Raw genomic sequence first — 61,727 nt, 5'->3', positions numbered from 1 at the left:
TTTGGGTTGGCTGCCTGCTTTGGATCAGTATTGATGTTGTAAGGTGAATTTGTTTCCTAACTTTGGTTTTCTGGCAGAAGATAGCAGTGTTGTGATTCAGGGCTTCACAAATCACAAAAAGGCCTAAACATGTACAGTTGACCACAAGGCCTACACCCTCAAAAAGCCTGAGGTCTGCAAAAATCACGAAAGCAGGAGAGGAATAGTTAATGTTAAATATTAAAACTATGAATATGTAATATTTCTTGTATTCAGTAAAACAAAGGAAAATTCAAATCAAACCAGTTGTTTAAAAAAGTATCAAAAAAAGCAAAATTCAAAAATAATACAAAAATATAAGGACAAAGAATGTGCCATATTTCAGCTAGGCTTCCTCCCATGGCTGGGGTTCAAATCCTTTTTTAGGTCTTCTTTGTTGATTTTTTTGTTTTTCTTACTTTTATTTCTATTTGCGTTATTCTTTCTATTTGGTTTTGTCTATATATGTATGTCTGTGTTATGTTTTGTGTGTTTTGTGGGTGTTCCCCAGGGGGCAGGGCCACCTGCCCAAAACTGTATGGGACTGACCTCAGCCCTATAAAGGCGGGAAGAACCCACAGTTGTGGTTTGTTCAAATGCACTTGGAAGTGGTGAGTTGCTAGTGGTTTATGATTTTCTGAGTATTTTGAACAAGTGGTGTGTTTTTTTTTACTTTGCCTAAGATTTGTGATTTAGATGCCTGGGGATTACCTTTGCCCTTTCAGGCAGCAATTTTCCCTTTGTGCTCCTTGGAGCTTGTTGTTGCAGAACATTTTTGTGAAAAAAAAAAATATTTATAAGGATTCTTTGTAGCCCTCTGTGTTACTAGATGGGGTTTTTTAATAGGAATTTCCCCTCTAGTGAGATTTTTGGAACTGTATCATAACAGAATGAATCTGAACAATGATCAGGCTAAACAGTAAATAAACTATTATTGAAGGATATTCAATAATACAATAATAATAAAAGTAAGTCAAATCTACAAAAATGATGAAAGGAAACAAAGGACAATAACAAATGTCAAGACCCAAAACACTGTAATATAATACAGTACAATAATTGTCAAAAGACCAATACAAATTTATACTAATAAATGCGCAGAACAATGGCCAAACAAAGATAACAAGTACAGTGGGCTAATGCCTCGGGTGGACTATATAAGATGTTTAAGTTACACATGAAATTACATAATTACAGGAAAAAGGACAAACAAAAGCAAAATTACAAATAATACAAAAAATGCAAACACAAAGAGATCAAGGGAGTGGGGCAAAATTACAAAATTAAATTGAAATAGAAATATAAAAAATATTAAAATATACAGTAAATTATTATAATCATGCTGCCACAACAGTTTACTTTAATCATAGCATAGGTTCTGATTTTACTCAATGACAAGGTCATTTTTTAACCCACAATTGTCAGCTTTCTTTAACTTGCAATGCATATTGTAAGAGCGTAAATCTTAATTATTTTAGGCACTTACATTAACTAATGTGACAGAATTCAGTGATGAAGTTACATTTTTCTCATGCTGGTCAACTTCACATCAATAAAATAGTTGATTTCTGTTATACTACTACCTTGAATGGCTCATCTCATCATCACAGTCATTTTTAAATGAAAAAATACAGTTGTCTTAACATTTTTTGTGTCCAGTCCAGTAAAACAGGCTATGCCTATTGGTGTTATCTTGCTGATTCTGGTAATGAAAGGACTTTTTTCTTAGCCTGACTTTGGTCTTTGACTCTTTTCTTTAGCTTTTGTCTCCAGTGCTACCTGGCTCCTTGTTTCGCAACAGGAACCATCGAGGTGGTAATGTTCCTTCGTATCCCACTTTATCTTCTTTGAATAGTTGGTAAAGATGCCGATTCAGATCTTTTATGGGAAGGTTTAGGTTTAGGTTTATGTAGGATGCTGTTACAGATTCTCCAGGGCTCAGATTTTCTAAAATTTGCTGAATGCTTTCAAGACTTCCAGCACTTTCTCCTTTCATCTTATTCTGCAATTCTTTATGCTCTTCACTTAATTTTTTACCTCTTTCAATCATGGCTCTGTCAGATTCACAGTTTTGGTGAAGACTGCTTGAAGATGACGGTTCCTCACATACCTGATGGGCACTAAGGAGTATGTTCTCTTCTGTCATGGATAAGTCTTCTTGTTTGAGGGATTCTGTTTTAAGTTCCACTACAGCATCTTGTTGCAATGTCCCTGAAACTTGGGCCCACCCATTCCCTTCACACTGTCTCACTCTTCCCTCTCTCTGTAGTTGGTACAAGTGCTTGTTGACCGTTTTTCTCTCAAGTGTTAGTCTGGTGGCTATCGTGCGAGAGTCCACCTTTTCTCCTTGCTTCAGATCTTGAAATAATGCTAGGATTTGCAAAGCTTCAGCATTATCATTGTTAGAAAGCTTTAGAAAATGTTGATCAGTAGACATAACTGCTTGCTCCTGTAGCTTGATTTCTGGACTTTTCTGATTTTGACTAGAAAGACACCATAAAGGACGCCCTTTTTCATTCACTCGCACAAGTTCACCTTGTTTCTCTAGTTTGTAGAGTACTGGGTTCACTTCTTTGGCTGTGCTAAGACCAATACCTTTTGCTATTTCTAAGGCAGTAAATCGTTCCTCTTTACCCACCAGAAAATGTTGCACTTGAGCAGTGACATCGGTGCCCACTTCCATGTTGGATGTTAAAATTACACTACACTTCCTGCAAGCAGGTTTAAGTCTCCCAATAAGTCAAATAGCTTCAGAATATTCAGAAGACACAATGAAATGTGAAAGTTAGTAGACTGAGCATCAAGCTTTATCACTAAGATTTAAGTTGAACAGATGCTTGAGTTTTCCCTCTAAAAGATAAAAAGAATAAAAGAAAAATCAAAATAGCACATATAGTATTATTATTATTATTATACAGACATAACATAATGGTTATTTTGCATTTTCATGCAATAAGGAGTTTAGTAGGGTCTTGCCCTGGTTTTATGTTTTGCTTTACTTATATTTGGGGTCTTGTTTTTTGCAAAATGTTCTGTTTTAACCCTGCTTATATCCATTATTCTGTAATTGTACATTTTATCCTAGACTCTTTTTTTAGTTTACTTTACTTCCTGCTGTATCTTATTTATGAGTAGGAGTGTATCTAATACTTATGGTAATATAGGCTATTTAGTGTAAATCCAATCATTTGTTGAGCTGCTTATATAACAGGCTATTTTAGAAGTTTATTTTGGAAATAAAAAGATAAAGTTGGGAATCTTGACAGCAGAGAAATGTCACTATAGCCACACTACAGAGGGTATCTTTTTCATTTTGTACTCCTGACTGGTAGGCAGAAAACACATCTAGATTGGACAGAATAAAGAAAGAAGTGTTTCATTTAACCAAATAATGATTGTGTCAGCTAGGAAGAGATTACTAATAACTGGTGTGAGACTGGCGCTTGGTTGGCGCCGACCTGACACAGACTGATACCAGAGGCACAGGCAAAATAAACAAAAAGATTTATTTTTCTTCTTCACCTGTGGGGCACATCTTCCCCATAGGCACAACACAATCCCAAAATACAAAGAAAAATCACCCCAAATCACACTCTTCTTTCAACTCCTCCCAGGGTAGCTTTGTCCACCTCCTCCCAACTCTGGCACTCTGAGTAGTGGCTGCAGGCTCCTCTTATAGCCCGTCCAGAAGTCCTGCAGGTGCTCGTTGACCTACCTCTGGCTGCAGTTCTGAGTGTGGCTGCGCTCCTGCCCAGACGGGCTCGTTAAGCCGTGCAGCTCTATGCAGCTCCCCCTGGTGGATGCCATGGAGCCCAACCAAGATGAGCTCCGGTGTTCCACGAAAGTGGCCCCGACACAGCCCAGGGGGGCTGCCAACAAAGGTTCCGAGGGACGTAGCGTGGCTCCCATGGCTGCTCCCTCGAATCTAGTGTCAAAGGGGTGTCCCAGCCGGGCAAGGGTTATGGCCGTCTGCCACACTGGGTAGTATGACATGCAGCTATAATTCAACATTTATGTAAAATGCAAATGTTCTTAATTGAAAATACATTAGCCAGTGATGTTAACATTACCATATGCTCATCTAATCATTCTCTAACCTCGTTAATCCAATTCAAAATCAGAAAGAGCTAGATCCTAATTTATATACAAGGAAATAAGAAAGCCACTGGAAGGCACACTCATCCACGCAAAAACAAATTCATTTTATCCACTTATTACCTGAACATCTTTAGTATTTAGGAGGAAGCTGGTGTGAGCGGAATGGAATAAAAAAAAAAAAGAACAAAAAGAGAAAAACCAAGCAGCCCTGTGGTCAAAATGAGAAGTACAGGGATTCCCCTGGATGATTCAGGACCCCATAATTAACCCTTAGGACCCAGAGAAAGCCTAATGGTCTGTAAAAAATAGGAGTGAGGTAAATTCTTATTAGTCTCGGTATTGCTGCTTACATTTGTACAATAAACAAGCCTGTTATTGAACCATCATTCAGTGTTTACCTCAGTCCATTCTTTTTGGTGATTGGGACAATTTGATCCAATACAAATTCAGAAAAATATATATTTGTTTGGGTTGTTGTTTTTATTTTAACCTGTTTTACCATTGAAATTACCTGTATTCGGTGCTCATCTGCAGTAAGGTTGCATTGTAAAAGGACAATTGTCTGAAACCATATGATGAAATAGCCATTTTAGCATTGGACTCACAGTGTGTATGTGTCAAGAAAAGTTCATGTTCTGCGTGATGCAAGTCAAACATACAAGGTGGCATAGCTGTTGCCTACAGATTAAGTATAATATGATTCATCTACTTAAGGCAGTAATTTCCTAAATGACAGCATTCTCCATACCTCACTTACGGTATAGCCCTGTTTCCAACAGGAAGTCTTAGCTCCACAAGTGACAAATACACTGTGTAAAGGTTATTTCATTTTCAGTGCCACAATGAGGACAAAATAACCACAACAGCAATAAAAAAAACTATAATGACACAACTTATAATCTTATAACTAACTTGTGTAGTGCCTTTTATCCCCCGGAAGGTTCCCTGAGTTCCCACTACAGTGTTTCATACCAATATCAATGTAAAAGATCTTGCAAATGGTCAGATCTTGCATTTGTGAATGCAAAAATTTTGTTTAAGAAAAAAAAGTTTGTGGCTTGTTTCTTCTATTATATGTTAAAAAAAACTTTTGAACTTTAGTAGAGATCTGATAACTAGAGTTATCACCAATAACAGATAATACCATTTATAATAATAAAAAAAGATAACACCAATGCTAACCATTAATAGAGAAACACCTAGAAGAAAGTTCAGAAACTGGAAAGGAGAATGGGATGTAATATATGTGGTGAGGATGATTGCTGAAACAAATGATAGAAAATAAGAACAATCTATATGTTTTACATTGATTATATTAAAGCTTTTGATAGAATGAAACATTAATATGTTAGAAGTACTGTACAAAACAAGCATACTAAGGTAAGTCATGAGAAAAGAATTATATCCAAATTGTACTGAAACTGGAACAGAAACCAAAAATGAGGACTTATTCAGAAGAAACAGAGGATGTGGATATTAAGAGAGGAGTTAGTCAAGGATGTATACTACCACCCATATTATTTCACATATACAAGGTGAATTTATGGCTGAATATAGTGAATTCCTTGTAAAAAAAAGTGTTAGAAGAGCAGGAGGGGACAAATATAAATGAAGAAGTGATTACAAACATATGTTATGCAAATAATATTGTGATACTGACATCAAGAGTGGAGGATTCGCAGAAGATGGTAGAAGGGATCTATAAAGCGTGCAAGGAAAATGGGATGGAAAGGAGTGCTAGCAAGACTAAAGTAGTGGTGATTAGGAAGAAGGGAACATCAAAGATCAATATAAAAGGGGAAAGTCAACAGTTACAGCAGGTGAGGGAATATAAACACCTTGGAAGCTGTACTACAGAGCAAGGAGATTGCTTGATAGAGATAAAAAGAACAGGTAAAACAAATGAAAGCTTCTGGGACAGCAAAGAATTCCTGAGAATGAATTTGACAATTTAGCTTAAAAAGAAATTACTGAGAACACATATATGTCTTCCCAGGTTATGACAGTGATACATGGGCATATGGGAAAGCAATTACTAGGAGGCCGGAAAGCTTTGAGATGTGGTGCTGCACAGGGATAATGAAAATTAGTTTGACAGAGAAGTTGACAAATGAAGAAGAAATGAAGAGGATGGGTATAGAGGAGATGACATTTGCAGGACATATTTTAAGGGGGTCAAGTGGGAAAATGGCACAATTGGTGACAGAATGAATAATAGATGGCACCAGAGGCAAGGGAAATAAAAGAAGAATGTGAGGTGATGATATAAAACAATGGTCAGTATTGAAAGAATGTGGGGAAGCAAAAAGAAGGCAGAAGATAAGAGGAAGTGGAAAGCCGTGGTTGCCAGTTGTCAGATCAAAGAAGGTGCAAAAGAAGAATGGAATGCTAACACAGTAATATACTCTAAATAATTTTAACTATATACAAACTTTACCAATATACATTCAAATACACAGTACAATATATACAGTATGTGTAATTCTTAAGGGGAATGCACTTTATGTATCTTATTTGCAAATATATCATACCCTTCACATACACACAAAGCCTCATATTTACAGTTTTTGAGACCCCAAAGTTAAGTCTCTTTCCTGCTGCCAGGTCTTGATTGAATGCTGCAGGGTAACAAAACAGTAAAATCTGTCTTTAACTCCTATTTGTTTGATAGAGTATTGAACAGTTCAAACAATCTTTACAACAGAAAATCTGTTTCTTTGCTTGAGAGCAATACTCACGACCCCAAGACTTGTAAACTGTAGCCAGCCATTGTCACTCTTTTTTCATTTGGCTCTTCATCATCTCCTTTCTCATTTTCTTTTTTTTAATGTGCTTGTCCACTTGAAGTGCCAGTCTCTTTCATCTGTTGATGATCTTAATTGTATTGTTGTGGAAAAACTTCCCTCCATCTTTAAAGAAGTCAGTCGTCAGTCACGGAGCACAGATGACATTGCAGACCATTTCTTTATATGCACAAATGTCTTAATCCATGGAGTGAGCAATCAGTTAAGCAAGTCATCTGCTTTTATGCTTTTTTCTGATTACATCAACTCATCCAATACATCAATTCAACTCACTCGTAATATGCAGAACATTATTACCTCCTCCAATCAGCTAACGCCACCAGTAATTTCTGACTCATGCTAATTCTCCCATTGTTCTGAACACTGCTTCATTAAGAGGGGTGTTTTTAAGAGTGTCCTATTGATCTTATCGCTTTATCGAAAGGGTAAATGGGCTTTACCATCAGGTCATCCCCACTTTAATTGTTCATTACTCATTTACCTCATTCTAAACTTGGAAAGTTATGTTGTTGTTTTCTCTAAGACAAGGCAAAGACCTCTTGCGCTTTCAGCTTTAAGTTACATTTAGTTAACCTTTGAATTACATTCAAACTCATTAAAAGCATATAATACACACTACTTTTACTACTATCCAATGAACTTCCAGACCACATTGAAATCCTCCCCTTGTACCGTACTTGTATTAAAGAATCTTTCAGTATACAAATCCATAATCTGGTCCTGATAGGAGACCCCTCATAAAATTTTTGAGATGAGTGCTGCAGTTAGCTGAGGTGTTCTCATTGTTTCAACTGTTACCTTCTTCAGGTGCTGTTGACATATGCAGAAGTTTGAAGGGTGGAAGGTTATAGAGGGCCACAACATGGCAGTCCTAGTTGTACAGTAGTGGTGTTCAGGGTTCAGCTATTTTGTGGCATCAAATGCTTGTGCATTGTACCACTTGTTCATAATTTTAAGATAATATTTTTTGGTACAAAAAGATCAATGAGGGATTAACTTAAGCTTTGCCACCCCTCTTGCTAGAAATCTCTGGAAACAAAGAACTTTCTCAGTACTTACCCTGTTTCTCAAAGCTTGGTAATGCATAATAGGGAAAACAAAAAAATGTATTATGTAAAAAATGTAAAATGGTGAGCAAGCAATGGAATATACTGCATTTGTAAGTAGAAATAAAAATATATGTAGTTCATGATATTTCTTATATAGGTTATATAATTCTTATTGAATGCACAGACCATAGTGATGCGCTGAATATCAAACTTCATTGCTGCCTAAAATGCCATAGTCTCAAGTAAATTCTAATGTCCTGCCAACAGTGGGGAGATTTCGTACACTTACAGTGTTATAATGGGCAGTGCTTTAGACATCACATCTTAATAATGCCAAGTTTGTAGTAGTACAATGGCTAATTACTGGAGTATCCAAAATGCAGTACATATAGTATTAAAGTCTCACATTACTACCATACAAAGAAATCCATTACAGGGCCAGCTAGACTGCATACCCCGTCATGGGTTTATATTACTGAGATCATACCAGATGCAATATAGCAATATTCTGTCAAAAAGGTTTGCTTCAATAACAATAATTTAATTGTCATCGTGGAGGGTTTCAATATTATGATGCTGGATTCATGATGTAACAGCATTTCCCACTGTTAGTGCTTGTGGCAAAATTAACGGAGTTGTTGTGTGCTCATTACTTAGGGCTTTGATTTTTTAAATGAGTTCATTCATTTTTATAACTGAATGTCAATAGATATTGGCTATATTTACCTGACACTCTTAAAAATTGAGGTGCCAGAGTGGTTTTTTAGAGTGATGTCAAAGAGGAACCATTTTTGGTTCCAAAAAGACCCATCTACATGAAGGTCTATTTATTTAGATATGTAACAGACTCCCTACAGCAAATAACAATGCGTAGATGGTAAAAGATCTGTGAAATACCAGTGGGTCATGATTTTAAATATACTGTTGCTGCAAACATACAGTTACAGAAACTAAGTCCAGGTTTTCATAATTTGTTGGTGTCCTTCTAGGTAACCTAGCATACATTAAACATTTCAGATATGTTTGCAGATATTTGAAAGTTTCAAAGCACAAAGAACCAAATTGAAATGCAAAGGACCCATTTCAGAATAAAATAACGTTTTGTCAAGCAATGGCACTATAAATAACCTCACAGCCCAGTAAAGAATTATATACAGTAATTCTATTAAATTATTTTTAAGAGTGAACAGTGAACCATGGATTTACTAAATTATGGAAGGACTGCACAAATGATGAGTGAATCCCTTTGTTGTTAAGGTCTTGTTACATAAGAGTAAATGAGTGATAGATGCAATAGATGCATTTTTGCAGTACCTAAATGAAAGTGTTACCAAAATATCACACACTCTTGAATGTGTCATTCTTGATATTTTTCACACTAGATTCTACTTTTCTTTTTTCCACCCTTTGAAATGTAAATGTTCTTGCATTCTTTTTCTTTTTCTGAACACTAGATTTTCCTAATTTCTTTTCTCTCCCTAAAAATTACATGATGAGGTGAGCTAGAATCTAGTTTAATTTTCCAAAGCTTGGACGGTATGGAAAGATTGAATCAATAAGTTTAGCCACCTTTAAATTGCAATTTCTTAATACTTTATTAAAATAATTTAAAAAATATGTCATAATGTTGAGCTCTAGATCATTTTCTTCCTTTGTAGCTTTCTCTTATGTTTGAGTCCTAAACTTTGTCATAAAAAGTAAGAGTTTTCGGCTTGCCTTCAGTGAGCAAAATTCTGCTGAATAACCTTTGCTTGAATCCTGTTTTAAATACAAAACAGAACTATCCTCAGTGTATTTTGATGATGCACAAATTAAATAGTGATAAAATGTCACCAAACTAAATAATAAAAGATAGACAAGAAAAAAAAAACACAGCAAAAACTACCAAAGACATGCTTAAGGTACTTATCAGGGCTCTGTTTTTTCACATTAGATAATAGACGGCCAAGTTGCTGAAGCATTTAATTGTCTTTAAGTGCTGACAAGGCACCACTCTTGTATAAAGGTCGAGCTGCTATTCCACATTTACAATCATGTGACCTTTACCAAATGACAGCTCCCTTACATGTTATATAAGGGTGTACACATACTTCTAAGAATTATTTACACCAACTGACAACTAAACTCTAATCAACAGACAAGATCAGTCTGGCTTTTTGACCTAGTAGTCACAAACAAGCATCATCAGGTTTTCTTGCTATTTTCCTCTGTCACCTGTACAATCTACTATCATGAAAATTACCATAGAGACGTGAATGGCTGAAATGGTGCTAATGTGGTGCTTTTCCCTAAGTAAAGGGCAAGCAGCATCTTCCACAGAATTGTAATAAAAAACCATAGGACTGTATACTTCTTTTGCTTTATAAGTAGACTTTAAATGTGTTATTGCCTGATCGATATCTTACCTTGGAGTTTTGTTTGTTGCTAATTTTGTTTGCTCTTTATTCTCTTTTTTTTGTTCATGATGTTCTGTTTTAGCTTTATTTCTGCTCATCGTTTCATCATTGTTAACCTTCTTATTTTAGTTTTATTTCTCTCTGTCTTTTGTTATGTTTTGGGTGTCTTTTTGTGCCTGATGGAGTTGGAACAAGAACCCCAATTAGATTTCAGGCCCCAAGTAAATGAATTAGCCTCACTTCAGCACCAGGGAGATGTAAAAATCTCTTACAGAAACTGCCTCAGTGTGCACAAAGAGGCAGCAGATTAACTTAGAAATTAAAACAGGAGATGGCTTGAGGACTTTTAAAAGACCTAGTTAACAAACCCCATTATGTGAAACAAAGCATAGCAAATGAGTCAGTAACTAAAATAGAGCCAAAATGAAGGATGCAAATTGTAGTAAAAGAAAAGAATTTGTAATCAGAGACCTGTTGTTAACACTCAGTAATAACGCTAGGATTTTTGGACACATACACTGGACAACCAGGAAGTGTGTCCTTTACGCTGTCATGGAAATTATGTTACGCGCCACACATTTCCTGCCTAGTAAGAACAAATGTAAAATGTCTCAATATGGCAGTGCCTTTAAGGCCATCTTAACAGCATCATAGACCCCCAGGCAAAGTAGTGCTCTGGGGCCCCTGTTTTGATAGCAAAACAGAAACATACATAGGCATTAGAAATATCGTGGGCCCCTATGCACTTGGGGTCCCTGTGGTATAGCGGGTCCACAGCTCACTGAGCAAAGGCCATTTTTAAATAATCACCGCACCCGAGGCGGCTTCGTGAAGGGGGTGATTGTAGCGAGCCGCGGGGCAGTCGTCGATGTGGGCGTTTCTCACCGTATGCACAGGTGAGGAACTGCCCACATTCGTGATTGCTCCCGTGGTTAATGCTACAGCTGTGATGGCCCCTCACGTTATAAAAAAGAAAAAAATGGAGGAATGAGAAAAAAACGATCGGAGAGAAAAAGGAAAGGAAAGAGGACGGAGGTTACCGGGAGCAGATGAGGAGGCAGGTCGGTGAAAGAGAGAGAGAGAGAGGAGCGAGCGAACGAACGAGCGCTCACGGGCAGCTGCGAGGGCCTGGGGTGTTGGGCCTACACCCAGGCGTTTGAGTTGGATGTCGCTCCCGCTGAGCGATTATGTAGCGGGAGTGACCAAGGGAAGGCGACTGGCCGCAGAGAGGCCGCGGAAAGGCAGCGGAAGTCGGGAGACTTGGTGGTTGGAATCCCCAACGTGGGCAACCTGGCCGTTGGTGGAAACCAAGTTCTCCGAGGCTGGGATGAGTGCCATACCGGAGCCAGGGATCGGGAGGTCTCCAGTCTCGAATGTGTGTTGTAGGAGGGCAGCTGCATAGAGAGTGTGACTCCTCTGTTGCAAAGCCTGGACAGGGAGATGCAGGGGAGTCACATGATAAAAAAGAAGCACCGAGCTTGTTTGTTGTTTTAAGACTGCTTCCTAAAGAAGATTTTTAACCTCTCGTTTTAAAGGATTGTGTTTTTCTGTTGATTTTAACCTCCACCTTTTATTGGATTATTTATTGAAGAAAGAACTGCACTTTATGAACACTGTTTTTTTTGTTGACTGTTTTTAATAAAAGCACTGTTTTCACTTTTAACCATCCCCTTGTTCAGATGCTCAATTATTTGCCTTCACTGACTAGCTCACTCGGTAACATTATCGACGGTGTGGGGTTCAAGGGTTCCCAAATATCAAAGGGAGCGTGGAGCCAGAACCCACATCGTCACAGTCCCCAGCCAGTGCCCTTTGTGCACACACGGTAAGACGGCCCTGCCTGTAAAATAAAAATTAATAAGGGACAGGGGAGAAGGTAATTATTTTTAACATAAAAAATGCATTGAAAAAAGAATCCATTTTACCATGAGATTCTTTGAACCCTAAAACACCTAAAATGATGTTTTAAATATTTTAATAAACCAAGGAATCTCTGTTATAAGATATTATAAATTCAAAAAACTGTAGTTTTTACATAGCAACATAGTTAATGGGAGATTCTTTTTTACACCCTATAAGCTTAAATGTTAACAGAATACTCCTATATTGTGTGTGTATGCTGTAAGGGTGGCCGGCTAAGCAGACAACTCAAGGAGTCAAAAAAAAGTTGGAGTACCACCCTTTTAATTGCAACAAAAAAGATAGGCAACTGTTAGCTCAAACTGAAAAACAATATTTTAAGATTTACCACGGACCGGCTTTACAGAGCTGACACGAGAAGGGGTGGAGTTTTCTCTGGATAGTGGGGCAGGGTCATTCATCATCCTTTGCCATTTTTTCTTTTCTGCAATGGAGGAAGGTGAAGACAATGTTAGCATCAGTGCACCCTCTAATCTTGGGGTGCATCTGCTTACCTCACTAGGGCCAAGAAGGTGGTCCCCAGATGTGAATGTGTGACAGTATATATATTTTTACTTAATGAGCATCTATAAAAAGCTACATTTCCCCTTAGAGTCAAATAACATCTACCTGTCTACCTATCTTTCTAGTGTTTAGTTATATCTCTGGTGTGGCAATAGAATGACCACAGATATTAGGTAAATAGTTAGACAGAAAAATGATCTGTTAGTAAAAAAGATATAAAGGCATGTAGTCATCTGCTACTGTATGTACATACATTATAACCTAGGTCTTAGAAATAATAGGTCAGAGTTTTAAAAAGAAAGTGTAGTTAGGATATAGCGGGTTGGATAATGGATGGATAGAAGTCAATTACAATTAAGATAAAAGCAGTTAATTAGTGCCCAGTTTTTGCTACTAAGAAAATGGTTAGAATGAAAACGTGCAGCCATAGCAGCCCCCCCATTATTAGAGATAGACACCCCTGCCTTAAATGAAACATCATAGACAAGAAGTTATTTGTCTTTTTTGTCTGTATTATAAAGTTTCTTCTTTATTTTTTGTGTGAATTGTTTACTTTGGATTTCACTAAATCTTTAAAAACAAGGACTATGGATATTTTTGTACATGCGTTGTACCAAGTGCTTGAACCTTTCTGGTAGCTACATTTTGAACTATTTTGGAAACCCTCAACAAGCACAGCTAGTGTTATATCATGTAATTTTCTAACCCACTTAGTCCAGACGAGAAGGTTGCTGGAGCCTGTCCCAGCTAGCACAGGAAACAGGCAGGAACAAAAGCTGGATAGAGCAGCAGTTCATTGTAGGGTGAACACAGTCACATCACTGCCAATTTAGCATCAGCAGTTTATCAACTCGGCATGTCTTTGGAGAGTAGGAGGAAATAGGAGCATCTGTAAGAAACCCATGCAGACAAGGGATGAACATGCAACTCCACACTGGGAGGACCTAGCTGCAGCTGTGAAAAATGAAAAACAAAAGCCAGATTGTGACACAGTGTAGCGACATTACCCTAGTGTTGTGTCCTTCTGTCCCCTTTTTACGCTTCATGTTTTATTTCATTTTGCAGTTTCTTACCATTTTATTTTGAAATATCTTTTTTATTTAATTTTGGGCTTAATATTTGAATTGTGAATTTTGACTTTGTTTGTTTCATTATTATTCATAGTTTTTTCTTTATATCTCTTCTTGTTTTCTTTTAAATTAGGTATTATCTTTTTTGGATTTTGAGATTTTTGTCTTTTACTTCTAGGCTGTTTATTGCTGTTTTAGTTTAGTTTAGATTTGAACAACTTCATTAATACCAAGGGAAAATTTAGATGAATGCAGCAGCAGAAAAATAAAAATAAAGAGAAAGACAAAGAGTACAAATGATGCAATAAATCAGTAGATATATAAATAAATAATTAATAATTAATTATGTGTACTGTGCTGAAATCGAAAATTAAAGAGTATAAGCATTTAGCCTGGGGTGTTAGGGAGGATGCATTGAATTGCCTGATAGCAGTAGGCAGAAAAGACCCTCAGAGGCACTTCTTCACACATATTGGTGGAATAAGCCTGTGGCTAAAGGTGGTTCAAGAGAACACCTCCTGAAGGGGGATGGTGGTTAATAATTTCATCCAATTTTGCCACCATGCTCTTTCCCACAATCACATTCAATGTGTCCATGGTTGGCTCTGTGATGGGGAATAAATAATAAATACATTCCAATTTTGCCATCATGGTCTTTCCAGCAATCACATCTAATGTGTCCATGGTAACCTCTGTGATGGAGAATAAATAATAAATACATTTGTTCAGGCATTATGCATCTTTTAAACTCAAGTTGCTTCCCCAGGAGACCACAGTGTAAAACAATACACTGGATGCTATGGACTTGTAAAACATCTCCAGCAGCTTTCTGTATACACCAAAAAATCTGAGTATCCTTAGGAGGTACAGTCTGCTCTGTCCCTTCTTGAATAGACCAAATGTGTTTTCCGACCCAGTTGGTTGTTTATGCGAACCCTCAGGTACTTATAGCTCTGCACCAATTGCATATCCTGTCCCTGAATGGTAACTACTCTCAGAGGCTCTCTGTCATACTGGATGTCCACCACCATATTTTTTGTCTTGGTGAAGCTGAGCTGCAGGTGGTTCTTCCTACAATACAAGACACAGACCTTTAACAGGTACCTGTACTCTGACTCATCATCATTATTAATGCAGCCTATGATAGAGGAGTCATAGAAGAACCTCTATAGATAGCAAGCACTAGTATTATACTTGAAGTCTGTTACATATTGGCTGAATGGAAAGTGAGACAGGACAGATCCCTGAGTTGTCTCTGTGGTATACACCACCATTTCTGACAAATAGTCTTTGAGCCTCATAAACTGCTGTCTGTTGGTCAGATAATCCATCAAAAAGGAGATTGTCGGGGCATCAAGATGCATAGCATAGACCTTTTTCCCCTGTCAATGAGCCAGAATTGTGTTAAAAGGACTGCAGAAATCAAAGAACATTATTCTGACTGTGGTACTGGCTTTGTACAAGTGGGAGTAAACTGTGTGGAGCATGTAGATCAGAACATCCTTCACACCTATATGTGTCTGATAAGCAAACTGCAGAAGACCAAACTTAGGTTAGTAGCTGTTTAAAGACCAGTCGGTAAAAGGTCTTCTCGATGTATGAGGCAATAAGTCACTAGAATGTCCTTTGTTTGGTACTGGGATTACAGAGGATGTTTGCCAATACCTGACGAACCTTCTGTAAACTCAGGGAAAGGGAGATCAAGTGCTGAAGGACCCCACAGAGTTGGCTGGCACAAATATTCAGCCTCCTAGGACTGATTCCATTCTGCCCTCAACCTTGTTCATGCAGAGTTTCCCTAGATCTCTCTTCACCTGATCAGCAGAGATGGTCAGTCCAAGAAGGGGAAGGGTACTGGAGGCAACAGATGTGATATTACTATAGGTCATGTAGTGTGGCAGTTGGGATTCCAGAACCTCCTCAGCTTATGCACAGAGGCTTGCACTTTTGGGGGAGGATTGAACTAACAAGGATGAGACAAACATGTTGAAGAACTCATTCAGTTCATGGTCCTTGCTCCCTTTCTTTGCAGGTTTTACAGCCTGTGTGTAACCAGTGATAGTCCTCATTCCATTCCACACTTCCTTCATGTTGTTCTGCTGTAACCTGCACTGCAGCTTGTCCCTGTAGTGAGATTTCCCGTCACGGAGCTGCTTCCTCAGTTCTGACTGCACTTGCTTGATTTTCTCTCAGTTCCTGCCACTGAAAAACATCCCCACAGCATGATGCTGCCACCACCATGCTTCACTGTCATGTACCTTTTACTAAGGAGTGGCTTCTGTCTGGCCACTTTACCATACAGGCCTGATTGGTGGATTGCTACAGGGATGGTTGTCCTTCTAGAAGGTTCTCCTCTCTCCACAGAGGACCTCTGGAGCTCTGACAGAGTGACCATCGGGTTCTTGGTCACCTCCCTGACTAAGGCCCTTCTCCCCCGATCGCTCAGTTTAGATGGCCGGCCAGCTCTAGGAAGAGTCCTGGTGGTTTTGAACTTCTTCCACTTCCGGATGATGGAGGCCACTGTGCTCCTTGGGACCTTCAAAGCAGCAGAAATTTTTCTGTAACCTTCCCCAGATTTGTGCCTTGAGACAATCCTGTCTCGGAGGTCTACAGACAATTCCTTTGACTTCATGCTTGGTTTGTGCGCTGACATGTACTGTCAACTGTGGGACCTTATATAGACTGGTGTGTGCCTTTCCTAACTATGTCCAATCAACTGAATTTACCACAGGTGGACTCCAGTTAAGCTGCAGAAACATCTCAAGGATGATCAGGGGATACAGGATGCACCTGAGCTCAATTTTGAGCTTCATGGCAAAGGCTGTGAATACTTATGTACATGTGCTTTCTCAGTTTTTTTTATTTTTTAATAAATTTGCAAAAACCTCAAGTAAACTTTTTTCATGTTGTCATTATGGGGTGTTGTGTGTAGAATTCTGAGAAAAAAAATGAATTTAATCGATTTTGGAATAAGGCTGTAACATAACAAAATGTGGAAAAAGTGATGCGCTGTGAATACTTTCCTGATGCACTGTAGATTAGATAGATAGATAGATAGATAGATAGATACTATATCAATCCCAAGGGGAAATTCACATAATCCAGCAGCAGTATACTGATACAAAAAACAATATTAAATTAAAGAGTAATAAAAATGCATGTGAAAACAGACAATAACTTTGAATAATGTTAGCATTATTCCTGGGTGGAATTGAAGAGTCGCATAGTGTGGGGGAGGAACGATCTCCTCAGTCTGTCAGTGGAGCAAGACAGTGACAAAAGTCTGGGACTGAAGATACTCCTCTGCCTGGAGTTGACACTGTTCAGTGGATTCTTCATGATTGACAGGAGTTTGCTTAATGCCCGTTGCTCTGCTACAGATGTTAAACTGTCCAACTTTACTCTTACAATAGAGCCTGCATTCTTAACAAGTTTGTCCAGGTGTGAGACATCCTTCTTCTTTATGCTTCCTCCCCAGCACACCACCGCGTAGAAGAGGGCGCTTGCCACAACCGTCTGGTAGAACATCTGCAGTATCTTATTGCAGATGTTGAAGGACGCCAACCTTCTAAGAAAGTATAGTCAGCTATATGCTATATTAAGCCTTGTGTATACATTATAAGGGGATTGCTAAGCAGAAACAGAGTGTTGTAGTCATTTGGGATGTTTCTAAAGGCTTATTGTTAAACAGACAGAGGTCGGATAAACGAAAATTAAAAGAAAAACCTTTCAGCAATTGCAAAATAATGTTATTAAATCAGCCGAAGTTAGAGAGACCACAGCTGCCAAAAAATCTCTCTGCCAAAAGTTGCAAACATCCTTCACTTGATCAGATGAAGACCATAGACTATGTCCTGACCCAAAATTTGGACCCTGGGGTAACTTTGTTTTTCTTCTTTTTACTACAATTTGAATGACAGTGCCACCTGCTGGCTCAGAACAAGTGAAGCACCAGAGCAGACTGAAGTCAGACTAAAAGTCAAATGGACCAGAGCTTAAAATTACTTACCTTTGCAACACTAAATTTTTCTTCTAGTGTACAATATGTCAACACACTGAATACATTAATTGCCATTATGGCAAATGCTGTACATTTCCTTTTTGTGGAACAAGTTTATGCTCTTCTTTAGCTAGCCAATAATACATGCCTTAATATGTGACAAGTAAATGTTATTACTAAAGAAATCATTTCCACAGTGAATTAATACCACTAACTAACAACATCAAATATAGAAACAATTACATTCAATGCAACAATTTTTAAATCAGTTCAGGGTGGAGGTGGGCCAGAATGTATACCAGTATTTTTAAGGACTAGGCTAGAACCAGACTGGTGGCAATCCATTGCATGGTACTCTCATGTATGTACAGTAAAATATTTGATTTCTGCAGATTCTATTCCCAAGGATTTGCTTTTCCACTATTATAAAAGTATAACCAATTGCTATACACCCACAGTCTAATCATTTTTGGAGATGCGCAGAAGAAAAAAATTAATTCAGTGGAGCCTATCAACGCAGCAGTAAAATATGACATTGACCAAAAACAGGGCTGAGATGCCCTTAGATGTCCAGGGCTGCATGCACACCACACTGAATGGAACAACATGTGTCTGCCTGGCTCCAAGAGACATAGGTAAGGGGGAACCCTATTCATGATAGGGACTAGGGCTTGCAATTTTTTTAGAGTAAGTGCAGGTCATAAGCTAGCACTGATTAAGCTCCTACCCTTTGTACACACGGTCCGTTGCTATAACTGATTTGATGGTTTAGTGAGGTTCTCAGATCACGCCTACTATGGCCACTTACAGCCTATGGCGGAGCACGTACAAGACAACTGAACTTGACTATAGAGAAAACAAAGGTTGTAACAAGGTTTCTGTTGGTGAAACTACAGAAGACATTTTACCAAGCCTCAAGGGGCAAGAGTGGAGGGCTGATGTGTCCATCCAATCCTGTCTCCCTCCTCCTGAGCCAGCATCTCACTGGAACTTCATTTTTCTTATAGGATCAAATCTTCAGTATCATGATAATGATAATATGAATGACTGTACTCTCGCTCCATCACTCAGTATAAATCTGGAGCCACTGAATAATTTAAAATGGACATAAATACAAAATTTTCAACACAAAATACTGTGTTGAAATTGCATATACTTTCTTTGGGTGGAACAATTATATTACCTACTTGAAAGCTCATAAAAAACATTAGTTTATTGCCAGCTTACAGAAAATAATAATTTGCACTGTACAAATGAATAGTAATGATATATATACCTGTATTCAGTGAGCATACTGTAGGATCATGTGCAGAAAATTACAATTTGCAGTTATTTATTTTTTTTAGACAAATTATTTGCATTCAGGTGATTTAACTTTCTTTCCTATGCAGTTATGTTACTGTGCCGCATAATGATTTCACCAGTTACGACATTTGAAAACATACATTTTCTCATGTTTCATGTTTGTAAATGCCTACGGAAGAGATACATTTATCATTTTCTAAATTTAAACTGCCAGTGCTGACAGGGACATGATTTTCTCTGTGTCCCCTGAAATCCACAGCGATTCTTTTACCTTCAGTGCTGGGTTATTGCTGCAATACATTTTAGATCTGCAGCCTTATTTTTATTTGAAGCTTCATTCTTATTGGAAACATTCTGGACACAAGGATGTAATGGTGAACACAGCAGTCAAGTGTGTAAGATGTAACAATTGAATTCTAATAAAGAAAATAATATACCAGATGGTAAAGAAAAGGCAATGGAGAAGAGATTAAATCTAGCACTGTAAAAGAAAGTATTATTCACTAATGTCACGTTTATCCTGCTCCTTTGCAATGCCAGAATGTCTAAATATTGTATCTCCTGCAGCATGTATAGCTTAGGTTTTCTGGCCAACAGTATAGATAAATTCACCTACCAAAAATGTATAGTTATTTAGCATTTGGTTAGGAATATACACGCTATGGAGGATCATTTTAGGAATGTACTAGTGATTAGGCAAACCAAAAATTTAATTGACTCAGTCTATTTAGACAATTTGGCTATTTATGATTCGGCTTCAGTCTCTCCAGGCCCCATTGTGGTCAGTGAGCGCCCATAATCAGCAGTACCAATCTGGCCATAAGGTCAGTGGTCTAAGAAATGATGAGGGTCTAAGAAATCAAAATTCAGTCTCTCTGCACCGAGGTCACCAATTTGGACCCAGAACAGATTCTCAGCACTCAGCAGCATGTCTGTCAAGGCTGAAAAAAATGAAAGTGCTCATAATTGCTGATTCAATAGTGCAGAATGTTGGAATTCCAAACTAACTTTATCCAGCAGTTAAGTTAAATGTCTCTCAAAGGTCAATGTATCTGAAATTTAGGCTAAATTGGGCTTTCTGGCCAACAATGAAGTATCCACTTCATTATTACACCACAGCACTAATGATATTGTTTTACAATATGAGAAATTTAGGAGGAACTTCATATGCTTATGCACCAGATCTAAAACAAAATTTTGTAACTTAGTTGTGTCTGGCCCCTTTTTGAGGTTGTATATAGAGGATGTGGTATTTAACAATACCTTTCACTGCTGGTTAGAGACCTCATATGCAAATAAAAGCATAGCCCAGCGTTTCTCAACCTTTAAGTATTTGCGACCCAAGTTTTCATTTCAGTGTTAATCGCGGCCCCTTAACGTTTTTTTGAAAGGAGTCCTCTAATACCAATTTGTTCTTTTTTTAATTAATGATATTTTATTATGCCTACTTAACTTTTATCAACATTTATGTAACTCTATATTTATTTTTCTAGTATCAGAATGTAGTTTAAGTTAACTTGTTTTGGTTTCTATAGATGTATTGCGTTACAGCAATGGTATAGGCGTGTCTTACATAAGTGTCAGAGTGTTAATGGTGTTGACACATCTTATCCTAGCCTCATAATGACGTCCCATAAGACACGATCTTCAGAAGCCCAGGTGTTGTATGCTCTTGACAGTGATACAAGCAGTGATGTTGAGGAGCTGCTCATCAGCACTGATGATAAAGTGAATCTGTCTTCAGGCAGTGAAACTGAAAAGGAGAGTGAAACTGAAAGTGATACTGATGAATATGAAAGTGACGCTTGTATTTGGGTTTCTGTTGATCCTGCTTCAAATAAACCAGCACCACCTTGTTTTGATTTTGTGGGGCAGACAGGAATAAAAGTGAACATTAACAGCCAAGATCCACTAACTTACTTGAAATTATTTCTTGATGATGACGTGATTGAAAGAATTGTTGTTGTGACTAACCATTATGCTGTTGGGTAAATGATTGTACACCTAAACAGTTTTTCCTTTCAAAGACATACCACACAGAAGATATATTTTGACAGACATACAACATCATCAACATTATTATTCATTTCATATAATTTTATTATTATTATTATTATACTTTTTACACATCAGACTTTGTACTTTTAGTGTTTTGCATGTTTTACAGTACAAAATTTAATAAAACCGTAAATTTTCAAGCCAAAAAATACACCTTTTACATGTTTTTTGAGAAAACACTAAGGACAGCAACTCAAGTTAAAACAAAACAACAAAAAAAAAAAAAAAACAGTTCAAAGAACATCTTTGCAGCTAAAAATGCTGTTTACCTAACTTTCAGTTTTTTTTTACTGGGCAGCAAACATACAAGCTATAAAAACCTGGACACAAATAGATGAACATACACAGGCTTGGTTGGCAATAGAAATACAATCCTGCAGCACTTCTTTATATTCCCTGCTTTGTGCCCCAATAAATGCAAGTCATTGCCAATATACTAACAACCCAATTGTGCTTCACTCACTCAGAATATGGAACCAATGTAGAAAGTATTTTAAGATGGAGAATCTTTTATCTGTGGCACCTCTGCATGAGAACCACCTTTTTCAACCCTCACAAACATGTGCAGTTTTTAATATCTAGAAATCATCTGGGATTAAATTGCTTAGAGATCTTTATATAGACAACATCTTTGAATCCTATGAGCAATTACATTCCCAATTTAACTTTTCAACAACATCTTTCTTTCACTACCTTCAAATTAGAAACTTTGTCAAACAGAACCTGCCCGATTTCCCTCATCTTGCACCTTCCTCTATGCTGGAAAAAATATTTCTCAGTTTCGAGTACTCACACATTTCTGCAATATATAAAATTATTTTACAGTCCTTCCCTTTCAAAGATCCAAGAGGACAAAGGGAAAAAGATCTATCACTCAACATATCAGAAAAGCAGTGGAAGGTAGCAATACAGAGAATTCACTCAAGCTCCATATGCGGAAAGCATACAATTATTCAACTCAAAATTATATATTGAGCACATCTGTCTCACTTAAAACTGTCCAAAATGTTTCCTGGGCAAGATCCAATATGTGAACACTGCAATCAAGTCCCAGCCTCACTGGGTCACATGTTTTGGGCCTGCACCCAAACAAACTGTGATTGCCATCACTACACTATTGGCATGCACTTATTTTGCTAAACTGGAAGAATCCTAACTCTCCTCTTTTAAGTCAGTGGGAAACCGATATTTTACACTATTTGAAATTGGAAAAAATCTAATTCTCAGTTAGAGGATCTGTGCAGAACTTTTTCAAAACCTGGCAGGATCTAATCAATAATATTTTAGAATAAGCTCTGAGGAAATAAATTCTCTTCCCAGTTCTTTTTCGTCTCCATTTATCTTTATCTGCCTATTAAACTCATCAATTTATGTATTTTTACAAGCTTTAAGTTTTACTCCGTCGGCCATGCTCTCTTTCTCAGGGGTGGGGATTGATTTGTTTTCAATCCTATTTTTTGTAAAAAGTGATCTATCTGTATGGAATGATTACAATAAAATCAATAAAATATAAAAAAATAAAAATGCTGCTTATTTAAGTATCTGCTCTCTAGAAATTAATCTGCTTTGGTAAATTATGTTATGTAGAAAATCTGATTTGTATCTATTTACTGAAAACTGGCTTAGTAAATCTGACATTATTTCTTTAGCTAAGGTAGCACCACATGGTTATACTGGACATTCCTTCATAAATTAAGAGATACTGGTTGACAAGGTGTCCTTGGGATAATTCTGTGTGATGAACTGCAAACTGCTTCTAAAAATGTAGCCAAACTCACATCCTTTTAGACACTCATATTAGATATTAAAACAGATTTCAACTGAGGTCCTAATCTACACACAACCAATGTTATGTTTCAACCTTGGTCCTCCTCAGGCTAGTGTTAAAATGCTGTTTAAAATCTGTTTTTTTAATGTTTTAATTTCCTTTGTTTATGTTACATATGTTGGTCATTTAGTGTCTATGTATTTGTGTATATTGTTCTATGTGCCATGTGTTTTGTGAGTGGTTCCCCAAGATGCAGGGCTGTCTGCCTATCACTGTCAAGGGAATGCTGTCAGCCCTAAAGGCGGGGCCAACCCACAGTTCCTTGCAGTTCATTAAATACACTTGTGGTCTGGTGAGTTTCTCTTGTGAGTATTGTTGTGATTTTTGTATATTGATGGATTTGTGCTCTGCTTTTCAACCATTCTTTGGATTTGTGATTGGAACTTACCTTGTGTGCTTTCTAGAGCTTCACAGTTTAACAGAACTGTTTGTGACAATACATTTTTTAATTTTATAAAGATTCTTCTTTGCCTTTTGGGGTTTCAACCAAGGATTGATGGTAATTCCCCCAATGGGTTTTTTGGGACTTTCTACTTCATAACAACCAGAGCAACATTCAGTATTTATGAAATAATTTGTCAACCTCTTATGTGATTCAGTTATACATTATGACCATATATTGTTGACTGGGGATTTTAATATACAACATTTATGCTGAAACTGAAACTTACAGCAAATATTCTACTCATTTGTTAAATTCAGTAGGGTTTTACCAGATTGTCCCAACTCACTGACATAACCAAACAATAATCTGATTATTACTTACAGAGCTGAGGATCAAAATTGAAATATCACTGCATTAAATTAAGTCATTTCTGATCACTGTCTAATTACATTTGATTTGTTTTTGCCCTTACCAATTTACTTGCAGATTAAAACAAGAACAGTGTGACATCTAGATTATAAGTCTGCATCAAAATTTGTAGATATCTTGGGAAATGCAAGCATAATTGTGGAAACAATTTAGATGATATAACATCAAATTATAAGTTGACTTAAAAAGAGGCTTTGCATACAGCAGCTCCCTTTAAAACTAATTTCGAGCAGGAGTACATATAAATTCACTCTGGTTTAATCAGACTACTCACACACTTAAGCTTGAGTAACTGTAACATAGATAGACAGCAACAAAGCTGCAGATCTTTTGAACTGCCTGGACAAAGAGTGTTAAAAAATATAATAAAGCTCTGTTTAAGGGCAGTTTGACCTATTGTGCTACATAAATAGATGGCAATAGAAATAATCCTCATGTACTGTTTAGGACAGTGGGTATTCTATCCATCCATCCATTTCCTAACCCATCCATCCATCCATCCATTTTCTAACCCGCTGAATCCGAATACAGGGTCACGGGGGTCTGCTGGAGCCAATCCCAGCCAACACAGGGCACAAGGCAGGAACTAATCCTGGGCAGGGTGCCAACCCACCGCAGGACACACACACAAACACACCCACACACTAAGGCCAATTTAGAATCACCAATCCACCTAACCTGCATGTTGTCTTTGGATTGTGGGAAGAAACCGGAGCGCCTGGAGGAAACCCATGCAGACACGGGGAGAACATGCAAACTCCATGCAGGGAGGACCCAGGAAGCGAACCCGGGTCTCCTAAATGCGAGGCAGCAGCGCTACCACTGCGCCACCGTGCCGCCCGTGGGTATTCTAACAAACAGAAATTATGAATTTCAATGTCACATCCTTACAAGCATTAGCAGTGCAGGCTTTATGAACTTTGTAAATGATAAAATTTACAATTTAAGGTCCCATGTTTTTGTGTTACCTTGCAAACTAAATATTACATTGGCAATTAGTGTCTTACCTTGCATACACCACTTTAGCAATTTTTATTTGATAACAGAGCATGAAGTCATAACTTTAATATCTAAAATGAAAGTGCTACCTGTTCCTTAGAGCCAGTGCCAAAAACACTAGTGAAAAGCTTAATGGATGTTCTGGCAGCATCCATTCTTAGTATTATCAATAGTTCATTACTGAATAGCACAATTACTAATGCATTAAATGTGTCAGTTATCAGACTGTTCCTTAAAAAGTTACAGGCTGACCCACATATGCATAAAAATGTCAGTCCAGTCCATAAATATTTGGACAATTGCACAATTTTCATAATTTTGGCTCTGTGCACCACCACAATGGATTTGAAACAAAGATATGATTAAAGTATAGACTTTAATTCAAAGGGGTTAACAAAAATATTGTAAGCGTCAATTAGAAAAAAAAAGCATTTTTAAACATGGTCCCCTTATTTTCAGGGGCTCAAAAGTATTTGAACAGACTAACATAAGCATAAATATGATGATCATTTTCAATATTTGGTTGAAATCCTTCACAGTCAATGACTGCCTGCTGTCTGAAACCCATGGCCTACTCCAAGTGCTGCGATTCCACCCTTGTGATACTTTGCTGCTGCTGTCTTCAGGTGTTGCTTGTTCATTTGACTTTCTGCCATCACTTTTGTCTTCAGCAAGTGAAATACAAGTCTAATTGGACTGAGGTCAGTTGATCGACTTGGCCATTGAAGAATATTCCAGTACTTTGCATTGAAAAGCACTTGATTCGCTTTTGTATTAGTTTTGGCTCATTGTCCATTTGTACTGTGAAATGTCATCCTATCAGTTTTGCAGCATTTGGCTGAATCTGAGCAGATAGAATAGTCCTACACACTTCAGAATTTATCCTGCTGCTTCTGCCAGCAATCATATCATCAATAAACACTAGTGACTAAATTCATTCACTGAAAAAAAATCACTAGGGTGGAAACACTTGGGGATGGCCAAGGGTTCCAGACTTCAGGCAGCCATTAAATGAAAAGGGATTTCAACCAAATATTGAAAATGATCATTATATTCGCAATTATGTTTGTTTGTCCAAATTCTTCTGAGCCCCTGAAAACTGGGGGTTCATATATAAAAATGGCTGTCTTTCCAAAACGACTCATATGATATTTTTGTTAAACCCCTTTAATTAAAGCTGGAAGCCTACATTTCAGTTATGTAATGATTTCATTTTAAATCCATTGTGGTGGCATACAGAGCCAAATTATGAGAATTGTGTCACTGTCCAAATACTTTCAGACCTGACTGTATACCTTTCTTTTAGACCGGTGATTCCCAATGTGGGGCACACGCCCCACTGGGGGGCAATTTGATTTTTAGAGGACAAAGCAAGAATTTAGGTACGTTAAACAATTTAGAAAATGAAAAAACAGAAATTCACTGTTAAAAATGGTAGAAAAAAATAAACAAATAATTTTTATTTTTATTTTTTACAGAGACATTTACAGTGCATTGGGAAAGTATTCACAGCACATCGCTTTTTCCACATTTTGTTATGTAACAGCCTTATTCCAAAATGGTTTAAATTAATTTTTTTCCTTAGAATTCTACACACAACACCCCATAATGACAACATGAAAAAAGTTTACTTGGGATTTTTGCAAATTTATTAAAAAAAAAAAATTGAGAAAGCACATGTACATAAGTATTCAAAACCTTTGCCATGAAGCTCAAAATTGAGCTCAGGTGCATCCTATTTCCCCTAATCATCCTTGAGATGTTTCTACAGCTTTATTGGAGTCCACCTGTGGTAAATTCAATTGATTGGGCATGATTTGGAAAGGCACACACCTGTCTATATAAGGTCCCACAGTTGACAGTTCATGTCAGAGCACAAACCAAGCATGAAGTCCAAGGAATTGTCTGTAGACCTCCGAGACAGGATTGTCTCGAGGCACAAATCTGGGGAAGGTTACAGAAACCATCAGGACTCTTCTAAGAGCTGGCCAGCCATCTAAACTGAGCGATCGGGGCAGAAGGGCCTTAGTCAGGGAGGTGACCAAGAACCCGATGGTCACTCTGTCAGAGCTCCAGAGGTCCTCTGTGGAGAGAGGAGAACCCTCCAGAAGGACAACCTTCTCTGCAGCACTCCACCAATCAGGCCTGTATGGTAGAGTGGCCAGACGGAAGCCACTCCTTAGTAAAAGGCACATGACAGCCCGTCTGGAGTTTGCCAAAAGGCACCTGAAGGACTCTCACCATGAGAAACAAAATTCTCTGGTCTGATGAGACAAAGATTATACTCTTTGGTGTGAATGCCAGGTGTCACATTTGGAGGAAACCAGGCACTGCTCATCACCAGGCCAATACCATCCCTACAGTGAAGCATGGTGGTGGCAGCATCATGCTGTGGGGATGTTTTTCAGCGACAGGAACTGGGAGAGTAGTCAGGATAAAGGGAAAGATGACTGCAGCAATGTACAGAGACATCCTGGATGAAAACCTGCTCCAGAGCGCTCTTGACCTCAGACTGGAACGACGGTTCATCTTTCAGCAGGACAACGACCCTAAGCACACAGCCAAGATATCAAAGAAGTGGCTTCAGGACAACTCTGTGAATGTCCTTGAGTGGCCCAGCCAGAGCCCAGACTTGAATCCGATCGAACATCTCTGGAGAGATCTTAAAATGGCTGTGCACCGACGCTTTCTATCCAACCTGATGGAGCTTGAGAGGTGCTGCAAAGAGAAATGGGTGAAACTGGCCAAGGATAGGTGTGCCAAGCTTGTGGCATCATATTCAAAAAGACTTGAGGCTGTAATTGCTGCCAAAGGTGCATCGACAGAGTATTGAGCAAAGGCTGTGAATACTTATGTACGTGTGATTTCTCAGTTTTTTTATTTTTAATAAATTTGCAAAAACATGAAACTTTTTTCATGTTGTCATTATGGGGTGTTGTGTGTAGAATTCTGAGGAAAAAAAATGAATTTAATCCATTTTGGAATAAGGCTGTAACATAACAAAATGTGGAAAAAGTGATGCTCTGTGAATACTTTCCGGATGCACTGTATATGTTTATATAAACATAGAAGGGATGGTGAAGAAACCTTTAACTTATGATTTTTCTACTTAGAAATCGTTTTTACCATTAAAGTAATATGAATTGTAACAATGATTATAAAATTTTGCAATATAACAAAAATATAAAATGATCAAAATTTTACAGAAAAAGCTGTCATTAAAGTTACTTTATATTTATGAATATCATGACTCTTATTATATGTTTTTGCTGTATTTTCATTTTTCTTCATGTTATATATTTTTTTTTAACAATTTCTGATTTCTTTGTCAGTACTTCAACTATCCTTTCCCTCCTTCGTTCCCATGTTCTTTGGAAACTTGTTTAGACCAAATTAATGACATTATGGGCTTCCTCCACGTGAGTAGGAGTTCACTTTTTGAATAGGTAATAATAAGAATAAGGTATATGTTACAGTGGGGGACATCATGATTTTAGAGAGGTCTAGGTGGGGCATGGCCAAAAAAAGGTTGTGAACCACTGTTTTAGACCAAGTGACGTTTCTCTGATGGCATCCTTAATTAATCATGTTAGTGAATTAAATGAGAATTAAAGGATGAAAACTACTAGGCTCTGAATACAGAAAAAACAGAAATGTTATTTATTCTTGGGAGGTAGCTATGACAACTCAACACCAGAAATTGTGTTTACTCCAAGAAAGAAGATGTTAGAGGATTTCAACCTTAACTTTACAAAAAAGAGGATACGTGCACTTTATATAAGAGTTTGATTAACAATTGTCTGGTAAATAAGTGTCTATATCAAATAAAACTAAAGCAATGCTGTGTTGGTAGATCATTGGCAAATCATGTTTATCTGATGCCACACCTCCATGTGCTTTTATAGCCTTGGGGAAATGGTTTGTCATTTTCCATCGCCTGAGCCACTTAATCTCCTTCACAGAGTCTATCGTGACAGTATGGGGCCAGTCCACTGCAGGGCACATTCATGCACACACCCACGCTATCTAATGCAGGGCCAACTAAAAGTCATCCATTAATCTAATGCACAATGTTTAGGGAAAACAAGAGTACTTCATTTAATCAAGCCTGTTCCAAAAGATATGATTATAAAAAATATTAACATTTAGTTCATGGTGTTATTTATTTTGTATAAGGTGCCGTTTGCAACTTAATTGATTTATTCCTCATAGTATGTACACCAAATACTGAAGTACTTACACTGTGTACTGAAATGAGTACACTATCTGTTGTTTTAATAAGAAGTCAACAAACCGTATTCACATTGCCAGTGTTTCTTTACTCAAATCCTGACAGTACACGTAATGTATGCTGATATTTTATTTCATATACAAGCATTTACTCACTTGACTGTAACAGCTAAAAGTTTTGAGAAGGTTGTGTGCTTTATATTGTAAACCTCCTGTCAAGCAGTTTCTAGGCCTGAGCATTACTTTGACTCACACTGTGGGGTGCGGTTGTACTAAAAATTTCATGACACATATTATTCACATCAAAACACAGAAAAACAGAAAAGCTTGAACATAAAAGTGATGAAGAACAAGAAACATAATGCTTGAGTGAATGATGTCAACACATGAATGAGGGATTTCGGTTTCTGATTTTTAGCAAGTTTACAAACACAATAAAGTGTGCATAAAGTTAAGGAGTCTGAATAATTTCTTAACCCGCTGCATGGAATATTTTTATTAACATTGTTTTGGTCTAATAATTAATTTCCTCTGTACCACCTTATGACTCGTCTTTCAGCACATTGCGTTCGGATTCCTATCTTTGATTAAAATGGTATAAACTGGCGCAAAAATGTATCCTGCTAATACATTTGCCTTAAGAATCAGAATCAGAGTTCACTGTATTGGCCAGTTACATTAACGTGTGCTAGAAATACAACCACAACACAAAATATAAATAATAACATAGAATAAAATATGAAGGAAATCCCCTGAGCCAGTTATGGGTGAAGAAAGCTAATTGAAGGACCCGACCAAACATTCCATTATATCTTAAGATTCCTACTTAACGTTTATACATTAGTAAGATTTAGTGAACGAGCAGGTAGAGCTTACCAGTAACAGAAATGATGTGTCTGAGAAATTTCCAATCAGCTAAGCAAGGAGAAACCTACGTATAGGTCGCTTCTTTCCAGTTGACCACTTCTGTGCTATTAAAATATGTATTTTTATTACTTGTTCTCAGCTGTTTTTTTTTTTACAGTGGGAACAGCCATCCGATCTATGTTTTTACTTTCTATTTTCACTTCTCCAAAACTGAAACTTATTAGTCGGTATTGAAGCAACCGCCCGCAAAGCGTCGCTGCAGCTCTTTGGCCAGTGGGATATCGTGCGCGCGTCTAATCGAGAGCGCGCTTTGCCGATCACTCTGCAAGCAAAGTTATGGAGGGCAAAGACTGGCACGCCAGTCCGAAAAATGTAGTGTATACAGTCGTTTCGGTATCTGTAGACTAGTCGATTTAAAAAATTACGGTTGGTTTCTAAAATGTGTTAGTTGATGCTGTCTAACTCCAACCTTCGCGTCTTTGGAAAGAATTAAAAATGTTCAGAATGGTTGGATTTTAATATACCATGCCAATACTATGCGGTACTTAGCACGTAAACAACATTTTGAGACATTATTTTTGTTAGAATTTTTAGTCTGTTTCTGCCCAATGCTACAATTAAGACTGATTGCAAAATATAACATACAATATACAGAATCTTCACTTTGCGTTTCCTTAAAATCTAACCATTTTAATCACCGCTTGTTCGGCAGGTAGCAGTCTTGGATTGTCACACGCACTCACAGAGGGACAGTTTAAAATCTTCATCAGTAGATCTAACATGAGTAACTGGTGCAAAAGCCTCGCAGACCTGTGGAGAATGTCTACACCGCAAGGATGCTGGTCCACTTCCTGCCTCTGCTTCATAGCCGATTAAGTTATTCAGCCTGCCTGTGTCCCAACTATATATATGTAATAATGTAAGATTCTAATGTAAGATATCAAATAGTCTACAGCTTGGTAAAAGTATTGAACACTGTGCCATTCTGAACCTGCTCAATGGCAGTAGAAAAGGTTAATCAACCTGTTGTGAAATGTTTGCAGAGAACATGCAGAATTGCAAAACTTAGTTCAAACCATTCTGGAGGATAATGATGTTCTTAAATTTGTATCCAAATTTATGCAGGCAATGAGTATTTCTTTTCTGCTTTTCATTAAATTTTGTTACTTCCAGTTCCAAGTTTGTTGCAGCTGGAATGTGATTGTTGAATTTCTATCAGACTTGAATTTTTCCAAGAACTTGCACCGCCAGTCTTTCCTTTTGTGGTCGTCAGTTTAATTGCAGAGCTCAGTCTACTTATACTGAAGACTGTTTTTGCAAGCTAGAATGAACTGTATTGAATAATTGTATTGTGTTTAATGTCTGTTCTATTTTTAATGTTTTATTTTTTAGTAGCTGTCCCCCACGCCTCCACCCGCGTACTAATGAAACAGGAAAAACTTTAAAAATCTATTAAAAATGTAATAATTTGTATTGAGAAGAATTTATATTGATAGCTTTTGTATCCAAGGGTGTCTTGATATACAAAAGTTTTGTTTTTGCTATCAGGGTGAGAATGTAGCTGTGAGAATGTAGAAGAAACATAACAAAAGGTAGACCTCTTATATCATTGAAAGATGCTGAGAAATTAATTCACGCTTTTGTTTTCAGTCAACTAGATTACTGCAACGCACTCCTCTCAGGACTGCCCAAAAAAGACATAAATCGTTTGCAACGAGTGCAGAATGCAGCTGCTAGAATCCTAACTAGGAAAAGAAAATCCGAGCACATTTCTCCAGTTTTGATGTAACTACACTGGTTACCCGTGTCTTTCAGAATTGACTTTAAAATTCTGCTTATGGTTTATAAAGCCTTAAATAATCTCGCTCCATCTTATGTATCGGAATGTCTGACACCCTATATTTCAAATCGTAACCTCAGATCCTCAAATGAGTGTCTCCTTAGAATTCCAAAAGCAAAACTTAAAAGAAGTGGTGAGGCGGCCTTCTGCTGTTATGCACCTAAAATCTGGAATAGCCTGCCAATACGAATTCGCCAGGCTAATACAGTAGAGCACTTTAAAACACTGCTGAAAACACATTACTTTAACATGGCCTTCTCATAACTTCACTCTGATTTAATCCTGATACTCTGTATGTTCAATTCATCATAATAACTATTCATGGTGGCTCTAAAATCTGTATTGACCCCTACTCTCTTCTGTTTCTTTTTCCAGTTTCTTTGTGGTGGCGGCCTGCGCCACCAACACCTACTCAAAACATCATGATGCTCCAACATTGATGGACTAAAAGCCTGTAGTCTACATGACCATCATTATCAAGTCCTTCCGTGAGAACCCTAAATACAAAGAGGACTGTTTCATTTATGTTAGGTAGATAGCCCAGAGGGGACTGGGCGGTCTCATGGTCTGGAATCCCTACAGATTTTATTTTTTTCTCCAGCCGTCTGGAGTTTTTTTTTGTTTTTTCTGTCTTCCCTGGTCATTGGACCTTACTCTTATTCTATGTTAATTAATGTTGATTTATTTTATTTTCTTACTGTGTCTTTTATTTTTGTATTCTTCATTATGTAAAGCACTTTGAACTACATTTTTGTATGAAAATGTGCTATATAAATAAATGTTGTTGTTGTATCTCTTTGGAAAAATGTAAATAGTTGGCAAGGTATCTCTGGTGAAGCGGAAGGTAGGTACACTCCAATGTGAAATATTGCCACTGTATCTGATCATGCTCAGCTCTGATGGGAGAGCGTCCCCCATGTGGGGAGAAGAGCATGCAGCCGTGATATCTTTGCCAATGAACAGGTACCTACTAAAACACACATAGCTAGATCTCTTTCTCAAAAAGTCAAAGGTTACTCTTTAACAACCTCTAGATAATAATGTCTGCTTAACAAACAGGTATTGCTAGCTAAGTGGAGGCAAGGTACACTCCAACACGTGATGAGAGGTAGACTGACTCGAATAGAGGCTGGCATGTTAGTGGAGATGGCCCCGCCCAGCTCCCCACTCCTGCGGTCCCGCCTCCCCCGCCCCTTGGCCTGCAGCCTGTCTCTCAGATTTGAGCAAATAAATCAGTGCCACAACCAAACTATAATACTTAGAAAGAAGTCACAAAATCAATCGTAATGTTCAAGCAAATTAGAGAAAAAAACCTGTTCTAAATCCATTAAGAAGTTCTCTCATGAACCAGACAGACATACAGACGTTGGATTTTACATATAGAGAGATTTTCCGTTGCAATGGAGGAAATAATTCTACAATGTTTAACTTTCAAAGAGTGATGCATAGGTTAAAATCTTTGCCTGATCACTACCTGTGTGGGGTTTGCATTTTCTTACCATGCAAATTAATCTCCTGCAGGTATGCCAGTTTTACTTATAGGTTTGCATGTCAGAGGTTAGGTCTGGCATCTCTAAACTGGCTGTCTATGAATGAATGCGGAGGTATACCTAGACTGGCCTCCTGTCTAGGGTTAATTCCTGCTCAGTACTACTGGGATAGGCTTCAGCTCTTCCAAAATTCTACAATGAAATAATCAGGTTCAAACATTCAATGGATGACTAGACAAGTTCATACTTTTTTCTGATGCATTTCTCTTACAATGCGTGCTTACTGGTCTCTCTGAACAGTTCTGTGAGCTGTGAGTTTGGTGAAATTCATTGAAGTCAATGGGTAAGGAGAACCGGAACTAGATTTGAATGATAATAGATTATAATGGTGCAATTGTCTTTTAAGTGTCACTGAGGGCTAGGGAAAAGCCTGTCGACTATGCTGGACCAAATATGTGATCTGAGCTGTGAGGCAGTAGTGCTAACAATTGTGCCATCTTGCATTAAGCAACAAACTACACAGACTGAAGAAATACCTCAACTGAAATACAACAAACAACCACAAACTAACAATAAGTAAATACATTATAGATCATTGCACTTACGGAGTTCCACTCTTGGGGCACACATTGCCCATACCACTAAGCTGCAGTGTGGGACTCGTATGATTTTTTGAAGTCATGGCTCCAAGCACTGCTTTAATGACTGTTTTGTTTCTGATTTATCTGTACAGATACTTTCATAGAGAAAAAAGAAATGCCTTGTAAATAGTAATACATCTTTTATTTGTATTATTTCATTGGTTTGTCATGTGTTTTCTGATGAGGGGAGGGGGACGGGCAGGGCTCCTTTAAGGCTTGTTTTGGAATCACAGCTGGGCAAATGGCTAATTTGTATGCATAATGAAAAAATGTTATAAATCTGGTGGCAGTACTCATAATTTTCTCATTATCATCAAATGTACACCTGAAATATACATTTTTCTGTATTTTTTTTAAAGCATGAGGGATGGAAATCCAAGAGGTTGAAATAAATATGAGTGGAAGAACTGGGTTTCCTTTTAGTAAATTGACCGCAGTTACAGATGGGGGAAAATATTGCCCAGCACTATCAAGCATGACACACATCATGCCATGATGGCAATAATCTTAACAGTAAACATGCATGAAAGTTCTGTGCATGGTTGTTACAGCTCTGTGATGTCACACTGGCCTTGCAAATAATCATGGGTTTTTGCATGATTGACCAAGCTGGATGCATGATGAACTCCCAGAAAAATATTCATTGAACAAGGTCACTGGTGAACACAACATATGTGTTGCGAAAAACACTTTGCCGAGTTTCGCCTATAAACACTACTGAGAAGTGTGACTTATTGTAGAAATTGTAAATAGAGTATCATTCTTTTCTGACTTTGAAATTAATATTTTTGTTTTTATGAAGAGAACAAGAGAGAGAAGAAGTTGGATGATGTGGAGATAGTGAATCAGGAAGTGCAACAGATTAGCAAGGAGGAAGTAAGGACAACTATGAAGAGGATGAAAAATGGAAAGGCCGTTGGTCCAGATGACATACCTATGGACTCATGGAGGTGTTTAGGAGAGATGGCAGTGGCGTTTTGAACCAGATTTAATGGAATCTTGAAAAGTGAGAGGATGCCTGAGGAGTGGAGAAGAAGTGTACTGGTGCCGATATTTAAGAATAAGGAGTATGTACAGGACTGCAGTAACTACAGGGGAATAAAATTGATGAGCCGCAGCATGAAGTTATGGGAAAGAGTAGTTGAAGCTAGGTTAAGAAGTGAGGTGATGATTAGTGAGCAGCAGTATGGTTTCATTCCAAGAAAGAGCACCACAGATGCAATGTTTGCGCTGAGGAAGTTGATGGAGAAGTTTAGAGAAGGCCAGAAGGAATTGCATTACATCTTTGTTAGCCTGGAGAAAGCATATGACAGGGTGCCTTGAGAGGAGCTGTGGTATTGTATGAGGAAGTCGGGAGTGGCAGAGAAGTACGTAACAGTTGTACAGGATATGTACAACGGAAGTGTGACAGTGGTGAGGTCTGCGGTAGGAGTGACGGATGCATTCAAGCTGGAGGTGGGATTACATCAGGGATTGGCTCTGAGCCCTTTCTTATTTGCAATGGTGATGGACAGGTTGACAGATGAGATTAGACAGGAGTCCCCGTGGACTATGATGTTTGCTGATGACATTGTGATCTGTAGCGATAGTAGGGAGCAGGTTGAGGAGAACCTGGAGAGGTGGAGATATGCTCTAGAGAGGAGAGGAATGAAGGTCAGTAGGAGCAAGACAGAATATATGAGTGTAAATGAGAGGCAGGTCAGTGGAATGGTGAGAATGCAGGGAGTAGAGTTGGCGAAGGTGGATGAGTTTAAATACTTGGGATCAACAGTACAGAGTAATGGGGATTGTGGAAGAGAGGTGATAAAGAGAGTGCAGGCAGGGTGGAATGGGTGGAGAAGAGTGTCAGGAGTAATTTGTGACAGACGGGTGGGTATCAGCAAGAGTGAAAGGGGAGGCCTACAGGATGGTAGTGAGACCAGCTATGTTATATGGGTTGGAGACCCTGACTGGCTCTGGCACTGACCAGAAAGCAGGACACAGAGCTGGAGGTGGCAGAGATAAAGATGCTAAGATTTGCATAGGGCGTGACGAGGATGAACAGGATTAGAAATGAGTACATTAGAGGGTCAGCTCAAGTTGGACGGTTGGGAGACAATGTAAGAGAGGTGAGATTGCATTGGTTTGGACATGTGCAGAGGAGAGATGCTGGGTATATTGGGAGAAGGATGCTAAGGATAGAGCTACAAGGGAAGAGGAAAAGAGAAAGGCCTAATCAAACGTTTATGGATGTGGTGAGAGAGGACATGCAGGTGTAACAGAACAAGATGTAGAGGACAGAAAGATATGGAAGAAGATGATCCACTGTGGTGACCCCTAACGGGAGCAGCCAAAAGAAGAAGAAGAAGATTCATGTTCATTGATGGATTTGGTTTTCACTTATAGTCCAAATATATGCTGTTATCTTAACAGGTGGCTCCAAATTGTCTTTAAATGAGTGAGACTTGGCTCATCTGTGTGTGTGTGTGCATCTGTGTGTTCAGAGAGAACTGGCATCCCATCTTGGGTTGATTTTACCTGCTGGATGGATTTCGTCATAGTGTCCAGGACAATTCAGATTTAGGCAAACAGAAGATGGTTAAGCGTTCACTTAACAGGCTTTCTGGAGACATTTCATTTAATTCAAGGTATCCCTGAATTTCATAACAGGTCAAACACAATATACACATATATGTGCAGTCAGACACGTGGGAACAATCTGTCTAACATTTCTTTGTTTATATCTACAATTAACAAGACACCAAGAAACCCTGATGCTAAAAAATCTCACCTCTGGACACAATCATTCCAGTCCTAATATAAGTACACGTGATACACATACAGACAATTATTTATGAGTAGCAAGGGAAAACACATAGCTACAGTTCAGAGCTTTAAAACTCAATTTTAAAGGAAAGAGAAGCGATACAATAATTACTAGAATTTAAATAGGTAGTCCATAGTTTCTCAAATCATTCTGAATTGTTTGTTGTCACTTATTTTCAGATTGGGACTACTATATAAATCAACATCGATCACCACAACTGTTGGTGTCATTACAGGTGTAGTAGCATCATTGGAGAAAAAGCATGTGCGTTCAAGTGCTCAGAATTTTGTTTTCCTCAATTTTTGTGATTCCATTTTCATTATTTCCACAATTAATGTAATATACCAGTAATGGCACACTGCACGATAACGTGCAGTGAATACACTTGATTTGAGTATTCATAGTTGTCATATTTAGCATTCGTTTGCTCAGAGGTTGATGTACTTGCTGCTTCCTGAGCAGCTCTTCTTTTCTCCACCCTAGCGGCCTGCTTCTTCTCTTCTTTTGTCAGCATCTTTTCTTGTTTAAACTGATTAAGTCAGTGTTTTTGTTGCAATTACTTAGTACGTTTTCCTTAATTTTTCACTTAAGCTGGTACTTGAGGCAGATTGAAAACTTAAGAATGATTTAAAATATGAAGAGGTAGGGGAAGTGACGGCAAAGGTGACAGGGAAGAGAATGGTGCCCGTAAACATGTGCCGCACGGTCACCCTGCTGGCCACTTCTGAGAGTTGATTCTACAATAAAATAAAATAAAAATAAAAAGAGGAATAACCTTGGAGGTCAATCATCATCCAGAAAGCGTATAGTAGATGTCACGTAGAATATGTGTACCAAATTTCAGGTCAATAGTTTAAATGGTTTGCATGCTACAGGTGATTTAAAATTCTGGACAGACAAACAGACAGCCACGGTAGGGCTTTAAATAAGATGATAATATTATACACTGCTTAGATTTATTCAAATCTGAATTAATGGTTATGTGTCTGCAATATTTATGACTATTATTATGGTCTGGTTCCTGTTGTGTTATATATCCACAAGCCTGAGAACAAAAGTAGGTATAAAATATAGATGGATAGCTCCCCCTATAAAAAAGCCCATAGTTTATACAAAACCTTTGACAGTGGCAGTGTTTGTGAAGAAAATTCTTTCTTAAATCTGAGAACAGCATTAGAAAACAGACAAATGAAACATCTGTTCATATTCTGAATTTACCTCATATCAGGAAAATCATATTTTATGAACAGTAAAAGTACAGAGTTACAGAATGCCTTATGTTTAGTTACATTCACAACACAAAATAAATCTTTGGTGAAAAGCAGGTCAAGTCAAAAAATGAGCACTGGCTAAGAATGAAAATATTAAGCACTGACATTTTCTGAAGGGTGAAAGACAGTGCAGGGTCACGGGAGTATTAACATTTGACTTATTGAGACAGGTTATGCAATATTTACAAGCCTAGTGTTGAACGAGAAAATTAAGGTTACGTTTAGGGTAAAAAAAGATAGGAAAAATCATTTGATCTCATGCAAATAATGGAATAGTAGTAAAGAGGAAGACTGGAAAAGCAAAGATTAATAATCCTTTATCTGAATAATAATTAAAAGCTAAACTTAGCATTTCATCAGATGTATTACAGCTCTCCAGAGGAAGAACAAAAGAAATGAGACTTTTGGAATTAAAAGGTTTTTGAAGAAAATAATATTAAGTAAAAAAAAAATGCTAAAAATGAAGTAAATCAATATGTCTCATATCATCATTAGATATTCAAAGTACTGTAGCAGGACATAAGGAGATGGCCTACAGCTATTCATAATGGAGGAACATCATTATAGACCATACATCCATGGATTTTCTTAACTCATCCCTTTGTCTGTTTTTAAATTAAAAGGCACCTACTGCAATTGCCATACCTAATTGTCTGTCCACAACTTGGCTCTTAGTGGAATTTGTCATGACAGTTACATTTTTGTTAACATATTTTGAATTAGTGAAATTTCAAAAGTTCCCATTAGTAATAGGGCATTGTACCATGTTGTTCATTATGGATGCATGAGAAGTCAAGCAAAATTATAAATTTATTTAGCTTATTGAACAGATTACAATAAAGCAAACTTTCAAAGCAGCTAAGGATCCTTCTTGCCTGAAGAAGATGCCTTAGCTGCCTCAAAAGCTGGCATATTGCAATCTGTTCCATTAGCCAATAAAAGTTGTCATTTTACTTGACTCCCATTGAAATGCTAATTCACATACCCATCTATCTTAAAATAGAGAAACATTCTTTGCATCTTCAATTATGGATAAGTTTCCTGTTTCAAATATATCTTCAGAGAGGCCACTTTAACTTGTATATTTTTTGTAGTTTCCCATTTTACTTGATTAATGGCCAATTCTGGCAGCAAAACAGTTGAACACTCAGTCGTGTGCTCCATACCGGCATGTGCAAACCTCAGTCACAGCAGCTCACTTTCCTGGGTTGTTGTAATCATAATGGGTAAATCACAAAATAATTGTGAGCATAAAAGTAAAAAATACAGGCAGCTTAACTTATGTGTCAATGAATTCAAGAGGAGACAAGCTGCCTGATCATGGCTGAAAGACACTTGTGCATACAGTACCTATATGTGTACTAAGGAATTCCATTACACTTAAAAATAATCTCACAGCTGCATCATTTGAAGACTATAATGATTCAGCAATTCTCTGAGTCTGGAATTTATCAGCAAAGCACCACAATGATCTGCTATTCATCAAGGTCAGATGCAGCAAATAATATTAGCTAGAAACTTCAACACAGATTTCCATCGGGCATTTCTTTGAAAAAAGGTTTAAGACATTTCAACAACAACAACATTTATTTATATAGCACATTTTCATACAAAAATTAGCTCAAAGTGCTTTACATAATGAAGAATAGAAAAATAAAAGACACAGTAAGAAAAATACAATAAGTCAACATTAATTAACATAGAATAAGAGTAAGGTCCAATGGCCAGGGTGGACAGAAAAAGCAATAAAAAAAAACTCCAGACGGCTGGAGAAAAAAATAAAATCTGTAGGGATTCCAGACCATTAGACTGCCCAGTCCCCTCTGGGCATTCTACCTAACATAAATGAAACAGTCCTCTTTTTGATTTAGGGATCTCACGGAAGGACTTGATGATGATGGTCACGTAGACTTCTGCCTTTTAATCCATCCATCATTGTTGGAGCATCATGATGCTTTGAGTAGGTTGTGGTGGTGCAGGCCGCCAACCAGTCATAGAACATCCATATCTAATAACTAACAATATTACATGAATTTTTTCATCACTTGAGTTAGAATCTAGTACCTATGAAATCTATTAATGCCACCACTAGCCTATTTGGGCTCCATTTTTGACTACAAGATATTGTATAATGGTATTGAAATCATTTTTATATACTAATGTATGTGATTTCATTCTGTTATAACTGTTTTTTAACATTGCTCACTGTTACAAAAACATTTAATAAACAAAATAATAATCTCTTTGATGAAGTGACTTGAAAAGTTTAAAACTTTCAAAACAGTTAAGTCTCAGAGTGCACCTAAATGCTTTGTCATGCCTACACTTTCTATCATTTCCATGTAAAACTTTTTAATCCATTTCAGGGTCACCAGGAGGTAGAAACCACAACACCTTTAGGTACAATGAAGGAACTAACTCGAGATGATCATGGGGCTGCAGACAATTAAAGATGAAATCAGTTGGAGATTTTTAGCTTTTCAGACAAGTTACTTTGGTATCTGAAAATTGTTTTGTTTGTACTTTTTACTTGTTCACCTTCATAAAAGGATAAATGTCTGAGTATCTGTGTGTCTGTCTGGTTGCTGTGTGTCTTAATTCCAACAGATGGCACATCAAAAACATTTGTAATAATAAAATGCATTACATTTATTATTCCAACAGATGGCACATAACAAGCATTAATACTCATCTTACGAATCCCATACCAAATGGCATTTAACAGAGACATATGCATTGCATTTCTAATTCCAACAGATGTTACCTCAAAAACATTTGCATTAATACACTTTATTACTACAAATGTTTGTGTACGCCATCTGTTGAAATGACAAATGCAAAGCATTTTATTACTACATGCATTACCAAGTTCATTCCTCTTTTCCACCACCCTCACTTATTGACTGCATTTCTGAAATTAAATCCTGGTTCTCTTCAAATTTTCTTAAATTAAACAGTGACAAAACTGAGGTTCTCCTCATTGGTTCAAAATCATCATTATCCAAAATCAATAATCTTTCTTTTATTATTGATAACTCTGTTGTTTCCCCATCATCTCAGGTCAAGAGTCTGGGTGTCATCCTCGACAGTACTCTATCTTTCCAATGTCACATTAATAACATCACCCGGTCTGCTTACTTTCACTTACGTAATATTAATCGCATTCGCCCCTCCCTCACTCCTCACACTACTGCCATTCTTGTTCATAGTCTTGTCACTTCTCGGCTGGACTACTGCAATTCACTCCTCTTTGGTCTCCCTAATAAATCTCTTCATAAGCTTCAGTTAGTCCAGAATTCTGCAGCACGTATAATCACTGGAATCCCATCTTTTCACCATATTACTCCGGTCTTGCAGCAGCTTCATTGGCTCCCGATCAAGTTCCGTATTGATTTTAAGATTCTGCTACTAACTTTTAAGGCCATCCATAACCTCGCACCTCCTTATCTGTCTGACCGTCTACATGTTGCCATTCCCTCCCGTAACCTTAGATCCTCTTCCTCCACCCATCTGACCGTTCCTCCCGCCCGTCTAACCACCATGGGGAGCAGAGCTTTCAGCCGTTCTGCTCCCAAGCACTGGAACTCATTACCTACTGTTGCCCTCTCCAGGGTTTATTCCTGCTTTTCACCCTATGCAAGCTGGCGCATGCTCCAGAGATCCTGGTCTAGATTAAGCAGGTTAGAAAATGACATGACTATACTGAAAGCTAGTGTTAGCAGCAATGGCTGAGGGGCAATTCATTGGGACAGTGTGACAATGATGTAATCGATATGACTATTCATCTTCCTTAGTGATATATTTATTCCAGGAAAAATAAGCCAAAACTTTTTTTCAACAAGAAAAAAATGTATTATGTGTAACAAAAACATGTAAATACCAACACTTGAACATAAATAAGGTAGAAGAGATTTGTCTAGTGTCCACTGCTGTACTGATGTAGATTTAGTACACGTCCTTCATGTGACATGTTTTGAGGTGATCACCAATGCACAAGTCTGATGTAGTAATCAGGACAATAGAAGAATGTTTCTTTGCACACTTTTCTTTCATTTTCTGTGTGTTGCTTGCACATGAGATGGTTTAATGTCAGTGTCTGAACTGCATGATTGACATACCGCTTGTGTTATCGCAGGCTACCACAACTACCTAAACCCCTGACACGAACATTAACATTTGCTGCATTGTGAACAGTGCTTAGGGGGTTAATATCTTGCTTGTTGTTGATCGCAATTCTTTTGCCTTTTGTCATGTAGCTACTGTCGCACCACATTGACCAAATTCACCAGGCAGTGTTGTATCATGTCTCAGTTTCCCGTTCCATGGCAGTCTATTGACCAATTCACATCTTCATCACTATCTCTCGATTGGAGTAATAGTTCAGTTTCAGTTCATTCTAAAACTCCTTCTACAGCTTTTTGTTTGCCACTGAGTTTTTGTGTTTAAGGCTCCACCCCACACATGAATATTAATGAGTTACTCTGGAGTTACCGTAAAGTGGCAGAAAGCACAGATATATATATATTTTTTTGTTTTGCAGCATGATGTTATTTCATTCACTAGGTGGCAGAAATATACTGTCCCGAGAGTTACTCAGGCTTAACACTATAAAGTGTAACAGGACATGTCACCCAGAGTCTAACTCAGGTTTAAGTTTAGTTACATAGAATTCCAACATTGAGTCATGCTTAGGGTTAACACCAATGAGGTTAGGAGTTGCCCATTTAAGTTCTAATTTATCAAAGATAGCAAAATACCTGCGCTTCGCAGCGAAGAAGTAGTGTGTCAAAGAAATTATGAAAAAGAAAAGGAAACATTTTAAAAATCACGTAACAGGATTGTCAATGTAATTGTTTTGTCACTGTTATGAGTGTTGCTGTCATCAAGGATTTGATTATCATTATTTCTTTTAATCAGGTTCACATTTGGAGGATGTGTTGTGTTCAAGTTACATTCCGTGTTTGTCAACCGTTGTAAAGATAACAGATTTCATTCATCGAATTGTTCACTACCCATATCGCTACTCATGAATCTAAGATGTTCAACAGGCATTCCTGGTATTAAGTTGTGGATTTGCCTGTGAATATTTATCAGCAACGTGTCTATGAACGTAATTTAAACTTAAGCTTTACACCTTGCTTTCCTATTGAAATGTCTACAAAGGCTTGTTCAGCGTCAGAGGGTTGTTCCTTTCCTACTGCATCAATAAAAGCTTGTCTTCCTCTTTATCTGAGACATCACACACTGCATGCATGGATTTACCTTTCCCAGTCCTGCAAACTTTAGTGGTTCAATTTACCACATTTTTTACACTGTCTTCCTTTAGCTGGACATTGACTTTTTCCACCATGTGCTTTGTTTCTGCAGTAGCTGCACTTATGACTATGCTTGTATGCGTCACTCGCTTCATATTCTTTTGCTGCCTTCTCAATTGTGTAATGCGTTTTTTTGTTCAGCGCTCTTTGGAGCTCTTCCTTTTACTCTGCGTACTGCGTTCACAGTCAGTTCACGTGAGCCGCTCGGAGTACATGCATCAAAGGTTCTCAGGTGTGCTTGTGCTATCTCGTGCGATCTTGCAATGTCCACGGCTTTATTTAATGTTAGCTCAGACCTGGCACTTAAAAGTTTCTGTTGCACTTTCGCTGAGTTTGTGCCAAACACTATTCTATCCCTGACCATCTCATCTTCGTTTGCATAAGCACAGTCCTTCACCAGCTATTTTAACTCAAAGTGATCAAAAGTCTCATTTATACCCTGCGTCTTCTTATTAAACTTGTATCTCGTGAATATCGTATTCATCTTAGGCATGACAAATGCCTCAAAACAGTCATAATAAGTTATCAGTACCTTTGCTTCCTCCTGGGTGAGAGTCCATGTGTTAAAAATGTCTCTTCCTTTTTCCCCAGTCCACAGGAGCAGGTAGCTGCATTTCTCACTCTCATCTTTGCCTTTTAGCAGGCCAGAAAACATCAGCTCCACATGCTGTCGGAACTTTTTCCATTCTCCTTGGAGGTTAAGAGAATCCCAGTCAATTCGTGGCGAGGGAACTCAAACAAAATCCATGACTGTCCTCTATTCTGACACCATGTCTTGTTTTCACAAATTGTAAAAAATGAAATGATGACGAGACTTTCTTTTAAAGTATGCAGGGGAACTTTATTTATTACAGCTCTTACATTCACAGCATCCGTGCTCTAAATTAACTTCCATAATAGTAACCATGAGGTCCCTTTTTCTGGTGCCTTCCTGATGACATTGGTGCCTAAACCATGCCTGATAATATTACATTTCAATGACATATAAATATTACAGTGATCACCTCAATAGACATCTCACCACCCAAATCGCTACTTGTGAATCTAAGATGTTTAACAGGCATTCACGGTATTAACTTTTTGATTTGCCTGAGAATATTTAGCGGCAGCATATCTATTAGATATATATTTGTTAAGCATCTTAATTTAGTAGGTTGTTTGTTCTGTAAGTGCTTTGTGCCCTCCGCCACCATAATCTATCGTCTATGCGGGAGGAACGAAAACTTTAGAGTCATTAAAAATTGGATTTGATCTCCATGTTTTAGGGTCCCCTGATGCCGAAAACATTGATATCTAGGTGTGTCTGTCTGTGTGTGTGTGCATGTGTGTTACAATTTCTTGAGACCAAAAACAGCTGGATGGAAAAATAACAAGCTCGAGACTTAAGTCTGTTATGAGATGATAATGTGCTGATTATTTTTCGAGCCAAATCAAAACCAGCCAAATCTTTAACTTTTTGTAAATTATAAGCTTCACTCCTTTTGATATGTAGGACAAAGAGCCTGCTGCTTGAGTTTTTGAGAGCAAGGCCTAATAAATATCTGTGAAGCCTACTTGGTGTTATGCTAGACTCACTAGCAAAGAATAATTAATGATAATGAAAAAACACATAGTCAGGAGCCAAAATAAAAGTCTAAACTGGGAGGTCAATCAACACCTACTAAAGACAAGAGACAAAGTCTTGGTCAAAAAACTAAGCACAAGTCAGGCCAGGAACTATTGAAAAAGGTTTTTTTTATCTGCAAATTTATGTTTTGAAAGAAGATCTTTTATATAACCTGCTGCTTCATTATTGAGCATTTACCACCTCTGAAAGCACACCACTTACAACATGGATCCATCCATCCATTTTCTAACCCGCTGAATCCGAACACAGGGTCACGGGGGTCTGCTGGAGCCAATCCCAGGATCACTGTCCTAATTATGGGAGCCATGAAACGGTGATACCTGTAAAGAACAAAAATGGCTGGTCTAGAAAACTCCCCATAACATATGAACAGGTGATTTATGCTAGGAAATGATGCAGGATTTACTGAAAAACAAATTCTTAACAGGCAGGTCTGAAAGTAGGGGCCTATTTTTTTTAATACAGGGAGATTCACTCTGGAAGAGGCCCCAAATATTCTGTTGTAACTTCTATTAGGATGAAGCAAAATGAACCAAAAAAATATGCTATACAGTAATCCCTCGCTATATCGCGATTCGACTTTCGCGGCTTCACTCTATCGCGGATTTTAAATGTAAGCATATCTAAATATATATCACGGATTTATCGCTGGTTCGCGGATTTCTGCGGACAATGGGTCTTTTAATTTAGGGTTCTTGCTTCCTCAGTTTGTTTGCCCAGTTGATTTCATACAAGGGACGCTATTGGCAGATGGCTTAGAAGCTACCCAATCAGTGCATGTATTACATATTAACTAAAACTCCTCAATGCTATAAGATAGGCTTTCCGTGCGGTGCTCGATTGTTTGCTTGTCTCTGCCTCTCTCTCACCTTCTATGACATTCTCTGCGCCTGACGGAGGGGCTGTGAGCAGAGGTGCTGTTTGCCTAGTGGATACGAACGCACTTCTAAGAAATGCCGGCCGGTTTATCGCGGTGCTTCCAAAAACACACTTATTGATTTTTTGATTGTTTGCTTTAATCTCGCTCTCTCTCTTTGACGTTCTCTGCGCCTGACGAGGAGATGTGAGCAGAGGGGCTGTTTGCTTAGAAGATACTGACGATCCTCAAAAAAATGCCGGGCAAACTTAAAAGCACACTTATTGATTTTTTGATTATTTGCTTTTCTTTGCGAGCGATCTCTCTCTCTCTGAAATTCTCTGCTCCTGAAGAGAAGATCTATTTGCATTCTTTTAATTGTGAGAAAGAACTGTCATCTCTGTCTTGTCATGGAGCACAGTTTAAACTTTTGACTAAAATGTGTTATTTCATGTCTAAAGGGCTCTAATAATGTTAACAGTGTGGGAGAGTTTCTAAGGACTTAAAATATATAAAAATAACCATATAAACATATGGTTTCTACTTCGCGGAATGCAACCCCTGCGATCGAGGAGGGATTACTGTATACCTTGACATACGTGTAATCGATTGCATTACATGCGATTCTGGAAGTGGTTTTCGTTTTTCTGCCAGACACATTTTGACACAGGCACTCCATGTTCCTGAACGTATTGGCAAGCGTCTTGTGGGGAAAAGCAGAAATTTCACTTTGGTGTTTTCCTTTAAAATTTTCACAGTGTGAGGCTTGTTCTGATGACTTTTCCTTTGAGCATACCCCAAAGGAAAGGTTTGGTTGTGTGTGTCAGATCCGGCTACTGTGGTGGCCAAAGCTCCTTTGAAATTACCCTGTTGCTGAAGAAGGACTCAATTTCTTCCATGCCCCTTGCCTATGTGTGACACGTTGCTCCATCTTGCTGGAAGTAACCTTCCATTAACTCACGATCATCCAGTTGATTCTGACATTACTTAAACGAACTGGTGACCTGATAGGTTTGCACCATGAAGACACGCTGCTCAATAATGTACAGCATCATCCTGATGAGAAGTCGAGTGACTGAGTGAAGGGATACGGGCGGTATGCACCCAGAAGTTGCAAACAGAGGTTAAACATCGAAGTGGCTGTCCGGCACCTTCCTCATCACTCTGACGCAGGTGCATCCTGGATTGTTCGAAGCTCCATATACTGAGGAGCACATTGCATGTTTCTTTCAGATTGCTTCGTCCTAGTGAGAGTTATTACAGAATATTCAGGGCCTCTTTTGAGTGAATCTCCTTGTATAAGGCCTAGTTTGGGAGGTGAAGCCTCTTTTCAGTTTTGTCAGCTGTGATGGATGTCCGGCAAGAGTTGCCGGCCCTCAACCCCAGGCCGCCAGGAGGAGCTCTCCCGACAGCATGGACGTGCCCCGAGTTCCAGCAGGGCCTCATGGACTTTGTAGTTTTTACACACAGCCCTGCTGGATACCTTGGGGACCACAAGGAGTTGCTATAGGAGTCTACGAGCCTCGCTATGTGCCTTATAACCTGGAAGTGCGTCCTGGTCACGTGAATGGGAGGAATGACGTACTTCCAGGTTGAAGAAAAGAGAAGTTTTAACTGACTCGGAAGTGATAGAAAGTCACGTGGACTGAGGGACAAACACTTCTGGGTCAAGGAGTATAAAGGACTATGGGAAATCCCAGACGGACGAGCTGAGTTGGGAGGCAGGGTGGCTAAGCGTCTGGGAGTGGAGGATTGGTTTATTAATTATTGTATTGTTTATTGAGAATTGTGGAGAGGAGCGTGCTTTGTGCACGTTATTATTATAATAAATATCATTATTGGACTTTTACCTGGTGTCTGACGTATAGTCTGAGGGTACAAGGGTGCGAGCGAGCCTGAATCTGTCACAATTGGCGTAGCCGGCAGGATTCTCTGGCCGTCAGTTTGGCAGAGGACCTGAATTAAAAAAATTTATTGTGGACAGAATACCCCGGGAAGACAGCGTCACGACACACACGGGAAAAATCGCCAGAAACCTCACCTTTATCAAGTCCGTCATGGGAAAGAAGAAGACAAAGCAGAGCGCCAGCAACAGCGGAGGTCTAGCGCTCGGCATTGCCTGCGCTCAAGAGGAGCTATGGAGCGGCTACGCATTTCGGGAGAGATTTCCGGAGGAGGACTTCTCCGACGAGGTATGTACGGGGAATGTACTGAATAATCTTTTTAAATTAACACATGATGTCCCATGTACATACCTCCCAGATGTCCATCCGAAGGCTCTGTGGGAGGCAGAAGACAGGCGATGGCGCGCTCTCATTCAGGCAAACGAGTAACCCGAAGGACTTCCGCATTACGGGTGCCGGCGAGGGATACGTGACCTACCACAAGGGATTCCAGGAAGGTGACGTTCCGTATCCAGCTGTTTGTGGCTTCGCCCAAGAAAAGACGGACTTGAGTTTTTCGAAAGGGAAAGGGGAGGCAATCTAAGTACCGCTCTCCCTACAAAAAGGTAAGGAGGTCCGGGAAATGACTGATCGGTCCGTTGATAAATTGATACAGACGGATCGCAGTCAGCCAAAAGCGGCACCGCGGTCCTCCGAAAAGAACTCCAAATCCCAGGCTCCCTTGCGGGACCTGTCTGAGCACGTGCCAGGAGCGGCCGTGTTTATTGGCTCCCACCTGGAGGGTAAGGCTAATGATGGCTCGAGCATGCCTCCGGGTGAATTAAGTAAATTTTTGGACGTGCACGAGCTGGAAAAGTTGCTTCAGCCCATGTACAAATTTTTACAGGTGGTGGAGACAATAAAGAAGATCTCTGGGGATCTGGGAGCAGCGGCCGAAGCGCCTTTAAGGAGGGTGGATGAATTCCTACGGCGATTTGGTCAGGAGTCTCCCATCATGATTGATTTGGCGGTACAGGTGAGTTTTACCGGTACCGTACAGAATAAGGGGACACAGAGTGACACAGGACTGCGGTTAATTAGTAGCGGGTGCCAAGTCACTACTAGCCCTACAAGTGAATGTGTGGTGATGACAGAAGGGGCGTTGGAAGCACCGATCGTACCAGAGCAGCTGAAAAGTGCTGTCTCTCGGAGCGATGCGGTGCTGAAGACGCCGCCTCTGGTTATTTTAAAGTCAACGGGCATGCAAACAGCAAAGAGGCTCTCTTATACCAATAGAGACTCAAGCTGTCGCGCCCAGCAGGGGATCCCGAAATACACCGTGACTAAGCAGGGCGGAGAGCAGCAAGGCGGCCAGTACACCTCCCGTGGCGGAGAAAAGGGTGGAGCTGACGGAGTTCCCACGGTGTTTTCAGTATCGCGGAGGACTACTACCAGGAGGGCAACGTCGGTGCTACAATTGTCGTCGGCGGGGACACGTGTGGCGAAGCTGTCCTCAGAGGACAGGAAATCGGTGGGACAGAAGATCAACCATTTCCCCAAGGTTCTCTGCGGAACATGGACAACATAGCCAAGGTCCGACTGACGTGTTCTCCTGGAGGAGGACATCCCTCGCGGGGCTGGACACTCCGCCCCAGTTGGCTTCACTAAGGGGGGGTAACTGTGATGGATGTCCGGCAAGAGTTGCCGGCCCTCAACCCCAGGCCGCCAGGAGGAGCTCTCCTGACAGCATGGACGTGCCCCGAGTTCCAGCAGGGCCTCATGGACTTTGTAGTTTTTACACACAGCCCTGTCTACGAGCCTCGCTATGTGCCTTATAACCTGGAAGTGCGTCCTGGTCACGTGAATGGGAGGAATGACGTACTTCCAGGTTGAAGAAAAGAGAAGTTTTAACTGACCCGGAAGTGATAGAAAGTCACGTGGACTGAGGGACAAACACTTCTGGGTCAAGGAGTATAAAGGACTATGGGAAATCCCAGACGGACGAGCTGAGTTGGGAGGCAGGGTGGCTAAGCGTCTGGGAGTGGAGGATTGGTTTATTAATTATTGTATTGTTTATTGAGAATTGTGAAGAGGAGCGTGCTTTGTGCACTTTATTATTATAATAAATATCATTATTGGACTTTTACCTGGTGTCTGACGTATAGTCTGAGGGTGCAAGAGTGCGAGCGAGCCTGAATCTGTCACACAGCTTAGCAACTTTTAACATCACCCAGTTGAGTAAGTTTGCACGTTCCAAAGGATTAATATTAATCCACAGAAACACTACCACCAGTTTCCTTTTCCATGTACTGTAACTTAGAAGCTCTACTCACTTCATTCTTGCTTTGGCCGTTAAATTTTTCAGACGTGTCTATAATTTTTGCTATCATTTTCCAGAAACATTTATAATGTAACAGACTAAGTCACATGCACACACAATAATTCCCACATCATACCATTGCATTACCACAGCGATATGTGTGGGAGAGTATTTGGTGCTTGAGCAAAATTTTTTTTCGGATGGTGGGTGGGTGAGCAATCCACTCCACTAAATAGTTACAGTAACCAGAACCTCTATAATAGTGAGGCCCAGTCTTGCTCTGCTTATGATATTTTCAGTTTGCTCTCTTGAATAATCTTTTCCTTGTTTGCTTTTGTTGATAAAAGTACTATTTTTCTTAAATGTTTTGACTTTCATACCCAATTAGAGGTGTACTGCCAATGAGAACAGATAGGAATACCCTGCAAATTCTGGCTAAACATATAACAAAATGATTTTTTTTACCTGGACCACCACCTTGAACAGGAATAGAAGGTTCAGAAAATGAATGGTTGGATGGGTAGTATATTTATGAGCATGCATGGGCTGCAATGCATCCTGGCTCAGCAAGCAAGACTGTTGGCTAATGGTGTTTGGGATCCCTCTGAATATTCTCATTGATCTCCTGTATGTCCCTCTGTGGTTGTCTCTGCATTTCAGTGCTGACGTATGAAAGGATTTGCATGTCTGTGCATGTGTATCTCAGGCCTTATGTGCACATGGAATGCGTGTGTATACATCTGTGCCTGCGTGGACACGTGTGTGTGTGTGTGTGCGTCTGTGTCAATGCTCCAGCTGCATCAAGTCTGAATTACACAATGCATAATAAGTAAGATTTCAGCTACTGAACAATATGAAAAGATATTGTCGTATTAGAAGGGTTCTGAGAAAAAGATACAAGATTAAACCCTGGATCTGATGAACTGGATTACTGAGCTAAGACTCATGGAAATAACCCTCCACGACACTGGGAGAAGGAGGTTAAGAGGAGGCTTAATACAATATTTCATTTTTTTTTATTTTGAATCATAGGAACAAGGTTAACTGTACGTTTTGTCCTTCAAAGAGGTTCACTGAATAAGTACGAACAGTGGGAGAGCTGAATGTGCAGGGTATATAAAAAGCCGCACTCTGAGTGCTGTTCCAAAATGCAGCATTATTCTGGAACCCAATAAAATTAGACTTTTGTCCATTGATTAGTGAAGCATGAATACATTTAAAAAGGGGATATAGTCAAAGCTTGATGGTGTGTCCTCAATGAACTCTATCTTTGGTTCAAAATTACAGCCATAATGGAAAGCTGCAAAAATATTCTTGACAGTTTATTGACCTTTATTTTCCACAGTGCAATTTTCCTTTCCTTGTCTAAAAATTTTGTTTTGTTTGCAAACCTTTCTGAAAACATGTTTTCATTTTTGTCATTTTGGGTCATCGAGTGGGCCAAAATGGCAAATTTAAAATTATATGTACAGGACAACAAAATGTGCAGAAAGACAAGTGGAGTGAATACTTTCTGAATCCACTGTAACTCCTGTTTGCAACATTTTCCTTATGTCTCCACATCGCCTTGAAATTTTTTTGATTCATTTACTTAGGCAGAAGCAAGATTTAAATGAAGGAAATATTTAAAAAACAATGCAGCGTGTAAAGATAAGGAATAATTCATTAAATATTCACATTGTTGGCCAAGATGTCTGTCTGTCAATCTGAATGCAGTGTGGTGGTAGCTTATTTGATGATCTATTTGGTGATTGTAGCCTTAAATCATTCCAAAATTTTCAATCTCCCTTTGACTTTCATTCTTTGTTCTTTTTCTGCTATCTGCAACTTTACTCGGGACTGAAGATCAATGGCATCTCGCTTACCTCTCCTTTACCCTACCTTCCATTTTCTTCCCTTCTAACTTGTTCTCTCCTCTCAGAAAGCTGATCTAAGTTTTTTTGTACTTCTTGTTATATGAGGTCTCCTATAAATCCCCATTCCTCATGTGTTGGTGGTTCAAGACTGTATATTACTCTCTACTCTTTGCTGGAATAGATTTTTAAAAAATAATACAATTCTCATCAAGAGACCCCAACAATCATTTTATTCAGCTTAAAAGTTTGCAAATATTATATCTTAACCATTGAAAGCCACATACATCTCATTCCCTTTGTCACTTCTGCCCCCATGATGTCCCAGAGACATTTATGAATATGTATTGCCTTTGCCCACCTGTTATGACTTTTTGGTCTCTAATCCCAAGCTCACTCTCTTTAATTCTTATATTTCTAGACCTTTCAGGCCTTCCTGTGTAAGTTATAAGTTTGGGCACATGTTCCCTGATCTGGTCAACCTGAAGAACTTGCTGTCTTTTATTTATAATCTGATTCTGTAGTTATCTGTATTGTGAATTAATGGGACATTCGGTGATTCATTTAGCAAAGTAGATTCTCCTGCTTATAGGGTGTAATTGCCTGAGTAATTCAAAAAAATTCTACTGAAATATTTGGGGAATCAACCGGGCCACCCCAACTATATTTTGCTACAAAGAAAAACAAGTGCCTCAAGGCACCACATAAACAAAATAAAAATAGGTCTCTAGCAGCTCAGAAAAGAAGTTTGGAACAGGTCAAGTTGAGAGCTACATGCTGAAGCAAGCTTGGGTCCAAATGCCACGACTCTGTTTTTATAAGGCTCCAACAGGTAGGGATTAGGACTTTTTCGGAGTGCATCATATGCCCTTGTTAGGCACCTTCTCGGAGCTGTGGATGGACTAGACAATAGAGCTGCAGTGCCCCCTTTTGTCCTGGAGTGGCAATACAAGCCTTGATTGAGTCATGGAGGGAATTTAGGTGCCCATATATGACGAAAGTTAAAATGTTTAAGGACATAGGACAGGTGTGGGAGGTTGGTAGGTGGGAACCATTTGGGTTTAATTCACATATTGATTGTTTCCTGTTCTGGCATTTGGATTACCTTTTCACTTTATCACTAAAATATAATAACAAACAATTCTGTCTTCCACAGATGACACAGTCACTGCTAGAGTAGTTATATATAAAATATTTAAAATGCCTTTATGGATTGAGGTTGATTTATTCCAAACCTAGTTTTATTAAACTTAACTTCCTTGCATGGAATGTTATTTGATTTTAATAAAATGATAAAAATATTTAAAATGCAACTGTCTCTGAACCCTAAAACTAAGGGGAGCCATTTAATGGTATATTTCTCAAATACATCCTGTTTTCTTTTTATGTGCCAAGTTTACATTTAATTTTGTTTATGACAGTTCAGAGGTTAATGCATTATTTTGTCTCACCATACAATTACAGAGAAATACCAAATGTCTTGCTTTAAATGAACAGTCAATGGCTAGTGCAACTAAAGTGAATAAGGAAATGAGATATTATGGTACAAAGTGATGACTAAGAAGGTTAAGGTGTTTTCTTTCTACGGTTCATTGTTTTTAGAGTTTTGAAGGTAAAAGCATATGTTAGTCACCTTTTATATTGGTGCAAACTTTAAATAAATGCCCAAGCAATTAAATTTTTGCATAGCAGAAATTGAATGATTTATCTGTTTCATTATGTCACATCCTCTTATAATAAGTAGGTGCTCAGGACCGTGGAGTCAAAATTTCACATTTTTGGCTCTAGCAGAAGCCAGTTTGTCCATCAAAGGGATGGAGAACAGTATATGAATGAGTGTCTGCTGGCAACAGTGAAGCATGATGGAGGTTCTCTGGATGTTTGGAGCTGCATTTCCACAAATACAGTTGGTAAATTGGTCAACCTTGATGCTCCTCTCACTGTTAACATTTCTATCTATCATGCAGTACCATCAGGGGGTCATCTCATTGGTCCCAACCTTATTGTGCAGCATGACAATGACCACCCATACACTGCCAGAATGATACAAAAACTATCTGCAGTGTAAACAGGAGCAGGGAATCCTACAACAGATGGTGTGGTCCTCACAGAATCCTGATCTCAATGTGATTGAGCCAGTCTGGGATTACCTGCAAAGATAGAAGCAAGTAAATCAACCAAAAGATTGCAGTGAGATTACCTTTCAGAAACTATATGCAAGTGGACCCAAAATATTGATTCCATTATATTTTTCCTGTTTATTGCACTATCAAGAAAGTTTATTGATTTATAACAAACATCAATGGCATTTTTTTGAAAGCATTCCTGCTTTACAGCATTTTTTCACAAGTGCTTAAGACTTTTGGCACAGTGTCATATACTGTAACTTCATATTGGGTATCAAATACATTTCCTTTGTGTACTTAACTCCTATATGTACCGAGGATACAAGTAGTCTTAGTGTACAAATGTGACCCCTGGATGTTTGACTTTTTGGGGACCCTCAATCTCTCCTATCTAGAAGTGACAAGGAGCTTAGGTAGACTTTGGCTTATGAAAAAAGGAAGAGAGGTAGGAGATCAGACAGCAGCTGCAGCAAGTCTGAATTCAGGAAAGGAATATTCAATTAAGTTACAACAGAAAGAGACAAGCTTTGTCTGGGATTGTGGATTAAATTGACATTGGTCACATCTGGATTATTTTTATGCAGAAGAACATCTGGAGCTGTATATCTTGAATCGAAGGTTAATCAGCCCTGCGACACAACAAACTGGTAAGCCGAAAGCTTTCTTTTACTTTGGGATTTGTTGTTGTCTTCCCATTGAATGATCATCCTGTGCCAGCATGTGTCAATTCAAAGACTGGTAATATAAATAATAGAATTATACTGGACATTTTTTATCTGCATTCATGTAATTTGCTTTTTTCTCCCACTTTGGTATGTCTGAGCAATTTGTATTACCTATTGTGGACTATGGCTGGCAGTTTATCCCTGCCAATACCCCCAAGCCGCCAGGTGGAGCCCTCCCTGCAACGTGAAGATGCCCCGAATTCCAGCAGGGCATCATGGACCTTGGAGTTTTCCTTCACCGCCCTTCAGGATACCATGGGGACCACCAGAGGACACTGCAGGGAGGCTCAAGGATTTGTATTCTCCGTATAGGCCGGAAGTACTTCCCTGTCACAAGGACGGAACAAATAAAGTACTTCTGGGCTGAAGAAAAAGAGTCGTTTTCACCTGACGCAGAAGTGCTGGGTAATCACATGGACTGAGGGATCAGAAGCATTTCCGGGTCAAGGACTATAAAGGACTGTGGGAAACCCCAGCATGTGAGCTGAGTTGGGTGGAAGGGTGACAACGCATCTGGGAGTTGGAGGATTGTGATTATAGTGTATTGTGATTGTGTATGAGTATTGTGGAGTGACGGGTGCTTTGTGCACTTTATTGTACAAATAAATTAATTATTTGGACTTTTATCTAGTGTTTGACGTCTAGTCTGAGGGTTCAAGGGGACAACAGCGCCCCCATCTGTCACACTATAAAGTTTGCACTGTATCAATTAATCATTAAGTTCCACTTTATTTTAATAAGATTCACCTGAAATGTCAGGTTACATCCAAAGGCTTAAAAATCTAAGCACATATGGTAGTAGAGTTTCTCTGTGGTGTAAAAGATTATTCTGGGTATTGTACTTTACAAAATATGATTACCACCTTAAAGTATCAATTTTTTACATAAATGTGCCATTTTTTCCAAATTTTCAGTTGACTAAAGGATACAAATTTTTCTATTCATACATTCATTCTTGGACCTTCATTATTCCAGAAGCTGGGAGGCCAGAGTCTGTCTCACCAGCATCAAGTGCAAGGCAAGAAGGAAGCCATGGATAGTCCATCATAGGTACACTCTAGCATGAACACACACTCACTCAGTCTACTCCAGTTATGAGTTCGACATAGACATAGGGAGACTGTCCAAAATCCTCAGGGGCAGTGTTCTAACCAGCACTCAAACCCAAATTCAAGTTTCTCTTATTCTACAATTATAATGCATCAAGAACAATTTGCTATCCTTTACAACATTTATTCATATTATCATAAATTCAGCGTCAAACATATTTAATTAACATAGTTAAATCATGTTAATATAAAGTCCATTAATCCACTGTTTTAAAGTATTAACTTGAGGTACAAAATTATGAGCAAAGTAACTACTGTATAACCAAATGTACACAAGTGTGCTTGTTCTCCTGAAGAGGTGCAAGATGTATGTGGAAAAACTAAGAACTGAATTGACTGATTCTTGATGTGTTTGACGGTAGCTACTGGATCTTTAGTTAACTTAATCAGTAGCCATATTCAGTTTAAATTTATTTTTGATTTGATAGAACTGTATTTGTCCCCAGGGGGATATTTGGCTTTTTACAGAAGCTCTTCAGATAAATGAATACATCAATCTACTCTATAAATATAAAATCCTAAGCCTAAAAGTGCAATGATTTTGTGCAACAATTTTATGTGACGTTTTTATGTCACATTTTTTGTTACACTTTAAATCTTGCTTATTTTAAGACCTACATATATGTTTGTTATCATTCTTTTCAGAATTTATCGAACTTTAATGTGATGTTGTTCGATTTTCAGATTCTTATTCTGTTTTTAAATTATAAACTAAAATATCAAGCACTCACGTCCCGCAACAGATGTAACCACGCCTGGGGCCGGAAATAAAAGACAAAGAGTAGATGACAAAGACAGCTGCTATACAGGCTTTTAAATGTTTGAAGTGTCACGCGAGATGCAGATCATGCGACACGGCAGCAGCAGCAGTCGCTGATCAAGCAAAGAGGAGGTTAAAAAAAACTGCATTTGTTTCCCATTGTATCACTGATTAAGAGGGGGCTTCGGAGGAGTGACCGCATCTCTTTGAATGTGCGTTCAGCCCCCCTCTTCACAACACGAGTGGCAGAGATGCGAAATGGCTTGCGCATAGTGCAGGCAAAGGGAGTTGGCGAGCGAAGCAAGCAGGGGGGTAAGCCCCTTAGTAAATATATAAATACATGGTCTTAGCACACACCAGACTGACTAAGAAAAAGGAAAATATGAAAACAAACAAAACGTCTGACTTGGCTGTCACAGTCCTAGTTTGGCATTATGCAGACATATTGTTTTTGGTATAAAGGAGCCCTAACAGTGTTTCATAGATAGATAGATAGATACTTTATTAATGCCAAGGCAATTTTCACATACTCCAGCAGCAGCATACTGATAAAAAACAATATTAAATTAAAGAGTGATAAAAATGCAGGTAAAACAGACAATAACTTTGTATAATGTTAACATTTACCCCCCGAATCTCCTCAGTCTGTAAGTGGAGCAGGACAGTGACAGCTGTCTGTCGCTGAAGCTGCTACTCCGTCTGGAGATGACACTGTTCAGTGGATGCAGTGGATTCTCCATGATTGATAGGAGGTGAGGTGTCCCTCTTCTTTATGCTGCCTCCCCAGCACAGCACCACGTAGAAGAGGGCACTCACCACAACCATCTGAATAAAGATCTGTAGCATCTTACTGCAGATGTTGAAAGACGCCAGCCTCTTGACACTTCTGAATAATTCATTGGCTGAAAGTCCTCCGTGTCAGAGAGGGGATGTGCAGCATTATTCATAATGACACTCAATTTTGTCTTCATTCTATCCTTTTCTGTGGGTTCAAAGTGTGTCCTATAACTGAGCCTCCCTTTTTAATTAGCCTGTTGATTCAGTGGGCTTCTCTTGAAGTGATGTTACCAGCCCAGTACACCACCGCATAGAAAATCGCACTGGCCATTACAGAGTTATAGAAGATGAGAAGGATGTCACTACCTACATTAAGTACCACAGACTCCTAAGGAAGAAGAGCTTGCTCAGCCCTTTCTTATATAATCCCCCTGTGTTATGACACCAGTCCAATCTGTCATTACTGTGGACCCTCAAGTACTTGTAGAAGTGGACCACCTCTACATCCACTCCTTAAAAAGTGAAGCTCTTTGGTGTAGTGAAAGTTTGCACTAGGAAACAAACTTCTCCACCTGACTCCTACGCACTGTTTTATCCCCCTTATTAATATACCCCTTAAGTGCAGAATCATATAATGAGACCAAACAATATATAATGAGAATACACAATCAAGCTCAGTACAGTGACTAAAGCATTCTAAGTTTTTTAAAATTGATGAACTGATCTGCATATGGCAGCATACCTCAGAATTCTGGGTCAAATTCCAGTTTGAGTCCTGTCTGTTTATATATGGTTTTGCCTCAGAATTACTGCCTTCCTTCCATATGAAAGTATGGGAATATTTGATTAATTGAAGTCTGTAAGATGGTTTTTGTAACTGTGCTATAAGTTGAACTGGTACCCTAATCTGAGTTTCTCATCTGATAGAACCTGCAAACAATACAGTGTTTCAAAAAGTGGATAGAGAAATGATTTAATGCATTTTTGAGAACTACTTTATATGAATAAATGACAACAGGAGTATCAAACATTCATGAGATGCTCACCTGAATTAAAGTAATACAGTGTAAAGTGCCAAGGCATCATATACTGTATAAACAAGCCACAAGTAGTTATACATGACTATAAATTATTAAATAAAACAGCCCTGTATACCCTGCAGAGTGTGACCATTGATCTGACTTTATGGGGAATGAAAACAAGGAAACACAGAAGGGCAGAGACACAAGCCAAACATTTCACAACTCTGTCAGTTTCTTCCTTATTAACAAGAAGGAGAACCTGAATGCATGGCCTTACTCTGCCTGCCTGGTGCATCTATAAAAAGGCAAGGAGATGGCATATTGATGATCCAGGAGGCGATTGGGAGAGACTCCAATAAAGAGAGAGAGGGGGAGAGAGAAGCAGCAATTCTCCATTGTGATTAGTGATCATGTCTCAGTGGCTGCTGGCAGCATGCTATCACACCTTTGCATTTTATAGCTCATCAATTGAGAAAATAAATGGAGAACCCCAGCTGTGTCCCCAGATCTTTCCTCTTAGCTCCTAGAAGGCAATTTACAATACTCAGCAATCAGTACAAGAATTTTCAGCACTTCTAGCAGTTTTAAAAGTCACTTGTTTTTTAATTAATGCATTTGAAGCCCTACATATCATTCTGGAGGGTGGCTGAACTTGCTGTTTTGGCTGTCAAAAGACCTTGACCTGGTGTCTGTGGAAAATTTTGCCCATTAAATCACAACAGGTGTATCCAACCAATAACAGAAAGGGTTCTGTAACATGAAACCTGACAGATGTGCAAACAGACATGCACACCTGTACTAAAGCTTGCATGTTCGAGATTTATATCAGTAATTTAAAAATGTGTTGCCTCTAATAGAAACAAGAGGCAATGGCTACAAGCTGTCCGTTACGTACTGTATTCTGCTTTAATGTGCATCCTATAATGAGATTAGGCATGAACTGGAAAAGTCCATTATGTACTAATAGGGAGTTGCTGCATTGTTTAATTCTGGTGAATGTTTATTTTTGTCTTTTGTTAAATTACTTGATTTATGTAAAACCAGATTAGATGAATAGATCAAGGACTTAAAGGCTTAAATAGAAAAAAAAGTAATTATTTTACATGTTAACATTATTACCAGAATTATTAAAGCTACTTATCAGAAATGGCAATTGTTAGCTTTCATAATTAGCTTATAATTTCATAAAAATGAATCATAATATTTATCAATAAAGTAAAATACCCATCCATTCATTAGGCAACTTTCTTAATCCAATTCAAGGTCTCATGTAAAGGAAAACATATCACATAATTATATAGTTTGGTACTCAATGCAACTTGATAGCACAGGGAAACACAGGGTCATATTGTGGCCCAATCAGTGCATTGAGTTTGCATGTTACCCTCATGTCTGTTGGTACTCCAGTTTTCCTCTCCAGAAGACATGTTCATAAGGTTACCTACCAGCTAATGCCCAGCATTCAAAGCTTATGAAAGACACAGAGCACAGTGAGGCATTGAATCTAATTGATCTTCACAGCTAACCACATGGCTCTATATGAGTTTGTGTTTGTGAGTATGCCCTGGAATGGACTGGAGCTCCTTCCTCTACTGAATTCTGCCATGCTGGGACAGGCTTTCAACCCCCATGATCCTTATTTTGATCAGTAATGATGGTTAATTTCTGATTGAATAATAAAAGCTCATTTCTATGCCTCTCCTTATTCTAAACAGTAGAGTCTTTGTAGTCTGAAACCTTTGCTTTCAAATCTATTTGCGGAGTTTAAAAAAAGATAGCAGTTAATAGGGCCACCTGTTTAGTTAATAGTCATTTAAAACATGAAGGTTATAAAACCCAATGCGCTTCTTTTACATATTCTGGTGTTTGAGCAGCTCTCAACATAATTACAGCTTAGCATTAGGTGGTTACATCTGTTATACATAAAAATCATCTAGACTTCCTCCACGTAACATTTTGGAACCTTTAGCACATGGATTGATTATCCTTAACTCTGCATTTGTTTCCTTCCTTCAGCATTTGTCAAATGTAACCTTTAATTTTTCTAAGGGACACATATAAAGGTGTGGCTGTCTCTTTAATAAATCCTACCTTCCAACAGCCATCCTAGCCTTGCAGAGAGGTTTCAGCTCAAAAAGAACACTAAGATTCACATTTATTTAACAACGTATACTGTAAAAGTGTTCCAAGCCAAGTGATGTAATTGTATTGATCTTGATCACAGATATGCTATAAGCAGCAAATGACTCCTCTGCTAATTTTTAACATTCAAAGAGTGTTATGTGCAACATGAAGTAAAGTGAATGATATTTTAACTAGAAGCTCTGACAAGGTCATTCAGAATAAATAACTACTTAAAGTAAGACTTGCCATTGAACTTCTGCATTACGTAATGTGATAAATGTATAACATGAAAAAATTAAAGATGTTCATATTTTTCTTCTGGTTGGAAGTATAGCCTAAAGATACATTGCTAATGAATAGATGCATTGGGTGTATGGGGAGGAATTTTCAGGGGAGCATAGGAAAGAGCGACACTTTACACAGGAACTGATGTGTTCAATTGATCCTTATGTTGGAATGGCATCTTGATTGTGAAAAATAGGACAGTAACAAATTTTGACTTTGACAAATAATAATTGTCATTCATCAACCAGCAGCAGTGTGTGTGATGACTGGTGTGATAGTCCAGGTTGGGTGCTGCTGCCATATTCTTTGCACCCGGCAGAATTGATCGTCATAACTGAGGGTGAATGAGGCATTGAGAACATATAACACAACAAGAGTTCAAAAGCGCAAGTGCAAAAAAAGTGTAGTACTTCTTAATAAATAAGTAAATAATCAGTTATAAAAACAAGTTCTCTTCTGTGGAGGTAAAAAAATAGCAATAAACAAGGTATGTAAAATCGAACAATAACACTCTTCAGACATTTGGTTCTTTTCCTTTACCTCCTCTTAGCCCAGTGCATCGTTTTATCCTTTGGGTCCCAGTCTCTGGCTCCATGCCTTTTTTGGCATCTACTGGCATGCTCAAAGCCTGACTGCCTTATTCTTGCTGTCTCTGTCTATGTCTGCAGGACTCTCTCTCTCAGAGCGCTCAGTTGACCCTACCTCCTCTATGGTGCTCATTGTGAGTGACCTGCCCTTGAAGCAGCATTCCTCTCACTCCCTCACAGGGCCACTGACCACTCTGCCTCACTCAACCATGCTGGCTCACACTCCTGATTCTATCTTTGCTTCTGATTCCAGTTTGATTCTTACCCAATATCCTGCTCAGGCTCCTTTTAACCTGCTGCAAATGCATTGATTACAGACTCTGAAGCACTAATGAGGCAATTGGCTGAAG

The 61,727-nt window shown here is 38.7% G+C and overlaps 1 protein-coding gene across 1 annotated transcript; it reads right to left on the bottom strand.

Moving 5' to 3' along the window:
* Window positions 1-1,038: 1,038 nt before the first annotated feature.
* On the bottom strand, window positions 1,039-30,153 carry LOC120538378. The gene is made up of 2 exons (XM_039767871.1): window positions 29,970-30,153; window positions 1,039-2,868 (listed from the first exon to the last, which is right to left on the bottom strand). The coding sequence occupies exon 2, from the start codon at window positions 2,699-2,701 to the stop codon at window positions 1,775-1,777; it is 927 nt and encodes a 308-aa protein (XP_039623805.1). The 5' UTR covers window positions 2,702-2,868; window positions 29,970-30,153; the 3' UTR covers window positions 1,039-1,774.
* Between the last annotated feature and the right edge of the window lie 31,574 nt (window positions 30,154-61,727).

The sequence above is a fragment of the Polypterus senegalus genome, chromosome 1 (assembly GCF_016835505.1).
Source record: "Polypterus senegalus isolate Bchr_013 chromosome 1, ASM1683550v1, whole genome shotgun sequence".
Taxonomy (NCBI): Eukaryota; Metazoa; Chordata; class Cladistia; order Polypteriformes; family Polypteridae; genus Polypterus; species Polypterus senegalus.
This window is presented reverse-complemented; position numbering and strand designations above follow the sequence as displayed.

Bases quoted from the DNA above. Each gene is read 5' to 3' on its own strand.
- LOC120538378 (XM_039767871.1), bottom strand. From the start codon at position 2,701: ATGGAAGTGGGCACCGATGTCACTGCTCAAGTGCAACATTTTCTGGTG.